The following is a 72,089-nucleotide window of genomic DNA, read 5'->3' as shown; positions in this document are numbered from 1 at the left end:
GTTTTACTCAGCAGTAAAAAACAATAACATCTTGAATTTTGCATGCAAATGGATGGAAATAGAAAACGCTTTACTGAGTGAGGTAAGCCAGACCCAAAAAGAGGAATATGGTATGTATTCACTCATATGTGGATTCTAACCATAATTAAAGGTCTTTGAGCCTATTATTCGTGATCCTAGAGAAGCTAAATAAGAAGGTGAACCTGATGAAAATCATGTAGCTATCTGCCTGGAGATTGGAAATAGACAAGAGTCCCAGGTAACCTCGGGTGCATGGGGGGGTGGGAGGGTTGTTGGAAGGGGAGAGGGTTAGAGAGAAGGGAGTAGGGGAGGAATGGGGAAAGCTCGGTGGACTGGGATGGGGGGAGGGAGGACGGATAAATATGGGATCAGGGAAGAATATATTTCAACTAAGGGAGTCATTTTAGGGTTTACAGGAGACTTGATTATATATTGGATCCCAGGTCCAAGGAGAGATCCCCAGATTGTTCTCTGGACAGAGGAGAGGGTGCCTGAACCGGCCTTGGCCCATAACCATACTGATGAATATTTTGCTTATCACCATAGATCCTTCATCTGGCGATGAATGGAGATAGAGACAGAGACCCACATTGGAACACTGGACTTAACTCCCTAGGTCCAAACGAGAAGCAGAAGGAAAGAGAACGTGAGCAAAGAAGGCAAGACCAGAGGGAACCTTCATCCGACGACGGATGGCAATACAGACGGAGACCCACATTGGAGCACCTGACTGAGCCCCCCAAGGTCCAAAAGAGGAGTAGAAGGAGGAAGAACATGAAAAAGTAAATCAGGACTGCGAGGAATGCGATCACCCACTGATACAAGGGGACTGATCTAATGAGAGTTCACCAAGGCCAGTTGGACTGGAACTGAATGAGGACGTGATCCAACCAGATTCTCTGAATGTGGCCGGATTCTCTGAATGTGGCTGGCCCGGAGTCTTTCTGAAAAGCCATTGACAATGACACTGGGACTTGTTTCCTCTGCATATACTGGATTTTGGGGATCCAGTCTGTTTGGATACTCACCTTCCTGGACCTGGAGGGAGGGGGGAGGAACTTGAACTTCCCACAGGGCAGGAAACCCTGACTGCTCTTAGGGATGGAGAGGGAGTGGGGGGAGTGGGAGGGTGTTGGGAGGAGGGGCGGAAATGGAAACTTTTATAATTTAATAAAATTACTTTCTAAAAAAAAAAAACCTGTAAGAATGTCCAAGATCAAAAACACTGATGACAACTTATGCTGGAGAGTTTGTGGGGAAAAGGGAACACTTCTGCATTGTTGGTGGGAATGCAAGCTGGTACAACCCCTTTGGATGCCAGTGTGGTGATTTCTCAGAAAATTATGAAACAACCTTCCTCAAGACCCAGTAATAGCACTTTTGGGTATATATCCAAAGGATACTCAATCATGCTAGAAGGACATGTGCTCAACTATGTTCATAGCAGCATTGTTTGTCATAACCAGAACCTGGAAACAACCTAAATGCTCCTCGATTGAAGAATGGATAAGCAAAATGTGGTACATTTACACAATGGAGTACTACACAGCAGAAAAAAATAACGGCATCTTGAATTTTGCAGGAAAATGGATGGAGCTAGAAAACACCATTTTGAGTGAGATAACCCAGACCCAGAAAGACAATTATCACATGGACTCACACATAAGTGGTTTCTAAACATAAAGCAAAAAAACCAGCCTACAAATCACAATCCCGGAGACCCTAGACAGCAATGAGAACCTTAAGAGAGACTTAGATTGATCTAATCTACATTGGAAGTAAAAAAACACAAGCTCTCTCTCCTGAGAAAATTGGGAGTACAGAGACCTTGGAAGATGGTTGAAGGGGAGGGGAGAGGCAGGGAGGAGAGCAGAGAAAAATGTAGAGCTCAATAAATATCTATAAAAAAAGAAGACAGGGGATGGAGAGATGGCTCAGATTTTAAGAGCACTGGCTGCTCTTCTAGAGGTCCTGAGTTCAATTCCCAGCAACCACGTCGTGGCTCACAACCATCTGTAATGAGATCTGGTGCCCTCTTCTGGCCTGCAGGCATACATGGAGGCAGAATGTTGTATACATAATAAATAAATAAATAAATAAATCTTTTTTAAAAAAAGAAGAAAAAGAAGACAAAAATTGGAGTCTAAAATAAGAAGTCAGAATTGCTTAGAGAATGGGGAATAGGACTGCAATGTGATGGGTCTGATATGGAGAGCAGAACAGGAACAAGCAATGAGAACCTAGGGAACCTGGAGAGCTGAAGTTGGGAGAAACCCAGAGTGGGATTTGAAGCCATAGCAGGGAACCACATCCCATCCCCTGAGGGCAGGGTCCCTATGACCTCTAGGTAATTCTTCCCAGCATCAGCAGGACCAACTCACCCTTGTGTCCTCCAGGCAGTGACCACTGGATAGAGATAGTGATGGTGATGATGTTGAAGATGATGTTGAGGATGGTGATGGTGACAACAGAAAAGATGGAGTTCTTGAGAAGGAATCAGCCCTTCAAGAGGACAGGGTCACTAGAGAGACCAATGACATCAAAGTGAATGTCTGTGCTGTGCTGTGTCATTATTGGGCCTGTGGAGATAGAGAGTAAAGGTAGATTTACATAAGATGTCAAACAAAGTATTGTTTGGGAGTCAACATTTTGTGACAAGAGACTCAGTCTGTGACCCTCAGCTTCCTCTCATACTGTGGGGAGGTGTGATGGCCAAAATAGTGTGTAGATAACCTGGATTTTGTCCTCTTGTCTTCTATAATTTGTGTTCAATAAATATTAACTGTGGTCTAGAAAATGGAGTATATAGCAGTCGATTACAACAGAAGAAGGTGGCATGGGACCAAAGACAAGGTGGTCAGGATAGATCAGACTGATGTGAGTTAGAAAGATATGGGCAAACACCAGGCTGAGGAAGGTAGGAAGGCCGGTGGGCTGCCACAGCTCTCAGAGGGAGTGATGAGCAGGATAATCCTGGCATTAACCAGAATATGAAAGTGTTCTAGTCTCAACTAATGCCACCAATGTCAGGCTTGGTTCTAGCACTGGCAGCACTTGGGACCCCTTACGAAGACCTACAGTCCACTACAGAGGCAGGGACCCATGCAGGGAGAGCAGGCTGGGATTTCTTGTGGTGAATCTTGATGGTTGGACTCAAAACAGCTGAAGTCCGGCCAAGCTGGACCCCTGCACTGACACATTGAGCCTGTGTAATGCTGGCTCACTGGCTCCTCTAGACACGGGTCTCCTCACTTCCCTTCACCACAGGACAACAATGTCATGGTGTTTGAAGTGTCATGACTCATCTCAGAGTCTCAAAGATGAGAATCACATTTTCAAAACCCTTGAGAGCTCAAGAATTTCACTTCTTCTGGGGAAACAGACTGGTTCAGAATGGGCTGTCGGTATGGCATGAAATTGGCTTCTCCGTGCTTGTGGTCCCGGAAGGTTTGTCTGTTTTAGTTCCTCAGATGATTACACCAGTCATGATGTTCATATGGAAGATTCCTGTCTCCTTTAAGGTCTCTACAAAAAGGGAAGCCATTTGAAAGGTAGATTCTCTCTGCTACAAGTAATCACATGCCTGGTACTATTGATCTGAGCCAACCCCCTTCTCTAGAGTGCTGGATAGGGTAGGGTAACCTTGGTGGCCTGGCTCCTTTGTGCTGACCCACCCTGCACATGGGAAGGTTAATATTTATACAGCATAAAAATAGGATACCTTCAATCAGATTCAGATCACATTTCCATTGGCTGAAGTTTCCTCTAGACAACTCAGAGCTGGCAAATATTTGCAAGACTGTCTTGTGATGTCACTGTTCATGGTGAACAGTTCCCTGGAAGATCTTCAAGATCTCCAGGAGGGATGAGATCTGCTTATGTTGTTGGAGTTAGAGATGGCAGGATGTGGTTGTCTTGACTCCTGACGTAAGAGTCAATAGCCCCAACCTGACTTTTAAAAAGTCTATGAATGTTCCAACCCATTCCCCACCATGTTTGGCCTGTGGCTCAGGGGACATTTACATGGTCCTGACTCTCACTGTGGTTTCCTCTGCTAAGCTAAAGTCATGCTGATGAAAAAGGAAGACTCAAGAATAAGAAGAGTCAGCACAGCTGGGGAAAGAGGTTCCCTGCCTTAACTTCCAGGAGCAGAACAGGGCAGACAGCATCAGAGATGCCTGAAAGCATCTACCCAGGGGACAGTCATCCAAGAAGGCAAGAAGGGATAGGTTCAGAACTAACCAAGAGAGCCTTCCTCCATCTCAGTACTGAAGATACAGGGTGCTGCGTGCTTGGGAAGTACTGTAGCTCTGGGGCACATCCACAGCCCTCTAGGATCGTGGTAGACTGAGACCCACAGTGCAGACGCTGTTAGGCATGTGTGAAGTCACCCAAGACTCCATTCCATTATCCCATCTGCGCATTCTCCCATCTCTGTTTGACACATGGTCCTCATGCCTAAGGGTCAGAAGGGGGCCATGGGAGCATACAGCAGGTGACAATTAGTGTTCAGTAGGTCAACCCACCAGATGAATGACTCTGATGGGGAGTCCCACCAGGGAAGGCCATGGAGTCACTGAATGTAAGTGACCAGTCTTCTGTCTGTAATTTCTCGCTTGTGCCACTTCGTTTCTCCCTAAGAACTGCATTCCTTCCCTAGAACGGGAAGGGTGTCTTCCCACTGCCTGTGTGTTCCTCTCATGTATATATTCCATATATTGGGCACACGTGCACCTGTGGATGGTCAGGATGATGATTTCTGCTTAACCTGAGCTGATTTTGATAAATAGAACTAATGCTAAGATATTTTACATTGCTCAGACTGATATAGGAAAGTAACTATATTTTCAATCACAAAAACAGCTAATTATAGACTTCAGAACAAATTCAAAGCAACTGGTTGCCCCTGGCGACGAATACACGTGGAAGAATTCCCAGGTGTTTATTACTGATTCAAGCTCAGACTTGAAGCAACTTTGGTAGACAATAGTAATGGACCTTATGAGCATAATTCCTACCACTCAAGTTTCAGCTAACTGGTTATTGTTTAAGTCCTGAATTTCAATGACATTTTCTGTCTGGGACCCTCACCAACATAGAGTCATGAACAGAGCCATGTGTTCCACACTGGACAGTAACTGTGGTATCCCTAGCCTCTGAGAAACTCTGTGACTTACCTTGTGTTATGAGAATGAGTCAGGCCCAGGAAAGGTAACATACAATTTTCCAGAGTTTGGATTGAGGAGAGGCTGTGTGGAGCTACACAGAGAGCTGTGGGAAACTGTGAAGAAGAGCAAGAGAGATTTTCAGAGAGGATTTTTTTTCAAGAGAAGTAAAAGAAAGATACCATGAGAAAGCATGCTTTTCCTTATATTCCCCCCTCAGATAGATAAGAATTTTTCCTAAGACATCACTGAATTCATGTCTGTCTTTGCATACCCTGGTTCTGACTGGAGGCCAGCTCCCCCAGGTAGCAATAGGGGTCCTACAGCCTGTGAGGCAGGAAGAAAGAGAAAGGAACAGTCGGCCAGCATGACTCACCTATGTCTTTAACAAGATCCCTCAGAACTCCGTTAGCAGGTTTCCCTTCATTTCTGCCCATATCACACAGTCACTGTAAGTTCTAACACATCCCACAACAAGAGCTATGGATGCCCAGTGTCCAACAGGAGAGGCAGGCATGGGGAGGAGAGCAGAGGAGTGGCTTCTGGACAGGTGGATGCGCATCAGGGTCCTCGGGAGCCACTGGGCTGCTGCAATGGGGTCAGTGAGCAGCCAGTGAGGAAATGAACATTTGGAAGCCATGGTTCCCTTAGACAGGTTTCACAGGGACACCTCACAGAGGCCTTGGTTCATTCATTTCTCCTACAAGACATCAGCAGTACATTTCTCCTACAAGACATTTGCCAGTACAGGCCATGTCCATCAGCCAAAGGTCCCAAGGACACTCCTGCCAGAGTCAGGTGAGTCAGTCATGTGTTCTTCTCAGTGAGGGAGAAGGATCACTCTGGCATCATCATATTACTGAAGGTGACGGGAGAATCCACTGTAGGAGCTGGGCTTTGGTGAGCTTGGTTGGCGGTGTCCACACAACCCTTTAATACATTTCCTCATGTCATGGTGACCCCAACCATAAAATTATTCCTTGCCACTTCAGAACTCTCATTTTGTGGCTGTTATGGGTCTTTTACTTTTTTAGTTTTCCGAGACAGGACTTCTCTGTGTAGCTTTGGAGCCTGTCCTGGAACTCGCTCTGTACATCAAGCTGGCACAAAATCACAGAGATCTGCCTGCCTCTGCCTCCCAAGTGCTAGGATTAAAACCATACACCACCACCGCCTAGGCAATTATGAATCTTACTGTAAATATCTGATACATCCAATGGTCTTAGGAGACCCCTATGAAAGGGTTGTTTAACTGCCGAATGTCCTGTCTACAGTGTCTGCTTCAGAAAGTGAGAGATGGATCCAGATACATGTATCTCCATAAATCCTATCTCTACAGAGAGGCAGCAGAGATGGGACATCTTGAAAATGTCACTCTGTCTTGAAGGTCAAAACAAATCTCTTCATCTGTTCTGAGACAACAACAGGGTGAAGCCTGTAACCAGGTAATTAGGAAGAATAAAGAAAGGTCTGTGTAGCTCATGGACCAGAGAGTGGAGTTCAGGAATGCGGCACCAGCGCCACATAGGATTCTCCATCACATGCAGGATAGAGCAAGCATGAAGGCTCAGGGCTCCCGTCCTTTTCTTCATTCTTTATTTTATTCTTTAAGCATTTTATTAACATATATAAATTACATATAATAGTGAATTTTATTATTACATTTTTGTCCATGTATTTTATACATTTTGTTCAAATTCAGCACAATTACCCACTTAGACCCCTCTTACACCCCCTGCCTCCCCCCTTACCAACTTGCCACACTTCAACTTTCCTGCATTGGTTTTGAGACAGGGTTTCTCTGTGTAACAGTCCTGGCTGCCCTAGAACTGGCATTGCAGACCAGGCTGGCCTTGAAATCAATAAGGTCCACCTGCCTCTGCCTCTGCCTCTCAAATGCTGGGATTAAAAGGATGTCTCACCACCACCCAGCCCCTGATTTGTGTGTGTGTGCATGTGTGTGTGTGTGTGTCTTATCTGTGTGTGGTGTGTGTGTGTGTGTATTATGTGTGTGTGTCTTATCTGTGGTGTGTGTGTGTGTGTGTGTGTGTGTGTGTGTGTGTGTGTTACTATTATATTACTAGGGTTCACCTGTGACTTTACACCTAGCAGCTCCATTTTCAGGACTTGTTCTGCCTGTTTTGGTGTTCACACATCTAGAATTGTGATCCCTTCTTGACTGATTTTTCCGATAATCAGAGGCCATCTCTATCCTTTCGCAGTCGTTTCTGTTTGAAGTTTATTCTGAGAGACACTAGAACAGCTGCTAGCTCGTTCCATTTGCCTCTTTTGACTCTCATGGGGCATCTGGCTTTGATCACCATCACCCGCATGTTCTCGGAGGCAAATAGCAGAGTTCTGTGCAGCTCTGTTTTTAATCAAACCTGCTTATCTGTGTCTTTTGTTTGGGGAATTGAGACTGTTTGTATTCAGGGATATTAATTACTGAAATTATTAATTATAAATTTTATTATTAATTACAAATTTTATCATTTTGCTGAGTTAGTAATGTTCTAGTGTGATTTATTCTCTCCTGTAGACTCCTGGGTATATTGACCTTCCTCCTCTCTCTGAAAGATTCCTTTCAAGATCCACTACAAACCTGGCTGTAATCATGAATTCTTTTAGCCTGCCTTGATCATGATATGTTTCCCTTTTTCTTTCCATCACAGCAGTAATTTATCTGGGTATAGTAGGGTGGGTGAACAGCAATGGTCTCTCAGCGCTTGAAATCCATTGTTCCAAGCCCTTATGACTTTTCAAGTTTTTCTGTTAAGAAATCAGTTGCCAGTTTGATGGGCCTATCTTTATACATGACTCACTGTTTCTCTCTTGCAGTCTCTCATATACTCTCTGTCTTATATATCTAGTGTTTTAACTCTAAGAATGTGAGGAGTTACTACTCTGTTGGATGGTCTATATGTTTCTAGTACCCATCCAGATTTGGATGGTCTATATGTTTCTAGTACCCATCCAGATGGGCACCTCTCTCCTCAGAGAGAGGGCAGAGCACTCACGTTGTGAACACGCATCACCGTCCAGATTTGAACTCATTCCGCCTTGCAGTGACCCCTGCTCCTGGAAACCCTAACTCCTCCCCACAGTGCCTGCAGCACAGAGGTCCTCTGCAGGGAGAACTGCAGCGAGTTTTCATGGGAGATGAAGGACTCATTCTCAGGAGCTGACAAACGTGTGAAGCCTTATGTGCACAAGATCACACACAAGTGTTTTCCCATGTGGTGGGGGGTTTGGAGTGTCCTCAGACACTAGAATTTGTCACTAAGTCACATGCCCTGTTGTCCCCCACTTCTCCAGGTTGTTCTGGTCCTATGGAGAGGCAAGGGAGGGGGAAGATGTCCCTGAGCATGTCCCCCAAGACAGAGCCAAGAAGGAGAACACCCTTTAGCCAGTTTCAGTAGACACCCCCTTAGTCCATGTTGGGGACTCCTTTTCTATCCTCAACTCATCGGGCTCTCATGTGGAGGCCCTAGGTTCTAGTCCACACTCAGGAAACAGCCAGAGAAGAGAAGTCGGTACCTCTGGAGGCCATGAGAGTTTTAGGTCCGTGGTGCCAGGTGTGGGCTCTCTCACTGGTCTTCCTCACATCTATCTATGGGTCCAGGCTGGAAGGAAGAGAAAAGCAAACTGTTGGGACGGGGTGGGGACAACTGTAATGGAGGCTGGGGTCTCACGGTTCTGTCTGAGAGAGCAGAGCAACTAAGGTCAAAGAGGGACTGGACGTTGTCCCTGCGCTGCTAAGGACCCAGTCCTGGGCCTCCCTCACTCCTCCATCACCCTAGCCAGAGCACAGGCCCCCATCCTGCTAGGTTACAATATCCTGTAGGCATTCTATTTGTAATAGCCAGAACCTGGAAACAACCTAGATGCCCTTCAATGGAAGAATGGATAAAGAAAGTGTGGAACATATACACATTAGAGTACTACTTAGTGGTAAAAAAAAATAGTGACTTCTTAAGAGAATTTACTTCTAAGGCACAGATTAATATCAACCCCTTAATAGAGGTGATTTCAATACCCTACCTTCTCCAATAGATGTGTGTTCTAGACAAAAAAAAGTGCACAAAGAAATAACAAAATTAATTGAAATCATGCTTCAAAATGAACTTAACACTTATCTACAGGACATTGTAACCAAACACTAAAGAGGATAACATCCTTCTCGTTGAGACATGTAAGCAGTAGGGGTAAGGCCAATCCAAGGCTCTGCCACAGGCCCTGATGAAGGGAACTTTAGTTCTTTGTCCTCGCCCAGCTGGGCTGGGTCCAGGACCTCCGAGAATAGTTTTCAGTTCCTGGGAACTGGCCTTTTCTTCTGAAAGTCAGAGGTTATCAGTCCCAAGCTGCTGTGTGTTTGCTCTGTGACACTCTTGACATAGCCTATGTTCCCTTTATACAGCATGGCTTGATTCTCTCCCATTGTGTGACAGTTTTCTGCTGCCCCAGCCCATGTTTTCCAGTGCAAACAGTACATGAAACAACATTGCTTAGGAAGTTTTTGCAGGCCTGAGTTGTCAGCTTATGTAGTCCTCCAAATCCTAGCTTTCTGCTCTGTTCCTTTTCTTATATCTGGTCCTCCCTATTGAAAACACTTCATTCTGAACTTTCATTCCTGCTGATTCAATCACTGATGCTTTTCTACAGTAGACTGTATTGGAGGACGCAAAGCAAACAATTACAGATTCAAAGACATCGAATCACTCAGTGTATCCAACTTTGATAAGGCTTTTTCTGACTAACCAGACTTATACTGACTTTTACTGCCTAAAGGTGCTTTCTAGTCTCACTTTCCAATTTCCTTAACATGCAGGGAGATCTTTCCATGCATAGGTCAGTTCTTCCTGGTTGGTATAAGAAAGCAGGCTCAGTGGGCGATTAAGAACAAGTCAACAACCACACCCCAGCGAATACTCTTCATCAGGTTCCGCTGCCAATCCATGCCTTGAGTTCCTGTCTGACTTCCCTTGGATTGTGAACTACAAGCTGAAAGACAAAATACTTTTGCTCCTCAAGTTAATTTTTGGCATGATGATTTTTACTAGCTAAGAGGGTCACCCATTGTAATGCCTACTGCGGTGTTGACTGTAGCCTATTCTTTGTTAAAATGGTTAAAAGAAAGCAACATATAACTCACACAAACCTTGTTGCTATTTTTATTTATTTTTTGATTTGCTTCCATATGAGAAAGAAATTACCACACAAAAGTTGCATCACAGGTCTCAAACATCACCTGAGAAACAAGAGCTCATTATCCATATTTCAGCTGTGAAAGCAGAGCCTGGTGTTCAAACTTAACTTAAAAGGAAAGAGTTCAATGTTGAAACTTCATCAAATTTGGGGGAAAAAAACTCAATGTTCAAGTTGTACCTGTAATTCAAAACATGCAAATTTCATAGAATAAAACCAGACCATTTGGAAGTAAAAAAAAAAATCCTTGAAAAAGGACATTGAAGAAAGTATTAGAAGAGAGAAAAATCTCCCTTGCTCGTGAATTGATCAAATTAACATAGTAGACAGTAAATGCAATCTATAGATCCAATGTGATCCCCATCAAAATCCCAACACAATTCTTTACAAAACTTGAAAGAAAAATACTCAACTTCATATGGAAAAACAGAAATTCCAGGATACCTAAAAAACAATCCTGCACTATAACAGAACTTCCAGAGGGGTCACCACCTGATGTAGGTGGATCTTCTGTCTATGTGTTACTTTCATTGGTTAATAGAGAAACTGCCTTGGCTTTCTATAGGACAGCAGCTTAGATAGGCAGAGAAAACAGAACAGAATTGTGGGAGAAAGAAGCAGAGTCAGGCAGATGCCATGGCTCTCCTCTTCAAGATGGACGTGGGTTAGAATCTTCCCAGTAAGCCACGACCTCATGGTGATATACAGATTATTGGGAGCTGGTCTGTGGGAAGTGGCCTGCTGCTCCCTCTCCAACCATCCCTGATTTCATGCTGTGCTAAAGAGCTGTAATAATAAGAACCACAAGGTGTTAGCATGAAAGAGATACATTGATTAATGGAACTGAATTAAAGACCCATATATGAATCCACATACCTTTGGAAACCTGTTTATTTTTTAAAGAGAAACCAGAAATATACAATGGGAAAAGAAAGCATCTTGAAGAAACGGTGCTGGTTGAACTGGGTGTCTGCATGCCAAAGAATACAGAGAGATCCCTATCTATCACCATGTACAAAACTCAAGTTCAAAATGATCAAAGACCTCAACATAAAACCAAATACATGAACCTAAAAATAAGAGAAAGTTTTATTCAAGGGAATAGCCTTGAATGTAGGCTGTGGAAAAGGGGAAAACATGGCAGGTCAGTAGTGAGTGCCTGGCCAAAAAGTGGGGGCTGTCTCTGAATCCCTGACCAAAGAAAATCCAGGTTAGTTGTTGGGATTAGTGAGAACTGGGGTCTGTCAGATCATTAGAATGAGCATCTAGGGGTATTGAGGAAAAGCATCTTTAAGGTCTAGAACTGAGAAGTGACTAGTGTTGCCACGTCTAGTGATAAGATAATGTAATGACTGAGGACCATAGGGTGGAAAGGATGACGGCATCATTAATGAAGCAGAAGTCTTGGGCTAGGCCGAAGTTTTTGATAGGCTTTTGACTGGCAATTTGGAATATTTTAGGGGGAAGAGGTGGGGCATAGAAACCATTTGGATAAAAGAGATTGAATGATGAGTTTGAGGCCTCGGAGGCTGGTTAATAGGATGGGGTATTGGGGCTTGGAGATGTAGGCAGAAGAGTCTTTGAGTGTAATAGAGAAGGGTTAGGGATTTTAAAGAGTGGGAGAGTGTTCAAATCGAGACCAAGGAAAGGAAGAGGAGGAATGTAGGGATGTATATTAATTTTGGAAAGGAGATTATTCCCTGGAAGGGAATAGGCATGAGGGAAGTATAGTGGCATTTCAAATGTATTTTAATAAATAAAGACTGCCTGAACATTACAGAGTAAAACAGTCTCACTGGTCAGTAATACATACCAGATTATGGTAACACACACCTTTAATCTCAGTAGCCATAATGGAACACACCTTTAATCCCATCAGCCACACTAGTTGCCAAAGAAACCTGGTGGTGCATTCTTTTAACGACAGTGTTGTACGCCTTTAATCCCAGTCCTAGAGAGGAATATAAAACAGGGCAAGACAGCTCTCAGATGCAGTCTCCTTCTGAGACTCTGGGAAGTAGGGTCACCATTTCAGACTAAGGTCAAGCTAAGAGCCAGTGGCTGGCTGTTTTGCTTTATTAATCTTCAGGTTGAACTCCAATTTCTGACCTCAAGTTTTTAATAATCGTGCTACAGGGAAAGAGGACAGAGGAGTAAGGAAAGGAAAAGCCTGTGAGGGAGAGGTTAAGGATGGAGGATAGGTGTGTATTCAGACTGTGCGTGAGGGAGACGTGAGTGAGTCATGTGAGGAGGCAGTGACACAGCAAGAGACATCCTAGGCTCCTGGAGAGTGTTGCTGTGGCTTTAGGTGGTCAGTCAATATCATGAGAGATCTGCAGCTAGACTAATAGGAGCTATGGCCTATGTATCCGTTACAATGAAAGACACATTCTCTATTACCTAGACAGTTGTCCTAGGCTCCCGTGCACTTGATAGCTGAACAGTAGTGTCAGATCTTCAGCTTTCATATAGGACAGAGGGCCTTTGGCTGTCAGACCCAGGTCTGAGGGAATATTCTTCTGTAAAGATCTTACTTTGACTTTATTTTGACCATACAGAGTAGGGCAAACACCCCAAAAGTGTTTACAACTTGAGCAGAGCTCTGGCAGCAGACGAGGCACAGGGCAGTTTAGAGCAGGGTTTAGTGTTGCTGCAATCCAGGTGGTGTCTTTGTCAATACACTATCTGACTTTTTTGGAGACCACAGTGTTTCTGTTAGGTGTGTCTATATAGTTATTAAACATTTGGAATGTCATGTTCAGCAGATGTCTTGGAAGGGCTTAGAGACCAGCTCCAGCCCCTACCCAGGGTTCCAAAAGTGAAATACTCCTCAGGAGCGAAGGGGGTGTAAAGGATTTCTATAATAACATCATACGGACAGGCTGATGCTCTTCATTTCATGTGTTCTTTATTGTCCTGTTTCTACCCTAATAATCCTGTTCTAATTTCCTTCTTCTAACTTCTTCTTCTATTATAAAAACTCTTCTCCTACAGGATCCTGGAAGCAATAAAGAGCCAAGCCGCTCATCTTGGCAACACAAAGGTCCAAGGCCATAGGAGCAGAACCTCGACCAGACAAGGCGCTGTGCCCAGTGGCAACTTTGAGACACAGATCCATTGTTAGTAGACTGGCAAGTGAAGAACTGACAGGCTTTTCCTTAGTAACCTTGGTTGGACATCTGTGACTCTGATCTTATGCAAACTGTAAAGTTTTCGTCTTACAAAAAGCCTTTACTCTAGTTGAACTTACAGTGAAGTAAAAATGAGCTAATTGTGGTAGTTAGCAAGGAAGGCTTTTAGGTGTTTGTACTCCTCGTGAAACAATAGAACTAGTTATGAAGCATGTCCCAGAATATATTCTATATATCAAAACTATATAATTAAGTGAAAAGTTATCTATTTGGCCATCAACAGATATGTGTGCCCATAAGATTGAAATGCAATCATGGGATTACATGTACACATTGTATGAAAATGTGTGGTAGCAGGGAGATACCATAGCTGTTATTGCACAAGTGAAATTACAGGAGAAAGCAACAGTTTTCAGAGAACACTATAATTGTGTCATGGCCTGCAATAGCCCATGATAAACGCTCCTGACATCTCACCCTTCTCTGATTAAAAAGAGAAGCACATAAGCCAGTCGTAGGGCAACTCTTTCCTATCTGCTGGCAGAATTAATCTAGGACACTCTTGTTCTCTAGCTCTGAGATCTATTACTCATCAAGTTCAGACATGCTGGAACTCTTGTCCTTGGGCATCTGTGAATGTCTCAAATCAGGTCTCTTTGCCTGGACTCTATCACTGACCCCCTGTCTGCCAAGGAAGATAATTTCAGGAGGGCAGACTTCTAAGTTTATACAAAGACCTGTTTAAGAGAGCAAGGGCATTTCCTGTGATTACTTTCTTCTCAGAATCACATACTACTGAAGGCAGACATCCAATACACCAACACATAGGGAAGATTATGCTTGACAGAATCTAACACACTGCAGTGCTGTGGGAAGAATCCCATGCTGTCATCTGAGGGAAAGAGCTCTTCACACAAGAAGTCTGCAATGGGGACAGCTAACACATTCAGAGGGAGGAACTCCTTATCGTCTTGCAGATAGGATTGATGAGATGAGCATCTCCTTGCTAAATGAGGTGTGTCTCACGTGAGATAAACATCTCTGATGAGTTGACCCAGGAAGGATGTGCTGAACTAGCACTGCATAATCTTGCAGTCTGCAGCAATGGCTGAAGAGTTTGAGGAGAGAGAGAGAGAGAGAGAGAGAGAGAGAGAGAGAGAGAGAAAGAGAGAGAGAAGAAAAGTGAAACTCTGCTGAACAGAGGGGTAACTGAGAGTAGAAGGGATTGTAGGTGAGAGCTGAGAGACAAGAGAAAGGGGTTGCACAGAGTGTAGGCAGTTCAGGGGGAGAGGAGAGGAAAGGGTTAAGCTGGAAAAGCAGCTGAAAAGGAGAAAGAGGACAAACATTGGGAGATTGTTTATTGCAGGGATCAAAGTGAGGACTTTGGTTTAACGACAGGAAGTGAGGAGCAGTGGCAGGCCATAACCAGGGAGGGAGGCATGACATGGGAGCAAGTTGTCTGGAAGCGGTGAATGGGCAGAGAAACAGGGACAGTGGTGGTGCTGCAGTGATGGTAGCAGCAGGGGTATGGGTTGGGGAGTGGATTTTGGAGAACAACCAGGAGAGGCTCCTGGAGCTGAGGCTGCATGGAGTACGGGGGCTCATGAAGTCAAATGGCTACAGCAGTTGCAGAGACAATGGCTACACACAGTTGCCTGTGTGCAGGGAACAGGGCGGTGACATGGGAGAATTGGCAACAGAAAGGATGGGGGCAGAGGAGCCAAATATCAGTCAGTCACAGTGTTCCTGAAGTATTGTGGTGAGGTTTTTACTGCCAATTGTACAGCAGAAAGTGCAAAGAAAAATCAGAGGGCAGTGGGAAGCAAGTAGAGAAGTAGCAGGGACTGACAGAGGCACAGGATGTCTCAGAGAGGGCAGGCATGGGGAGAGTGGGTGGTATATCCTTCCCTCAGTCCATGTGCCACATAATTGTAAAGAGTGTCATTTTGTTTGATTTTCTAGGGTATATAAGGACCACTCTTGAGTGCTTAAGATGCACCAGTTATATTGGGTGTGAGTTGGAGTTTTCAGTCAGAATGGAGATATTCAAGGCAGATTTGAGAAGCAAAGGCATGCCCATTGGTCTCAAGGGGCCAATAGAGAAGTCTCTGAGAAGGAGAGTTCTTCACCCAAGCTCCTTCACCAAGCCAGGAATATGGTGGGTCCAAGGAGAAAAAAGGAACTGTGGTCAGGATTTTTGGAAGGTTAGGAACAGACACTGGGTTCCAGCTGAGAGGCCACCAAAAGCGAAGGGAAAGCCTAACTGCATGGAATATGCCTAATGTTCTACCAAGACAATTTACTGTGGCCACTGAAGGCAGTAGTGGTGGCTTTGTGGGTAGAGAGTCAATGAAGATTTTCGTAAGAGGGCAAGCAGTTTATGGTACAGAGATGAAGTGAGCAAGCCCCTCACCCTCAGTTCCCCTCAAGATGGGGGAGATGTGTGCCCAGGATGGTGTCTCAGATCACCTGGTCTTATCCTCTTACGATCTACAGACTTATGTTCCATATCTGTTAACTGGCTGGTCTTGAAAGGAAAGTATAAAGCTAACAGTTTCTGCAATAAAAGTCTCCTCTAAACTAGTGGTGTTGACAGAGTCTCAAACTCTAAGTTGGTAAATATTAACATGACTTCCTTATGGTGTCACTGATAATGCCTCGAGATCCCTAGGTGGTATGGGCTCTGTTTGTGTCCTTGAATTGAGAGATAATGTGGGGTGACCCCACCCCACCATATAAGTCTATAGCCACACTCTGATGGTTCAAAGGACAGCGAATATACACATCCATTTCTTTTTTTATTGATTTTTATTAAGCTCTACAATTTTCTCTGCTCCCCTGCCTGCCTCTTCCCTCCCTTTTCCAACCCTCCCTTTTTCAACCCTCCCTCAAGGTCCCCATGCTCCCAATTTACTCAGGAGATCTTGTCTTTTTTTTTCTATTTCCCATGTAGATTAGATCTATGTAGGTCTCTCTTAGTGTCCTCATTGTTGTCTAAATTCTCTGGGATTGTGGTTTGTAGGTTGGTTTTCTTTGCTTTATGTTTTAAAATCACCTATGAGTGAGTACATGTGATAATTGTCTTTCTGTGTCTGGGTTACCTCACTCAAAATAATGTTTTCTAGCTCCATCCATTTTCCAGCAAAATTCAAGATGTCGTTATTTTTTTCTGCTGTGTGGTACTCCATTGTGTAAATGTACCACATTTTCCTTATCCATTCTTTGGTCAAGGGGCATATAGGTTGTTTCCAGGTTCTGGCTATGACAAACAAAGCTGCTATGAACATAATTGAGCACATGTCCTTGTGGCACGATTGAGCATCCTATATACCCAAAAATGGTTTTACTGGGTCTTGAGGAAGGTTGTTTCCTAATTTTCTGAGAAATGGCCACACTGACATCCAAAGGGGCTGTACCAGCTAGCATTCCCACCAAAAATGCAGAAGTGTTCCCTTTCCCCCACAATCTCTCCAGCATAAGTTGTCATCAGCGTTTTTGATCTAGGCCATTCTTACAGGTTTAAGATGGAATCTCAGAGTTGTTTTGATTTGCATTTCTCTGATGACTAAGAATGTTGAACATTTCCTTAAGTGTTTTTCAGCCATTTTAGTTTCCTCTGTTGAGAGTTGTCTGTTTAGGTCTGTACTCCATTTTTTTTTCTTGGATTATGTGTTCTTTTGATGACCAATTCCTTGAGTTCTTTGTATATTTTGGAGATCAGATCTCTGTCTGATGTGGGGTTAGTGAAGATCTTTTCTCATTCTGTAGGCTGTCGTTTTGCCTTGTTGACCAAGTCCTTTGCTTTACAGAAGCTTTTCAGTTTCAGGAGGTCCCATTTGTTAATTGTTTCTCTCAGTGTCTGTGTTGCTGGGGTTATATTTAGGAAGTGGTCTCCTGTGCCAATGTGTTCAAGTGTACCCCCCCACTTTCTCTTCTATAAGGTTCAGTGTGACTGGATTTTTGTTGAGGTCTTTGATCCATTTGGACTTGAGTTTTGTGCATGGCAATAGATATGGGTCTTACTTTTCCAGCTGCACTATCCTTAGAAAAGAGCTCTCACCCCTGCCTCTCCTCAGAAAAGAGCAGGCCTCCCAGGGACATCAACCAAACTGGGCATAACAAGCTACAATAAGACCAGGTATTCACAATCACATCAAGGCTAGACTAGGCAGCCCAGTAGGAAGAAAAGGGTGGAATCCCACAACACCAAGCTACTCAGCCATAGCATGTATACAGAAGACCTAGAGAAACCTAGTTCAATGGAAACTCAATGGAATCTAGTAGACCATAGCATGATTTCTTTGACTTAACAGCTAATATCCACTTGTAAGTGAATACATATCATATTTTCTTTTCTGGGTCTGGGTTACCTCACTCAGGATAATTTTTCTAGCTACATCCATTTACCTGCAAATTTCATGATGCCATTGTTTTTAACAGCTGAGTAATAATCCATTGTATAAATATACCATATTTCCTTTATCCATTCTTGGGGGACATCTAGCTTGTTTGACTAATTCTAGCTATTATGAATAAAGACAATATGAACATAGATGAGCACGTGCCCTAGCAATAGAATAGAGCATCCTTTGGATATATGCCCAGGAGTGGTATAGATTAGTCTTGAGGTAGATGGATGACCAACTTTCTAAGAAGCTACCATATTGATTTCCAATGTACTGTACAGGTTTACCCTCCCACCAGTAGTGTAGTGGTGTTCCCCTTATTTCACATCCTCACCAACATGAGCTGTCACTTGTGTTACTGATTTTAGCCATTCTTACAAGTGTAAGATGGAATCTCAGAGTCCTTTTATTTGCACTTCCCTGATGGCTAATGATGTTGAACATTTCTTCAAGTGCTTCTTGACCATTTGAGATTCCTCTGCTGAGAATTCTCTTGAGATCTGTACCTGACTTTTAATTGGGTTATTTAGGTTGTTGAGGTTTAGTTTCTTGAGTTCTTTATATGTTTTGGATATTAGCCTTCTATCACATGTGAAAATGGTAAAAATCTTTTCCCATTCTGTAGACTATTTAATAGTGTTTTTTGCCTTACAAAAGCTTTTCAGTCTCATGAGATCCCATTTATCAATTGTCGATCTTGGTGTCTGTAATATTGGTGTTCTGTTCAGGAAGTTGTTGTCTCATGTGCCAATGCTATCAAGGATATTCTCCAATTTCTCTTTCTTCCGGTTAAGTGTATCTTAATTATGTTGAGGTTTTGGTCCTCTTGGACTTGTGTTTTATGCAGGGTCATAGATACAGATCTAGCTGTATTTTTCTACATGAAGACATACAGTTCAACCAACACCATTTCTTGAAGATGCTTTCTTTTTTTCGTTGTATTAATCTGGTTTATAAAATCTGTTTATAAAAAATAAGTAGGTGTCCATAGGTGTGGGATTTTACATCTGTGACTTTTATTTAGTTCCATCGATCAACGTGTCTGTTTTTATGCCACTACTGTGCAGATATTAATACTACAGCTGTGTAGTACAGCTTGAAATCAAGAACGGTGATTCCTTGGGAAGTTCTTTTATTGTATAGGATTGTTTTAGCTATCATGGCCTTCTTGTTGCTCCAGGTAAACTTGAATATTGTCCTTTTAAAATCTGTAAATAATTGTGTTAGAATTTTGATGGGGATTGCAATGATTCTGTAGACTGCTTTTGATAGGATGTCATTTTTACTATTATTATTCCATTGATCCATGAGCATGGGAGATCTTTCCATCTTCTGATATCTTATTCAATCTCTTTCAATGACTGAAGTTTTTATCATGCAGGTCTTTCCCTTTCTTTGTTAGAGTTATTCTAAGACATTTAAAGTTATTTGTGGCTCTTGTGAAGAATGTTGTTTCCCTGATTTCTTGCTTAACCCATTTGTCATTTGTTTATAGGAGGGCTACTGACTGTGTTTGTGTGTGTGTGTGTGTGTCGGTGTATGTGTATGTTAATCTTGTATCCTATCATTTTGCTGAAGCTGTTTGTCAGCTATAGGAATTCCCGGGTATAATTTTTGGGGTCACTTACATATACTATCCTATCATCTGCAAATAGCAATAGTTTTACTTCCTCCTTTCCAAATTGCATCCCCTTTGACCTCTTCTTGCTTTCTTGTTGCTTTAGCTAGAACTTCATGTACTTTATTGAATAGATATGGAGAGAGTGGAGACTTGTCTTGTTCCCGATTTAGTGAAATTGCTTTGAGTTTCTCTCCATTTAATTTGATGCTGGCTATAGGCTTGCTGTGAATTATGTTTATTGTGTCTAGTGTGTTCCTAGTATCTCTGACCTCTCTAAGACTGTTATCATGAGAGGATGTTGGATTTTGTCAAAGACTTTTTCAGCATCTAATGAGATGAACCTGTGGTTTTTTTTTCTTTCAGTTTGTTCATATAATGAATTATATTGACAGATTCTTTTTGTATGTTAAACCATCCCTGTATCTCTGTGATCAAGTCTACTTGACTGGTGGATGGTCTTTTATGTGCTCTAGGATCAGTTTGCAAGTATTTTGTTAAGTATTTTTGCAGCAATGTTCATGAGAGAAATTGGTCTCTAATTCTCTTTCTTTGTGTGTGTTGGATATCAGGGTAACTGTGGCATCATAAAGTGAATTTGACAATCGTCCTTCTGTTTCTGCTTTGTGCCGTAATTTCAAAAATATTGGCATTAGCTCTTCTTTGAAAAGCTGATAGAATTCTTCACTAACACCATCTGGTCCTGTTTTTTTGTGTGGGGGGGGTGGGGTTTGAGAGATTTTAATGGTGTCTTCTGTTTCCTTGGGGTTTATAGATCTTTTTAAAGGATTTTCCTGATCTTGACTTAACTTTGATAAGTGGTATCTATTGATGAAATTGTTCATTTCCATTATATTCTCCAGTTTTGTGGAGTACAGCTTTTTGAAGTGTGAGGTTTCTACAATGTCTATTGGTATGTTCCCCTATTTCTCACTTTGTAGGTTTAGGTATTCTGTGTCTTTCAGTTAATTTGGATAAAAATTTGTCTATTTAATCAAATAAAATCAAATCCTGTTGGTTTTCTCAAAGAACCAACTCTATGTATTCATCTGTTTCTATTTTGTTGATTTCAGTTCTCAGTTTATTCCCTGCCAATGGCTACTTCCCTTGGTTTGTTTGTTGCTTTTTGTCCTAGAGCATACAGGTGTTGTGTTAAATTGCTAGTATGAAATCTAATTTCCATATGAAGACAGTGTTATGAACTTTCCTCTTAGTGTCGCTTTCATTGTGTCTTATAAGTTTAGTGGTATTGTACATTCATTTTCATGGAATCTAGGAAATCTTTTAACTTCTTTCTTTATTTTTCCTTTAACAAGTAGTCAGTTAGTAGAGAATTGTTCAGATTCTGTGAGTTTGTAGTCTTTCTGCTGTTGTTAAAATCCAGCATTAATCCACTGTAGACTGATAGAATACAAGGGGTTATTTCAGTTTTCTTGTATCTTTTGAGACTTGTTTTGTAACCAAGAATGTGGTCAATTTTGGAGAATGTTTTGTGAGTGATGAGAAGAAGAATATTCTTATGTGTTTGGGTGAAATATTCTGTAGATATCTGTCAGGTCCATTTGGTTCTTAACATCTGTTAGTTCCATTATTTCTCTGTTTAGTTTTTGTCTGGATTATCTGTTCTTTGGTGAGAGTGGAATATTGGAGTCTCCCACTAAGTGTGAGGGTTTATGTGTGAATAAAGATTGAATAATAGTTCTTTTGCAAATGTGGGGATGCCCATTCATCCAGGGTATAAAGGTTAAGGATTGAAATGGACATGTGCTCAACTATGTTCATAGCAGCATTGTTTGTCATAGCCAGAACCTGGAAACAACCTAAATGCCCCTCAGCTGAAAAACGGATAAGGAAAAATGTTGTACATTTACACAGTGGAGTATGACACAGCAGAAAAAATAACAACATCACGGATTTTGCAGACAAATGGATGGAGCTAGAAAATATGATTTTGAATGAGGTAACCCAGACCCAGAAAGACAATTATCACGTGTACTCACTCATAAGTGGATATTAAACATAAAGCAAAGAAAATCAGCCCACAAATCATGATCCCAGAGAACCTAGACAACAATGAGAACACTAAGAGAGACTTACATAGATCTAATCTACATGGGTAGAAGAAAATACAGGATCTCCTGAGTAAATTGGGAGCATGGAGTCCTTGGGAGAGGGTTGAAGGGGAGGATACAGGCAGGGAAGAGAGCAGAGAAAAATGTAGATCTCAATACAAATCAATTTAAAAAAAAAAAATTTAGCTATTACAAATAGTGCTGCGATGAACAGAGTTGAACAAATGCTTTTGTAGTATGATTGGGCATCTCTTGGGTATATTCCCAAGAGTGGTATTGCTGGATCCTGAGGTGGGTTGACTCCCAGTTTCCTGAGAAATTGCCACACTGATTTCCAAAGTGGTTGCACAAGTTTGCATTCCCACCACATCCTCTCCAGCACAGGCTATCATTGGTGTTTTTGAGTTTAGCTATTCTGACAAGTGTAAGATGGTATCTCAAAGTTGTTTTGATTTGCATTTCCCTGATTACTAAGGAGATTGAGCATGACCTTAAGTGTCTTTTGGCCATTTGAACTTCTGCTGAGAATTCTCTGTTCGGTTTAGTACCGCATCGTTTAATTGGTTAATTAGAGTTTTAATGTCTAGTTTCTTGAGTTCTTTTTTTATATAAAAAAATTGTTTATTCAAGTATCCGAAAACACTCTTTCCACTTCCTCCCCTCCTCCCAATACCCTCCCGCTCCCCCCACTTCCCCCACTCCCTCACAATTCCCAAGAGCAGTCAGGGTTTCCTGCCCTGTGAGAAATCCAAGTTCCTTCCCCCTCCCTCCAGGTCCAGGAAGGTGAGCATCCAGACAGCTCAGGATCCCAAAAAGCCAGTCCGTGCAGACGAAACAAGACACAGTGCCATTTTCAATGGCTTCTCAGTCTTCATTTGGACCTCGGGGGCTCAGTCAGCCCCCATGTCAACCACATTCAGAGAATCCAGTTTGATCACATTCTCTTTCAGTCCCAGACCACCTGGCATTGGTGAGCTCTCATTCGATCAGTCCCCTTGTAACTGTGGGTGAACGCACCCCTCAGGGTCCTGACTTCCAGTGCTCCAATGTGTCTCCATCTCTATCTCCATCCATCGTCAGATGAAGGCCCCCTCTGATTTTGCTTCCCTTGCTCATGATCTCCCTCCCTCTGCTTCTCATTTGTGCCTAGGGAGTTAAGTCCAGTGTTGCAATATGTGTCTCTGTCTCTATCTCCATCCATCGCCATATGAAGGTTCAGTTTAGTACCACATCGTTTAATTGGTTAATTAGAGTTTTAATGTCTAGTTTCTTGAGTTCTTTATATATTTTGGAGATCAGACCTTTGTCTGACGCGGGATTGGTGAAGATCTTCTCCCATTTAGTAGATTTCAGTGCATTAAAGAAGCTTCTAAGTTTCAGGAGGTCCAATTTATTCGTTGTTGTTCTTATTGTCTGTGCTACTGGGGTTATACACAGGAAGTGGTCTCCTGTGCCCATGTGTTAGAGACTACTTTCCACTTTCTCATCTATCAACTTCAGTGTGGTCAGATTCACATTGAGGTCTTTAATCCATTTGGACTTGAGTTTTATGCATGGTGATAGATATGGATCTATTTTCATTCTTCTATAAGTTGTCATCCAGTTATACCAGCACCACTTGTTAAAGATGCTTTCTTTCTTCCACTGTATAATTTTAAATCCTTTGTCTAAAATCAGGTGCTCATAGGTTTGTGGATTAATATCTGGGTCTTCGATTACTATCCATTGGTCAACGTCTCTGTTTTTGTGCCAATACCAAGCTCTTTTCATTAATGTAGCTCTGTAAGAAAGTTTGAAGTCAGGGATGGTAATGTCTCCAGAAGTATTTTTATTGTATAGGATTGTTTTGGCTATCCTGGGTTTTTTGTTTTTCCATATAAAATTGATTATTGTTCTCTCAAGGTCTGTGAAGAATTTTGATGGGGATTGCATTGAATCTACAGATGGCTTTTGGTAGAATTGCCATTTTTACTATGTTGATCCTCCCAATCCAAGAGCATGGGAGATCCTTCCATTTTCTGGTATCCTCTTCAATTTCTTTCTTCAAAGACTTAAAGTTCTTGTCAAATAGGTCTTGCACTTCTTTGGTGAGAGTTACCCCCAAGATACTTTATGCTATTTGTGGCTATCATGAAAGGTGATGTTTCTCTGATTTCCCTCTCTGCTACTTTGTTCTTTGTGTATAGGCGGGAAACTGATATTTTGGAGTTGATCTTATATCCTGCCACATCACTGAAGGTGTTTATCAGCTGTAGGAGTTCTTTGGAAGAGTTTTTGGGATCGCTTATGGAGACTAGCATATCATCTGCAAATTACAAAAGTTTGACTTCTTCCTTTCCAATTCGAATCCCCTTGATCTCCTTATGTTGTCTTATTGCTATTGTTAGAACTTCAAGCACTATATTGAAGAGGTATGGAGAGAATGGACAGCCTTGTCTTGTTCCTGATTTTAGTAGAATGGCTTTGGGTTTCTCTCCATTTAATTTGACAATTAGCTGTCAGCTTGCTTCATATTGTTTTTATTTTATTTAGGAATGAACCTTGTATCCCTAATATCTCCAAGGCCTTTATCATAAAGGGGTGTTGAATTTTGTCAAATGCCTTTTCAGCATCTAATGAAATGATCATATCATTTTTTCTTTCAGTTGATGGATTACATTGATATATTTTCATATGTTGAAACAGTCCTGCATCTCTGGGATGAAGCCTACTTGATCATAATGTATAATTCAGAACCTGGAAACAACCTAGATGCCCCTCAATAGAAGAATGGATAAAGAAGGTGTGGCACATATACACTTTAGAGTTCTACTCAGCAGTAAAAAACAATGACATCTTGAATTTTGCATGCAAATGGATGGAAATAGAAAACACTTTTCTGAGTGAGATAACACAGACCCAAAAAGAAGAATATGGTATGGATTCACTCATAAGTGGATTCTAGACATAAACAAAGTATATTGAGCCTATAGTTTGTGATCCTAGAGAAGCTAAATAAGAAGGTGAACCTAAAGAAAAACATATTTATCCTCCTGGATATTAGAAGTAGACAAGATCTCGGGGCAAAAGTTGGGAGCACGTAGGGTGGGGGGGAGGGGAGATGGGAAGAGAGAAGGAAGAATGGGAGGTTTGGGGAGAGCTTGGGGGAATGGGATGGTTGAGATGGAGGAAGGGTTGATATCGGAGCAGTGAAGAAGATATCTTAACTATGGGAGCCATTTTATGGTTGGCAAGAGACTTGGCCCTAGAGGGGTTCCCAGTTTTCCAAGGAGATTTCCCCAGCTAGGTCCTTGGGCGTCACAGGAGAGGGTGCCTGAACTGGCCTTGTCCCATAGCCACACTATGCATATCACCATAGAACTTTCATCTGGCAATGGATGGAGATAGAGACAGAGACTCACATTGGAGCACTGGACTGAGCTCCCAAGGCCCAGATAAAGAGCAGAAGGAGGGAGAACATGAGCAAGGATGTCAGGACCATGAGGGGTGCGTCCACCCACGGAGACAGTGTGACTGATCTAATGGAAGCTCACCAAGGCCAGCTGGACTGGGACAGAATGAGCATGTGGTCAACTGGACTCTCTGAATGTGGCTGACAATGAGGACTGACTGAGAAGCTAATGATAATGACACCAGGTTTTGATTCTACTGCATGTAGCAGCTTTTTTGGAGCCTAGTCTGTTTGGATGCACCTTCCTAGACATGGATGGAAGTGGGAGGGCCTTGGACTTCCTACAGAGCAGGGTACCCTGACTTCTCTTAGGACTGGAGAGGGAGGGGAAAGGGGGTGGGGAGGGAGCAAGAAATGGGCGATGGGAGGAGGCAGAAAATTTTAATAAATAAAATTTTTAAAAAATTAAAAAAATAAAAAACAAAAACAAAAAAAACAAAAGGTCATCTTGGTGAATTTTTTCCTTTGATGATTATGTAAAGTCCTTCACCATATCCTTTGATTAACTTTGATTTAAAGTCTATTTTGTTAGATAGTAGAATAGCTACAGCAGCTTGATTCTTGGGTCCATTTGCTTCAAAAATCTTTTTCCAACTCTTTACTCTGAGGTAATGTCTATCACTGATCTTGAAACGTGTTTCTCATATGCAGCAGAAGGATGGATCCTGTATTCATATTCGTTCTGTTAGCCTGTGTATTTTTATTGGAAAACTGAATCCATTGATATTGAGATATATTAATAAACAATGTTTGTTAACTCCTGTTATTTTGTTGTTGTTGTTGGTGGTTTTGTATGTGTCTCTCTTCTTTGGGTTTTGCTGGTATAAAATTAGGTAATCCCTGTGTTTTTTATGAGTGTAGTTAACTCCTTTGCCTTGGAATTTTCCTTTTAGTGTCTTCAGTAGGGATGAGATCTGGATAGATACTGTTTCAATTTGACTTTATCATGAATTGTGCTATTTTCTCCATCTCTGGAGATAGAAAAGTTTTGCTGGATATGGTAGTCTGAACTGGCATCTGTGGTCTCTTAGATTCTGTAGGATATTCAGGCCCTTCTGGTTTCTAAGTCTCCATTGAGAAGTCAGCTGTAATTCTAATGGATCTGCCTTTATATGTTACTTGGTCCTCTTCCCTTGAAGCCTTATATAGACTTTTTTTTGTTCTGTATGTTAAACGTTTTGATTATCATGTGTCATGGGACTTCATTTTCTGGTCTAGTCTATTTGGTGTTATATAAGCTTCTCTCACCTTTATAGGCATGTCATTCTTTAGGTTTGAACATTTTTCTTCTGTGATTTTGTTGAAAATATTTGCTGAGTCTTTGAGCTTGGATTCTTCTCCTTTTTCTATTTCTATTACTCTTTGGTTTTGTCTTTTCACGGTATCCCAGATTTCAAGAATGTACTGCTTTAGGAATTTTTTAGATTTAACATTTTCTTTCACCGATGCATCTATTGCTTCTATTATATCTTCTACCAGTGAGATTCTTTCTTCTATCTCTTGTATTCTGTTGGTGATACTTGGATCAGTAGTTCCTGTTTGTTTACTATATTTCCAATTCCATAACTCCCTCAGTTTGTGGGTTTTTTGGTTCTTCATTATTTAATTGAAATTTTACATACCAATTCCAGTTTCCATTCCCTCCCCTCCTCAAGTTCCCTTCACCTTCCTCTCCACCCCCATTCCCCAGTCACTCCTCAGAGAGGATACAGCTAGGTAGCAAGGAGAACCCTAACAGAAACATACTTGTATCCTTCTGGAAAAGGGAAATAGACAAGATCTCCTAAATTTGAGGTTTCTTTTGTTTTGTTTTGTTTCAATTTTCATTTTAAGGTCATGATCTATTTCCTTTACCTGCTAGCTTCTTCTGTGACTTTCTTGGCATTATTTAATGGATTTATTGATTTCTTCCAGTTTTGTTTGTCTTTTCCCTGATTTCCTTTTTTACCCATGAGATTTTGATTCTTTGTGAATTTTGCATCACAAACACCAATCCAAATCCTTTTCCAGTACTTCCGTGTCTACTCTCCAGTCTTATAACTTCTCCCTTCCTAAAAACTAGAAAATAAAAATTAAAAATTAAAAGAAAGTCTTGCCGTGGAAGCTGTCGTGTGTAGTTGGAAGTTGTTAGTTTGTTCCCAGCAGCTGGGCCCCAAAGTAATCACTCACAGACTATATTATTTGTAATACTATTTGGTCAATGAGTCAAATAAGAGTATTTCTGGCTAACTCTTATATCCTAAACTAACCCATCTCCTTTAATCTGTGCATTACCACAAGATCGTGGCCTACCAGCAAGATTTTGGCAGACTTCAGCATAGGAGTCTATCACTGGTGGTGGCTACATGCCTTCTCTCTGACTCTGCCTCCTTTCTCCCACCATTCAGTTTAGTTTTCCCACCTAGTTCTATTTTGCCCTATCACAGGCCAAAACCACTTCTTTAATCATTAACCAATGGTATTCACAACATACAGAGGCAAATCCCACAGCAGTCGTGTGTTACGGTGTGTCACACAGCATACACATTTGCCAAGAGGCTTTACTTGCAAATGTTCTTTGCAATACTGGGGTTTTTTGTTTGTTTGATTGTTGGTTGGTTGGTTGTTGTTATTATTGTTGTTTTTGTTATGTTTGTTTTGTTTTTATTTTTGCTTTTGAGGCCTCTGGCTTTTGCTACACCATTGGTAGTGAACCCTCACTGAGACTCCTAGGATAGCCTGCTATTGCCCTGAGTTGTGGAGATCCTGAGGCTAGGGTTGTACAGGACCAGTTCCTTCATGTGCTCCAGCAGTTCATCGATTGGTTAGGTATTGGGGCATGCCATTTCACAAGCCCTGGGTCTGGACCAGTCTATTAACTGAGTTGTTCAGCTGACCAACTCTCTCACTCCCATGCCACCAGGACCAGCTCTCCTGCACTGCCCAAGAGAGTGGCAGAGCCATCTCTCCTGCACCCATATCACTGCTGGCACCACTGTGTGGTGGCCAGTGAGAGGTTGACTCAGCTCAGCTCAATACTGAGACGTCAACATGGTCTCAGACAGCTGCCCAGAGCAAGGAGGTTCAGTGCAGTGCTGAGAAGTTCTATCCAGAGAGGTGAGTGAGTGCTTGCCCGGGCTCTCTGTCCCAGAAGAGAGCACAACTCCTCCCCCCTCAGCTTCTGCGGCAGGGTCTTCAGTGTTCCATGGGACCCCTCCCTGCTCCCACTGCTGCTGCCCTTTTGTCTTCTGGGTCCTGGAATCCCTGCTGCAGTGCTGAGGAGTTCTACCCAGAGAGTGCTGAGGAATTCTATCCAGAGAGTTCTGAGGAGTTTCATCCAGAGAGGAGGAGATGGGCAGGCGCCAATGCAAGAATTCCTCCAACAACCTGAAAGGCAACATGACATCTCCAGAATCCAGGAATTGAACACCCTACTCCAGAAGAAATAGAAGAAATCGACTCTAAGTGGATCTTTATGAAAATAATAGAGGAACTTAAACAGGAGGTGAAAATCAGCCATAAAGAGATGGAAGATAAGTATAACAAAAAAGATTGAGGAAATGAGTAAAGAAATGGAAGAGAAATATACCAAAAGGTTTGAAGAAATGAGTAAATCCGTAAATGAAATTCTGGGAAACCAAGAAAAAACAATCAACTAGGTAACGAAAACAGTTCAAGATTTGAAAACTGAAATGGAGTCAATGAAGAAATCACAAGCCGAGGGCCGGCTGCCTATGGAAAATCTAGGTAAACGAACAGAGACTTCAGAATCAAGCATATCCAACAGAATACAAGAGATAGAAGAAAGAATCTCAGACTCTGAGGACACCATAGAGAAATTAAATGCTCTGACCAAAGAAAACAGCAAATCCAACAAATTCTCATTACAAAACATTCAGGAAATGTGGGACACAATAAAAAAAAATCTAAGAATAATAGGGGTAAAAGAAGGAGAAGAATTGCAGATCAAAGGTCCAGAAAATATACTCAACAAAATTATAGAAGAAAACTTCCCCAACCTAAAGAACGATATTCCTATGAAGGTTGAAGAAGCATACAGAACACTGAATAGACTGGATCAAAAAAAAATCACCTCGCCATATAATAATCAAAACACAAGACAGTCAGATTAAAGAAAGAATATTAAGAGCTGCAAAGGAAAAAGATCAAGTAACTTATAAAGATCCTTCATCTGGCGATGGATGGAGATGGAGACAGAGACCCACAGTGGAACACTGGACTTAACTTCCTAGGTCCAAACGAGAAGCAGAAGGAAAGAGAACGTGAGCAAGGAAGGCAAGATCAGAGGGAACCTTCATCCGACGATGGATGGCGATACAGACGGAGACCCACATTGGAGCACGGGACGGAGTCCCCTAAGGTCCAAATGAGGAGCAGAAGGAGGAAGAACATGAAAAAGGAAATCAGGACCGCGAGGGGTGCAATCACCCACTGATACAAGGGGACTGATCTAATGAGAGTTCACCAAGGCCAGTTGAATGGGACTGAGCGAGCACATGATCCAACCAGATTCTCTGAATGAGGCCGAATTCTCTGAATGTGGCTGGCCCGGAGTCTTTCTGAAAAGCCATTGACAATGACACTGGGACTTGTTTCCTCTGCATATACTGGATTTCTGGGATCCAGTCTGTCTGGATGCTCACCTTCCTGGACCTGGAGGGAGGGGGGAGGAGCTTGAACTACCGGACTGCTCTTGGGGATGGAGAGGGAGGAGGAGAGGGAGTGGGGAGAGTGGGAGGGGGTTGGGAAGAGGGGCGTAAATGGAGACTTTTGTATTTTAATAAACTTTGAGAAAAAAAGAAATAAAAAAAGGAAGAGGTTATTTGGTGGGTAAGGGTTAGGGAAAGAGACCGGGGGAGAAAACAGGAGAGAAGAAAGGCAGAGAAAGACAGAGAGCTGCCTTCGACTCTATTTTCTTAATGACCATGGAAAACTTACAATGGTATGGGGTGTGTAGAGAAGAATCGAGAAAGTCAGTCAGAGGTTGGTCCTGTGAGAGCGTGGACACGGAAGTGCAGTAAGGGTGGAGCTCAACAAGCTGTGTCTGAGGTTTCACTTGGATCTGAGTTGCACAGAAGAAAAGGTTTTCTCTTCCCCTTGAGCTCTGACCTTTGTCAGGTAATCACAGGCACAGGCAGAGGCACCCACGCTCCTGAGAACCTGAGTCCTGCTCAGCTTGGGAGATCAAGACCCCTTGGTAAGTATGGGAAGGTGTGCAGTTCCCTCAGTGTTCATCTCCAGAGCAGCTCTAGAGGAAGCTATGGACCATTTTACAGATGCACTCAAGGGCAGTGAATCTGTACTTAAAGCTGAGTTGGGTGTGGCTGTTTTTCCTAAGCCCAAGGGGTTGGGGAAGGCCTCAAATGGGATCACTGATCTTCAAGGGTTCACCTTGGATAACAGAATGTTTGGGGCATGACAGGGAACTGCAGAAGGAAGGTGTCTGCTGTGGGTGCCTACTCCATTGTGAAATGGAGAAAACAAAAAGATAGAGAAGGTCAGGGACCTAAGCCTGCCCATCTTAGGGGACTGGTAATTAATCTGTCTCTGGAGTGCTGGTTCTAAAGCTCATGGGGGCAAAGTCTGCCTTCTGAGATATCAGGAGCCCTTTCTGGTTGCTGGAGGGGAGTGGGAGATCTCTCACCCAACCTGTCTTTGAGGCACTAATCTATGACAGTCTCTGTATGTAAACTAAGGCTACAGGATCCTGGAAAGGAGTTTGAGCAGTGGATGGCATCCTTGTATCCTCTGGGCCTCACCTGTTCTCTGCTCAGTCTGTGGGTGGTGGGGAATGGCAGGCTCTGTCTTGTGTATTCAGGTAAAGAAGACAGACAGCTGGGCATGGAAAGCACGTACCTTTAATTCAGCATTTGGGAGGTAGGGGCTGTGAGTTCAAGGTCAGCCTCATCTATACCATGAGTTGCAGGATATTTGGGCTACATAGCGAGACTCTAACACACACACACACACACACACACACACACACACACACACACACACACACACAAAGGAAAATAGGGCAGACATGTGACACACAGACATACAGACATTCTGGGGTCAGACCTAGCTAAATAAGTAAGCCATGTGTCTCACCTCTGTCCTGTGGGTCTCCATGGTTACTTTCTTTCTGGCTATTATTTCCCAATGTTCTGTCTCAGGGCAGCAGAGCACTCCCTGGTGCTTGTATTCCCTGGTTTGATGGTCATCTTCCTTACGGTTCAACAGTCAGTTTCTTCCTAAGAAATTTGATGCAAGCTGCTCTGGCCCCACAGTATCTCCAGGGAGACTCTCTGCTGTCTCCCTACTGTAGATGTGGGATGCTTGTGGGACCCTGGCTGGGCCCTAGAGAGAAGGTTGCTTGGTTTGTCCTGCTTACCAACACAGGGCTGCTACAAGGATCATGCCAAATCACTGGTTCTGGAGGAGGAATGGGGGTAGGAAAGTTGGCAAGTGTTATGTGGAAAAGTGCCATTAGTTATAGGTTATCCAGGTCTGGGAGGGCCAGAACAAACCTGCAGGGAGGAGCTATTTATCATATCCATTTGGGACACTAGGCATTGTGCCCAGGGTCTTATAACACTGAGGGACTTTCCTCCACTGAAAAGTAGTCATAGCCCCAGACCCCTGTTGCAAGGAGGGCCCACTTGTTCGTCTTGTCAGCTCGGCAAGTTAAAGTCAAAGACCTTTAACTATGGCTAGAATCCACTTATGAGTGAGTACATACTTTTTGGGTCTGGGTTACCTCACTCAGTAAAGCGTTTTCTATTTCCATCCATTTGCATGCAAAATTCAAGATGTCATTGTTTTTTACCGCTGAGTAAAACTCTAATGTGTATATGTTCCACACCTTCTTTAACCATTCTTCTATTGAGGGGCACCTAGGTTGTTTCCATGTTCTGGCTATTACAAATAGTGCAGCTATGAACATAGTTGAACAAATACTTTTGTAGTATGATAGGGCATCTCTTGGGTATATTCCCAAGAGTGGAATTGCTGGGTCCTGAGGGTGGTTGACTCCCAGTTTCCTGAGAAACTGCCACACTGATTTCCACAGCGACTGTACAAGATTGCATTCCCACTAACAATGGATGAGTGTTCCCCTCACTCCACATCCTCTCCAGCATAGGCTATCATTGGTGTTTTTGATTTTAGCTATTCTGACAGGTGTAAGATGGTATCTCAAAGTGGTTTTGATTTGCATTTCCTTGATTGCTAAGGAGGTTGTAGCACTAGATTCTTATTGACTCACTTTTACATTAATTTATCCCATTTTTATTAATCTGTATATATCACCTTGTCTCAGTGGCTTACCAGCAAGATTTTAACCAGTGTTCTTCTCAGGCAGAGCATCCCTGGCATCTCCCTGACTCTGCTTTTTCTCTCAGAATCCAGTCTGTCTTCTCCACCTAAGTTCCACCCTATCAGAGGCCCAAAGCAATGTCTTTAGAATCCAATGAAAGCAACAAAAAGACAGAAGGACCTCCTACACCAGACACTACTGGTGTTTGTTCTTAATTAAAACTAGGGTCGCCGTGTGAAGCCTCAGCTGTCCTCAAACTGCCAGCAGCCACCCTCCCTCAGCCTCTCTGGAGCTATGGTTACCCCATGTGCAATCAGATCTGCGGTTTCAGGCTACTGTGCATTAATAGTCTAGGGAGAATGCCCACTTTTGTGTACTGCCCACGAGAGTGTAGATTCTCACAAACTCTGTGTACAACACTGAGCCTCAGGCTATGAAAAAGTTAAGTGTTGAAACTCTGTGATCCAGTCATTTTTCTTCTAAAAACATCTTACAGATAGCAATCCGCGTGAAGAATTTTTTTTCAAGAGAGTGTTCATTTCACACGATGATTAGGAGCTGCCTAAGGTTGAACATTTAGGGAGGAAGGCAGAGGACTGAATGGGCTAGAGCAGAAACAGGGACTAACAGAACCCCAGCCCTGCTGGGGTGCAGGATCCTGCAGAACAAGGAGGGTGTGAACTTTGGGAGATCACTGTGGCATCTGTGAATTTAACCATTCAAGAACACAGGTCCTGATGTGGGTGAGAAGGCCCTCACAGTCACACAGGGAGGGAAGGAGATGCTGTGTGCTTTAGAGAGTAGAGATCATACCTAAATGATAGGGTGCCATCAGAACAATTTGGGGTCAAGTCCCTGGTCCAGTATTATTCTGAAATATACTGTTGAAAGATGTCAACAAACTCTTATGATCTTCCCTCCACTTTAAAATGGGGTTCACAGCAGTCTTCATTTCATGGAGGATGGTGGTCCCCTAATGAGGTACTATGAGGAGCCCTGTGTGGCAGAGACAAACAGTAAATCATTTCCATTAACATTAGTTCACATGTGTGCCCACTAAGTCGTTGATAGAACATTCATTTTCATTTCTCCTATGTCTAGATTATCTATTCTTTATCTTCATGGCTATGTCCCTAGTTGGTGACATCCCCCTTGGACACTGAAAGGGCTGATAAGAGGGCTCTAGCAAGGCCAAGATAAGGGGAGAAGGTAGACCAGATGACTGGCATCTGTAAGCAGTGGTGCAAGACCCACTGGTTGAGAAGTATTCTTGCCATCAGTCCATTGGTCCTTTACTCCCACTCTGGTGGAACCATTAGCCTCTGGCCCCTCCCTCCTGACTTCCCTCGGCTATCCATATTGCATCTTATACTTCTTATTGATGTTTCTTTCTCCTTCCTTCAGCCTGGACACGTGAAGAGCTGTAAGGAAAACCTATCCGAAATCCCAGAGCTGGTGCTGAGAACCCAGACGCCCTCATGGCTATGTCAGGTAGCCAAGTTCCTCTTTTCTGACTGCCTCCAGATCATAAAAGTTTCAAAACAGTAGGAAATACTGCACCTATTACTTATCCAAATCAGGTTCCTTTGGTCTTAGTGGTCCACTTATGTGTGATGATTGTGTGTATAAATATACTGCCGGTTCTTACTAAAAGATACCCCAGATGCTCGTGGATTTGAGCACTTGGTCTCCAGTTGGTGTTGCCATTTAGGGAGGTTATGGAACTCACAGGACATAGAACCTTACTGAAGAAAGTTCATCCCTGTGTGTGGACCTTTAGAGTTTATAGCTCAGCTGACTGCAGATTTCAAGTCTTAATCCCAGCACTAGGGAGTCTGAAGTAGGTGGGTCTCTATGAGTTCCAGGTTGGCCTGTGCTACATAGTGAAACACTATCTCAAAAATAAAATAAAATAAAATAAAATAAAATAGCATTCATAACCTTGCTCCATCCAGTACATTTTATGATTCTTAGGTGCGGTAGAGATGTGATCTCTCCATTTCCAGCACCTGCTTCTGTCCCTTCACTGCCACTCTGGACATCTCTCCCTGTGGAGCTGGAAACCAAATGAATCTTCATTAGTGTATTTCTGTCATGGTGTTTATCTCAGCAACAGAAAAGTAATGAATACAGAAGTCGGCACCAGAGAATAAGCTCTCCACTACCACCTCTCTCTCTCTCTCTCTCTCTCTCTCTCTCTCTCTCTCTCGCTATTTCTATCTATCTATCTATCTATCTATCTATCTATCTATCTATCTATCTATCTATCTATCTATCTATCAATCTATCCCTATATCTATCTATCTATCTATCTATCTATCTATCTATCTATCTATCCCTATCTCTATTTATCTATCCCTATCTCTATCTATCTATATCTCTATCTCTATCTATTATCTGACTATCTATATCAATCTATCTATATCTATCTTTCTCTTTCTCTTTTCCCTTTTATCTGTGCGCACACACGGACACACACACACAAACTTATAATTGTGTGTAATATATACAGTAAATATTTTCTGCATTGATTGATATCATATGTGAGGAATGTGGGAGACTTTGGAACATGACTAGACATGCAGTTGAATACTGTAAGCAGAGCCCAATGGGTCAGTGTGGCAGAATCCTGAAAGACAGTCCTGCTGAAACAATGCAGAAGTGGGGATTGTGGCTCAAGCAGCTTCAGAGGGATGCAAGGGTTTTATTGACAACTGGGATAGAAGTTATTCCTATGATATTTTGGCAAAAAAACCTAAGTATAGTCTATCCATATTCTTAGATATTACAAAAAGCTAAATTAAAAACAATGGACTAATTTCTTTGGTAGGGGAAAGAACAAGAGAGAAGAATATTGAGTTTGTGGAATGGTTATTAATTGTGACTCTTTACAAAAGTCTACAATGAAAGAGCAGGTAGGACAGTAAGAAATGACAAATGTTTGACATTTTGCAGTGGAGACAAAAGGAGAACTAGGAAGCTCAAAGTCACTGAATGGCTGTGACTGTCAAGGACATTGGGGGACTAACTGGAGGCTCCTGTCCTTCATTTGAACAGTGGGAGGATGCCTGGGGCAGGGACCCAGCCAGCTAGGCTCCAGCTTAAGAATGGAGAAAGCCCTGAGCTTTCTTGTTCCTTGAAAGACACTGCTTCACTGTACAAAGCTGCTGCTGGTGTGGTTGATTGGGACAAGGGTTCTTCCCATGTTGGCAGCCAAACCTGGAAGTACTGTTTGTGGGTACTGCTGTGGAGTCATGAAAGATGCAGGAGTCAGGTGGTCACAGATGCTTTCTCCATGGTATCAGAGAGCCCCGAGTCCTTCCCATGTTCAATAAACTCTGATGTTTACTGCATATTTTCGAAAAAAGAAAAAAGAACTTCAACTGTTGACACTGAAATAACGGAGAACTCATGAGTGTCTTGAGAGTCACACTGGAAGGCACTGGTACAACAATGTTTTCCGTGTAAGATATTCACAGTGGATGGAACAAGAGACTTTGACAAAAGGCCTGTGATTTCTAGGGAATGAAAACCAATATCTGTGAAAAAAGTGACAATTTGGTCACAGTAAGCAGGACATCCAGGTGTGTAGAGGATACAGGGTCATTACATCTGCACATGGTGTCGTCTCTGTGTGGAGCCGGGTCAGAGTAATAAATAGATGCAGAAAGAGGTAGACACAGAAAGACATATGTGTACATATGATAGATAATTGCATGATGGTTTGATGGTAGAAGGTAGACATCTGTATCTTCTTGTCATAAGGACCCCTGTACCACTGAGTAGTACTCTATATTCATGGCATCATTTGGTCTTCACTACTTTATTTCCTTAAAAGATCAGTCTCCAAACACAGTTTCTGAACCTAAGAGCTTCTACATATAAATTTCGGGGACATAATTGAACCTTCAACCCCAGAGACCCCGTTATTACCCATACACAAATATTCAGGAACATGGCATCTCACCACCTCCTGATATTGCCATTTAATTTCTTCCACACTGTCTTCTAACCTAATTCTTTTTCTTGATGAATAGTGACAAGACGCATCGTAGAAGAAGTTGTTGATTACCTCACAGACACACTCTGCAGAGTGGATCTGGAGCGCCTGGTAACTGAAGATGGAACCTGGAAGGCATTTGTGAAGGCAGTTGAGCTGTCAAGGTGACCTGCATGGTGAACCCAGCCCTTCCCTCCAGACCATAAGAATGAGGGTATCCCTGGGAAAAAATACCGACTCTAGGCAGTCCAAGGGGTGGGGTTATCAACACACCTTCTCAACCATCCAAGAGGAGTGTTTCTACCATGTGATTCTCTGGTGGAAATCACTTCAAGTAGATTGACGATGTTGCTCAAGGTGCCGGGACCAATTCTGTCATTTACTAGTTCTGTGGGTTTTGTCACCGTGAAACTGCAGTATGAGAAAGTAAGATAATGTGTGTGGAGTTCTCAGTATGTGACCGGTACACAGTGGGTGCCCCTGAAAGTTATCACTGAGAGCTACTTTAGAAATGAGAAGAGTACAGACTGTATTTGAATTTTGGAGTCTGGGTTATCACACTTAGGATAGTGTTTTCTACTTCCATCCAATTTCATGCAAAATTTAAGATATCATTATTTTTTACTGCTGAGTAGAACTCTAATGTGTAGATGTGCCACACTTTCTTTATCGATTCTTCCATTGAGGGGCATCTAGTTTGTTTCCAGGTTTTGTATATTACAAATAATACTGCTATGAACATAGTTGAACAAATGCTTTTGTAGTATGATAGGGCATCTCTTGGGCATATTCCCAAGAGTGGTATTGCTGGATCCTGAGGTAGGTTGACTCCCAATTTTCTAAGAAACTGCCATACTGATTTCCAAAGTGGTTGCACAAGTTTGCATTCTCACCAGCAATAAATGAGTGTTCCCCTTACTTCACAACCTCTCCAGCATAAACTATCATTGGTGTTTTTGATTTTAGCCATTCTGACAGGTGTAAGATGGTATCTCAAAGTTGTTTTGATTTGCATTTCCCTGATAGCTAAGGAAGTTGAACATGTCCTTAAGTATCTTTTGGCAATTTGAACTTCTGCTGAGAATTCTCTGTTCAGTTCAGTACCCCGATTTTTAATTGGGTTATTTAGAATTTGAATGTCTAGTTTCTTGAGTTCTTTATATATTTTGGAGATCAGACCTTTGTCTGATGTGGGGTTGGTGAAGATCTTCTTCCATTCAGCAGGTTGCCTTTTTGTCTTAATGACTGTGTCCTTTGCTTTACAGAAGCTTCTCAGTTTCAGGAGGTCCCATTTATTCATCATTGCTCTTATTGTCTGTGCTACTGAGGTCATATGTAGAAAGTGGTCTCCTGTGCCTATGTATTACAGACTACTTCCCACCTTCTCTTCTGTCAAGTTCAGTGTGGTCAGATTGATATTGAGGTTTTAAATCCATTTGGACTTGAGTTTTGTGAACGGTAATAGATATGGATCTATTTTTGTTCTTCTACAGGTTGACATCCATTTATGCCACCACCATTTGTTAAAGATGTTCTCTTTTTTTCTATTGTATAATTTTAGCTTCTTTGTCTAAAATCAGGTGTTCATAGGTTTGTGGATTAATATCTAGTCTTCAATTCGATTCCACTGGTCATGTCTCTGTTTTTATGCCAATACCAAACTGTTTTCATTACTGTAGCTCTATAATAGAGTTTGAAGTCAGGGATGGTAATGCCTCCAGAAGTTCCTCTATTGTATAGGATTGTTTAGGTTATCCTAGGTTTTTTTTTCTTTTTCCATATAAAGTTGATTATTGTCATCTCAAGGTGTGTGAAGAATTTTGTCGGGATTTTGATGGGGATTGCATTGAATCTATAGATTGCCTTTGGTAGGATTGCCATTTTTACTATGTTGATCCTACCCGTCCAAGAGCATGGGAGATCTTTCCATTTTCTGGTATCCTCTTCAATTTCTTTCTTCAAAGACTTAAAGTTCTTGTCAAATAGATCTTTCACTTCCTTTGTTAGTGTTACCCCAAGATACTTTATGGTATTTGTAGCTATTGTAAAAGGTGATGTTTCTCTGATTTCCCTCTCTGCTTTTTTATCTTTTATGTATAGGAGAGCTACTGATTTTTTTTGAGTTGATCTGATATCCTGCCACATCACTGAAGGTATTTATCAGCTGTAGAGGTTCTCTGGTAGTTTTGGGGGTCACCTATGTATACTATCATATCATCTGCAAATAATGAAAGTTTGACTTATTCCTTTCCAATTCGAATCCCCTTGATCTCCTCATGTTGTCTTATTGCTATTGCTAGAACTTCAAGCACTATATTGAAGAGATATGGTGAGAGTGGACAGTCTTGTCTTGTTCCTGATTTTAGTGGAATGGCTTTGAGTTTCTCTCCATTTAATTTGATGTTAGCTGTCGGCTTGCTGTATATTGCTTTTATTATATTTAGGAATGAACCTTGGATCTCTAATCTCTCCAAGACCTTTATCATAAAGGGGTGTTGAATTTTGTTAAATGCTTTTTTGGCATCTAATGAAATGATCATATGTTTTCTTCTTTCAGTTTATTGATATGATGGATTACATTGATAGATTTTCATATGTTGAACCAGCCCTGCATCTCTGGGATGAAGCCTACTTGAACATAATGGATGATTTTTTTTGATGTGTTCTGGGATTCAATTTGTCAGTATTTTGTTGGGAATTTTTGCATCAATGTTCATTTGTGAGATTGGTCTGTAGTTCTTTTTCTTGGTTGAGTGTTTGTGTGGTTTTGGTATCAGGGTAACTGTAGCTTCATAAAAATAGTTTGGCAATGACTCTTCTGTTCTATTATATGGAACACATTAAGGAGTTCAGGTATTAGTTCTTCTTGGAATTTCAGGTAGAATTCTGCACTAAGACCATCTAGCCCTTGGCTTTTTTTTGGGGGGGGGGGCTGGGAAGTTTTTGATGACAGCTTCTATTTCCTTGTGACTTATAGGTCTATGTGCTCACTCCTTAGTGGATTCTAGCCATAAACAAAGGACATTGATCCTATAGTTCATGTTCCCAGAGAAACTAAGTAATAAGGTGAACCCAAAGAAAAACATACATAGATCCTCCTGGAAATTGAAAGCAGACAAGATTACCAGGCCAAAGTTGGGAGCATGGGAGTGGGGGTGGGGTGCGGTGAAGGGGAGAGGGGGAGAACAAAGGGAGAAGGGGAGATTTGAGGAGAGCTTGTGGGGGTGGGATGGTTGAGATGGAGGAAGGACAGATATGGGAGCAGGGAAGGAGCTATCTTAATTGAGGAGATAGAGACAGAGACCTACATCGGAGCACTGGACTGAGCTCTCAAGTTCCAGTTGAAGAGCAGAAGGAGGGAGATTATAAGCAAGGAATTCAGGAGCACGAGGGCTTGGTCCACCCACTGAGACAGTGTGCCTGAGCTAATGGGAGCTCACCAAAGCCAGCAGGACTGGGACTGAATGAGCATGGGATCAAACTGAACCCTCTGAATGTGGCTGACAATTGGGCAGACTGAGAAGCCAGTGATAATGGTGCTGGGATTTGTTTCCTGCCTGCACTAGCTTTTTGGGATCCTATTTTATATTGATGCATAGCTTCCTAGGCCTGGATGTAGGGGGAGGGCCTTGGACCTCCCACAGGGCAGGGTACCCTGTCCTCTCTTAGGACTGAAGGCGAAGGAGGAAGGGTGAGTGGGGGAGCGGGGAGATATAGGAGGAGGAGAAAAAGTGGAAATTTTGATTTGTATTATTTATAAAGTAATAAAAAATGAGAAAAGACCAGAGTCAGGGGTCTCCTGTAGGACTGAGGAATCAAGAACTTATTTTGAGATAATCAATAAAAGTCTAAACATCATCAATCATGTTCCTAGGCTGTGTATCAATCACTCTCCTCCCTTTTGAGGAGCTGTAACAACAGCAGGATCCTTCTGTTGGATGAGGAGGTAAAGAACCCATAGTGCAACATGAACAGAGCTGGGTTGACCCTGACTGTCCCTACGGACATCTGGAGCTCCAGCTATGTCCAGTAGGAATGGGGATTCAGTCTGATAGGACATGGCGACAGCCTGGGATAAACAACAAGTCAAGGAGGAATAACCAAGTTCCAGCATCCTTCCCAAAGCCCAGAGAGAGAAGGACCAGATTTTCAGTCAAAGTTCAGGGGGTAGTATGAGTGGCTCCACAGTGGAGGTGTAGGTAAATAGCTAGAAGAGCAGGACTGGACGGACAGAGGAATTGAAGACAGAGAGAAGAGACCTACAGAGGACATGCAAGAGGGATACTGGGGTTTATCTCCTCTGCTCCAAACTCATGCTTTATAGGAGTGCAGTATTGGGTATGCTCTGCACATGCTGTGTGTGCTCAGGAGTTCTCAGGTGTTATTTTGGGTTCTCTTTCTGTTCTACACAGCACTCCCTGAATATCAGGGAGGGTGTGTGGCTAGAGACAAAAATCCAGGGTCAGTGTTGGAGGACGGTTTGCAGAACTTGGGAGTCTAAGGGGATCCTGTGTCACCATCTTAGAGGAAAATATTTCTCTTATTGTCTTGTCCAATTTCAAGAGCTATCCAGTCTATTTATCACTATTAGTGGTCTCTAGGGCCCTTGTATCTCTGTGCATGTCTTTGTTGTGTTCGAAGGTGACACTGTCACGAGCTATGGTGTCTGGTAGCCTGGTGCCCTCTGCCTGCAGAACACTGAACTAGACCTGCCAGGTCGTGGTTCAGGAGTGAGAGTTAAAGTCAGCCTGGATCCAGGGTTAATGGGCAGCTCTTCTGTCTCAGTCACCTTAGGCAGCCATTGATCTTGTAAAATCCAGCCAGGAAGGGAAAAGAATTTGGCAATCTGCAGAGAGCAGACTTCAGACAAAAGGATCTGGAAGGTCTTTTGTGGATCTGAGGGTTTGTTTCTGGTTTAATTTTCAATTCTCAGTAATAGTTAATGACAAAGTCTGAGGAAAGAGTCCCAGTGAGCCTTCTTTTTATATTTGACACCAGCTGTTAAGGAAGGACTACTCTAATCCAAACAGAATTGAGAATTTGCAAAAACCACACATAGAACTCACATATAAGACAGTTGCCACATAGTAACAGTCAACCATGTAGCAAAAGGGTTAAAATGAGCCAATGGAAACATCCACCAGACAGAAATAAGAGAGCTTCAAGATTCAAGTGTCTTCTCAGGATCCAGTGTTGTCCTGCACCGATTGTGTGACAAATCACATGACAACTGTAATGGTTTAGATAAAATAACAGAGTTCCCTGAGGGGTGGCAGTAAGTCACTGTGAGTGGTTTAGGGCAGTGGTGGGTGGGAGACCACAGCGAGCCACAGGGGTCAGCTGGTCCCATAAGGAGCTGCGACGGGTGGGAGATGGATAGGCAAGCCATGCAGAAAGAGGACTTTGGTATAGTGCAAACAGTGGGTTATGGAGGGGCAATGGGAGAAGGGGGAAGAGGAGAAAGAGGCAGGGAGTGAGAAAGAGAAACAGAGAGAAAGACAGATAGAGAGAGAGAGAGAGAGAGAGAGAGAGAGAGAGAGAGAGAAGGAGGGAAGGAGGGAGGATAAGGGAGAGGAGAGGAGAAGCTACCTCTTTGGTAGAGATAAAGAAATGGAAAGAGCTCAGGCTGGAAGCAGAAGGAAGATCCACTTGCCTGGGCAGACAGAGGGGGTCTCTTAAAGGGAGAAGACAGACTATTACATTCCCATCTCTTTTTTTATAATAAAAAGGCCGGAGGTTAGGCAAAACAGGTTAAAGGAATTGGGACAGCGGATTCTCAAGACTGTGTCCTGCTTATTTGTAGGCATCATCCTGGGGTGGGGGGGATCCTGAAAAAGCTGGGTACTGGTCACATCCTGGGATAGATGGTCTTTTTGCTCCTGTCTGGTGCTTGTGTTATAGAAATGCCTGGTGTCTCTTATACCTCTTTAAGGTATTGTCAGAACAGAGGGCAAAGTTAAGTTTAGAAAAAAAATTAGGATTAGGGTATTGAAAAGGGTGTATCTGACCTGTTAAGGTGGATCCTTTAATTCAGCGCACTAGAACTCACAAGAATTTTTTGGGTTTGCACCAAGATAAGTTTTAAACAGCAGTAGAATGATTGTGATGGATATTTTTGCATAATGAAAAGTATCTTTAAGACTATGAAAGGCAGTGTAAGAGAGAATATCTTATTGAAATTTGTTTGGTGAGGCTGTCCTTTTAAACAACAAAACCTCTCAGCTATCAAACTGCATCAAAGATCTTTGCAAAGAATAAAATTTTACTTGAGTTATTGATTAAAAACGATGGAGAACCTACTTTGTTGGCACCTAGAACTTCTCTTCAGGGTCCTCCTTGGTCACTGAGGGTTGTATTTGTCTTTTTCTGTTTAGCACAGGGCCTGCCAGGCTCCAGAAGATCCTGTGAGCTAAGAATTCTGTAGAAAGACAAGCCCACCTTGACCTGAGCAGCTAGGCTATTGATTCCAGCAATTCTGTCCACTGTCAGGAGATCTTCAGTTTAGACAAAAAGCAGTTTTGCCCAGTGGTCAGCACTTGGTAGTTGAAGCGAATTGTGAATGGACATTGTTCTATGCTTGTCTGTCTTCTGTCTTCTTGGGAAGAATGAGAATGCTGCTGCTAGGAGCCAACCTGTCTATGATATGAAAAGTTTTAAATAACTAAGTATTTAAATGTCATATTCCCCAGATCTCTGAGTAGTTGAGGGTTGTTTACTGGGTATAGATAAGGTATGCTTACAGTATAGAATCTGCCTGGAGAGCTGGGTCCAAGCTTGACTGTAATGGCTCTCAACTTAACAGGTAAGATTTATACTTGTAAAAGACAGAAAGAAGAAAAAACTGCTTCCAATAGAAGATTAATGGGTAGAACTGACAATGGTAGAAAACAGCTTAACATACTTTAAAGCAGGGTTGGATTAACTATAACGAATTTTTGTAAAAGACTTAAAAGTACATGCCAATTTAAAACATGAGACTTATTGCTTTGTAGTCTGGAATGAGGTACAATGAACAGACAATTATAACATTTAACAGTAAACAAAGGGACTGGGGAGATGGCTCAGTGGTTAAGGGCACTGACTGCTCTTCCAGAGGAAGGAGCTGCCCAATGAAAAGAAAAGCAGAGCCAGTGGGACACCAGCAACGAATTTTCATGTGGGTGGCAGATAATTTGAAGTCAAGCAGAGCCACTGGGACACAGGCAGAGCATTTAGTTTGAGGGTTTATTCTTCATAGCTGAAAACGCGAAAACAATGAACGAACAGCACAAGGCCTATAGGAGAACGCCTTCTCTCCACAGGTGGGGTGTAAATGAAGTTAACTGGCCCCAGTCCGAGCAACTGAAAAGCCAGAGGCTAGAGGCCGTCCTGGATAATCTCTCACAGTGGAGACCACTTATGAGTGGTCCAAAAGAAAAGAAAAAGAAAGGAGAAAGAAAATTCCGAGGGACCCCAGGCCCCAAAGTGAATGCACCGCATAGCGTGTGCAGTGCTAGTATGGGAGGACCAACCCAGTTAGTCTGGTCACATCTTTAGCTATGGGACACAAACAGAGATAAATGTCAGCAAAGGGCTCAACCATAGCCGTGGTTGGGGACTTTCCCCCATTTCTAGGAACACTAGAAGATTTCCAGGAGCTCAACGGTGAATTCCTCGGGTTTGGAGAAGTGGTGAAGCTGACTGGAAGGGGAAAACTCACCACTGAAGTGACTGGTGTATGTAGAGGTCGGGGCGCAGGTAGATGCCCAGTTCCCAAGCCCAGGGTTCCAAGTCTCCTCAGTCAGCATGACCATGGGCAGGAGGAAACGTGGAGAGAACCTAGCCGAATCACAAGCGCCAATGTAATGGTAAAACGGTGCAGTTCCACGAGTGGCAGCAGCAGGTGGGAGACCACGGCAGGCCACAAGGGGAAGCCAGTCCCACACGGAGTCAGGGCGGGGGTAAGAGATGGAGACAGACAGGCACAGCATTAGGAGAGAGGATTTGGGTATACTTTATTCAATGGGTTATGGAGGGGAAAGTGGGGAAGGGAGAAGGGGGAAGAGAAGAAAGAGGCAGAGAGATATAGAAAGAGAAACAGAGAGAGAGGAAAGGGGAAGAGAAGAGAAGAAGCTACATCTTCGGGAGAGGGGCAGAGAAAAAAGAAGTCCTGCTGGAAGCAGAAGGAAGATCCACTTGCCTCAGTGGATGGGGGAGGGACAGGACAGACCATTACAGCCACTGCACACCAGGAAATCACGTGACTACTGCACACCAGGAAATCACATGACCACTGCAAACCAGGAAAACACATGACCACTGTAAACCAGAAAGCCCACCCTAGGAAAGAATCTTCATTCTGAAGCAGGTCTAAGAAGGCAGGAGAACACTGCTCAGGACTGTTGACCTAGGGGAACAGAGATGGAGCCACTCTGCACACACAGGGAGCTGAGGACTTACAGACACATGTCAGGAGGGCAGGAGGGCAGATCCCTTACAGGGACATCAACAACAGATCAATTGCAGTGACACAGGCCTCATGGGAATCTTCCTAAGGTTAGTGCATTGGCCTCCAGTGCCTCCAAGGGTCAGAAATGGCACCAAAGTCCCCACCACATGCTTTAAGGTTGAGCATTTTTATAGGAAATTCTTGGGAACGGATGAATCTAAGATCCTGCATTTCCCCACTTGGAAGCATTTACAGAAATTTTGTGAAGTTTCTTACAGACGAGGACTGAATCTCCTAATGCTGTCACTGTGTCCAAGAGATGGAGGAGTTTATGCAAAGCTTCTAAAGTAATTGTGCTGTCCCTGTGTACTGTCCCATGAGGACAGATAGGTGCTTTTGACGACTCAGGTTTGGGAGCCTTAGATATTGAGAAATCCACTCCTTGCTTGCACTATCTATGGTCTATTGCAGGGCTACCCAGGCCAGCACAGGCATTCCTGCAGGCTGGGTACTACAATGGCTATATTCCCAGCAGCTGAGGGCAGAGAGGTGACTCCTGAATCCCTCACAACACACAGTGTGCTATAAGTTAAAGATTATTTCTCTCAATTAAAGAACATTTGCTCTAACCTCACTTCCCTGTGCTCATCTACACGGTTCCCACAGGTAGTGGTGACAGTGACCTTGAGTGGAGGCATTTTAAAAAGAGTTTGTCCCTACAGTGCCATGGTTCAACTTTACACTGACCTGTATAGAATAAAGGCCATGGACATATATGATAACCCAGTGCTTATGGCAGATAGCACAATTATGGACTCTGTAAAATCATTTCCTATTGGGTTTGCAGTATGAAAGTATATTTTGAACAAGAGTTTAGTTTAAAAAAATACAAAGCCTGTTTCCCTCATACTCTTTTCCTCTTCTGTCACAGCGAGGAGGAAGCTGCCCTGCATGATGCGCTGAAGAAGCATTTAGCTCGGAATCCCACAGATAAAAATGAGAAGCTTGAAGAGGAGCTGAAGAAAAAGAGGTTTATGAAAGAATTTCCTCAGTTGAAAATCAAACTTGAAGAACACATCCAGAAGCTTCGCTCCCTGGCTGACCATCTTGATAAAGTTCACAGTGGCTGCACCATTTCCAATGTGGTGGCCGAATCCACCAGCACTGTCTCCGGAGTCCTGGGCATCCTGGGTCTAGTTCTGACACCCATTACAGGAGGAACCAGCCTGGTGCTCTCAGCAACTTCCTTGGGGCTGGTAGCAGGTATGACTAGCCTCATCACCACCATCGTGGAAGAGTCAAGCCGGCTCTCAGATGAATCCGAAGCCAGTCTTCTGGTTGGAGCCAGCATGAAGACATTCCATGAGCTTATGAAAATCATGCCTAAGATCACAGTCAAACTTAGTAATACGGGTGTGGATTTAGTGAGTGCCTGTAAAAGCCTCAAGGATCTAATCAGGGCCACCAGAATGTCTAGAGCTGGTTATCGCCAATTTGCAGAGAGCAGCTCTGCTGAAGGTTCAAGGGGGTTGGGGAATGCATTAAGAGCAAGTATTAAAGAAATAAGCGTTACCACTCTCTTCCTTGCATTGGATGTGTATCACCTCGTGATAGATTCAATAGATTTATACAATGGGGCAGCTACGGAGTCGGCCGCAGCACTGAGGAAACTGGCTCTCATGCTGGAGAGAAAGTTGCAGGAATTTGAGAGGATTCACAAGGCTCTGCAGTGAGACCTGCCTCAGTGCACCTCCCCCAAGAAGCTAAAAATGCAGGAAAGATGGCATCAATTGGGGGTGGGGTGGGAAGGGTGGAGGTATCCTTTACAAGGGAAAGCACTAGAAATAAAGTCTTTGGAACTGAGCATTGAAGTGTTTGTATTTCTGTGACTGGGCACAGTGACTCAATAGAAGACAGAAATTGGAGTCTAAACAAGGGACCCCAGTCTTTCCAACCTAAAGAGTGGGAATGGGACTTAAACATGGTGGGTGTGAGTAGGGAGGGCTACACAAGAACAAGAAATGAGAAGGCAGGAAACCAGGAGAGCGGATAATGGGAGAAAGTCAGAGTTAGAATTCTATATATGGAGAAGTCATAATGGTGGCCAGGATCCCCTCCCCCGAGGGAAGTATCCTATGACCCTGGATTATTCCTCTCAGCAGCAGTAGGATCAGCTCACCCATGTGTCCTCCAGGCAGTGACCTTTCAACAGATGATGATGAAGATGATATTGAGATGGGGTGGTGATAAAAAAGTTGTTCGATTTCTTGACAAGGAACCAGGCCTCAAAGGGAACGTGGTTACCTGAGAGACCAATGACATCAAAGTGAATGTCTGTGTGCTGTGATGTTTCAGTGGTGGGTTTGGGCATAGAGAATCAAGGCAGATTTACATGGGAAGTCAAGCAACTTATGGTTTGGGGGATGAAGTTCACAGTTTGTGACAAGAGACTCAGCTGGTGACCCTCAGTTTCTTCTCACTCTGGGGGGAAGAGTCCTGGACAAGATGGTATCTCAGATCAACAGGTTCTTGTTCTCTTATATTTATAGATTTGTGCTCAGTACATATTAACCTCCTGGTCTAGAAAATCTGAGTAAAAAGCAGTCAATTATAACAGAAGAAGATGGCATGGGAACAAAGAAAAGGGCAGGGTAAAGATAATATGTTGTTATCATTGGTGGAGAGCTATGCTCAATGCCAAATAGAGGGAAGATGGAAGCTTGGTGGGATGATACAGGGCTCAGAGAGAGGAGTTATGTATGGTAAGCAAGATACTGGTGACATACATTAGTGACAATTCTGGCCTCAGCTAACATCAAGGATGCTAGGTGTGTCTCTAACACAGACAGCCCTGCAGTCCCCTTGAAAGCCCACATGCCACTGCAGTGACAGGCCATGTAGGGGCAGCAGCTTAGAGTTTCTCATGGCCACTCTTGATGCTTAGACTCACATGGCTGTAGTCAGGCCAAGCTGGATCTAACACTTTGAGACTGTCTAATGTTGGCCCACTGGTTCCTCTAGGCATTGGTCTCCTTACTTCAATTTGCCTTTGGGCAACAATCTCATGGATCTGAAGTGTCATGAATCAACTCAGAGACACAAGAATAAGAAACACATTTTTAGAACCTTTGATAGCTTGAGGATTTTTCTTCTACTGATGATCTGGACTGGTTCAGAATGACTGTCAGCACAGCATGCATTTTCCTTCCCTGTGATTTGCAGCTCTTGGAGGTTTTGTCTCTCGTGATCGCTCAGATGTCCAGCTTAGCCACACCCCTTCTCTAGGTTGTGGGCTATGCTGAAGCGACCATGGTGACCAGCCCCTTGGTGCTGACCCCTTCACCCTCCACTTGGTAAAGCTAATAGTAACTTGAAGCAGAATTAGAAGAGCAGCCATTGGATTGGGATCACATTCCCATTGGTTGACATTTCCTTTGACCAAAGCCATTGGCAGACTCATCAACTCTCAAGTGGCAGATATTTGCATGATGTTCTTGAGGTATCACCGCTTATGCTGAGCAATTCCCTAGCAGATTGCCAGAACTCTGGGTGGTATGGACTCTTCTTGTGTCCTTGGAGTTAGAGAAGGAGGGATGGAGAAGGGAGGGATCCTTATACCTGTTGTAAGAATCTGTAGCCCCATCCTGACTGTTAGATTTCAATAAATGTTCAAGCCCATTTCTCAGCCTGATCAAGGGATCTGCACCATGGTTGACCTGTGACTCAGGGGACATTTACATGGTCCTGTATCTTGCTATGTTTTTCTATTCCAAGCTAGAGTCATGCTGATGAAAGAGGAGGAGTCGAGAGTAAGAAAAAGATCTTTTTATTGTCCACAAATAACATTTTGCCTGGAAGCATGCTCACATGAGTCTCATAGGCTCCATCTTGGCTCGACTCTGGGCTCAGGCTCTGAGATGTGGAATCAAAGTTTGCTCCTCAACGTAGTCTCCCATTTTGCAAAATCACAGCATAGCCACATACAACATGTGATAGTTACACAGTGATTTGAAAATATGAGATAAGATTGGTATCTTAAGGAATGATTATAAAACTCCAAATGATGAATAAATGTGTTGCGAACTGTAGTATATGTTTCCTGGATAGTCACCTGTTTTCTCTCCTCAAGCTGTGAGAACATGACCATCCAGCCCCAGTGACATTTGTCTATGATGAAACAGGCCCAAGAGACCTGGCACCTAGTGTCCAGGTCCTCTCAGTCCCCTTTTGTGTAACAAAGCAGAGATGTCCCACAGCCTTCCAGTTGAAGGTTTCCGATAGAGCAGAGGACTTTGGTCTGCTCATCAAAGATGCCATGAGTGTAAGACATGAGGTAAAGGACCCTGCCATAGAGGATGCTGGGACATTCTAGGACGAAGCAATGCAGGAGGCTCTATATAAATTTCAGATTCCAAGCGCCCTGTTCACCAACTTCAGCAGACACTGTCAGCACCATTCACTCCAGAGCCCAGGACCACGTGAGGGCTGAGCAGAGGCTGGGGTCCTTGGCGAGAGGATGGGCTGATCAGAACCCAGGAGCTGTGGAGAGTGATCTCTGGAAGGTCCCTGGGCCTGAAGTGGCAGATTTTCTATCTTAAGTACCTTGGAGTACATACAAACAACATGGGTGTGCATAGAAGAACCTAGGAAGTCAGCCTGAGGTTGGTCCTCTGAGAGGGTGAACAAAGATGTGGGTGGATGTGGGGCTCAGGACCTGAGTCTGGGGTCTCAGGTGGATCTGAGCTGCTCATGGAGGCGGCTTTCCCTTTCCCTTTGAATTCTGACCTTTGTCAGGTTTTCACAGACACAACCAGGGATGGCACCCACCCTCCTGAGACCTGGGTCCTGCTCAAATCCAGCCAGAAGACTCCTCAGTAAGCTGGAGATAGTTTTTAGTTCCCCCACTTGCTCATCTTCAGCACAGCCCTAGAAGAGGGTATGGACCCATTTTATGTCCACACTCTGTGACAAGAGACTGGAATTTCAAGCTGTGGTTGGTGAGGTGGATCTTCTGAAGGATGAGAGAGACTCACTCTCACTGGGATCACCAAGCTGCTCAGCTTAGATGACAGGATTCTTCTGACATGACCGGGAGTCCTAGAAGGGAGGAGTCTGGTATGGGTGCCCACTCCACTGGGAAATGGAGGAAACAAAGAGATGGAGGAGGGCAGGGGCCTAAGCCTGTCCTTGGTGCCTGGTCAGTAAAGCTGGCTCTGGGGTGCTGCTACTAAAGTGGACAGGGGACAAAGGCTGCCTTCTCAGATACAAAGAGCCAAGGGGTTGGGGCCTCCCACAACCTGGCACTGAGGCCCTATTCTATGTCAGACTCTGTGTGGAATCTGAGGCTGCAGAAGACAGAGGATTGTCAAGGAGAGGAGGCAGAGCAGTGGGTGGCAGGCTTGTGCCCTATGGGCCTTACCTGGTGTCTGTTCAGCGTGTGGTGGATGGGAATTATGGCAGTTCTGTCTCGTGTATCTAGGTGAAGAAGACAGACATGGACATACACCCACTTTCTGGGGCCAAACCAACCAGCTCCAGGAAGCAATGCATCTCAGCCTCTTTCCCACAGGTATCCGTGGTTACTAACTATCTGGCTACTTTTTCCCTTTGTTATGTCTCTGGACAGCAGAGCCTTTCCCGGTGCTTGTAGTCTCTGCTTTGTCTGTCATTTCCCTTATGGCCCGACAGTCAGTTCTTTCCCACTTGGATGATTCAAGCTGCTCTGGTCCCCACAGTGTCTCCATGGACAGCCTCTGTGGTCTCCCTGCTGTAGAAGTGGGGTACCTGTGGGACCCTCATTTGTCCCCAAAGAAAGAGGCTGCACAGCTAGCCCTAGTTACCATCTTTAGGCTGCTACAAGTTTGTGCAAAGTCCCCTGTTGGTGTGAAAGACCTGGGTGTGGGGGACATTTGTAGTAGAGAGACACACACACTAGTAAATAGGACATCCATGGCTCTAAGGACTGGGCAAGCAAACAGAAAGGATGTGGTGTGTAATGATCTCAAAAGGAAGGGAAAGGAAAGTATTTTATGGGGTGGGTGGAGCCCACTGGAGGCCAGGAATCCTGGAAAGTTCCTCTGTTGGGAGGAGTTGATGAGGGAGCTGCTGCAGCAGGGAGAAGGGTTTGTGTGGTGTGTGGGAGCCCTTGAACCTGACACAGGAAGAAACATGTACTCCTGACCTCTGTGTTCCCTCCTGAAGCAGAGGAAGGGATTCCCACTGCCACTGGAAGGCTGTACAGACAGCCTCAGTTCTGCCTCATCTGGAGATCTCAGCACAGCAGGGGAAGGAGGCTCCCTGCTTGGACTTCCAGCTCACCAGGAGCAGGAGAGGGCAGACACCATCAGATATCCCTCAAAGAATCTACAGAAGGGACACTTATCCAAGAAGGCCAGAAGGGCTAGGTCCAAGACAGGTTCAGAGCTGACAAAGAGAGAATTTCTCCACCCCCATGCTGAAGAACCAGGGTCTCCTACATCTAGGGAAGTGCTCTAGCACTGAGCCACATCCCCAGCACCATAGGATCATGAAAGAATGATACCCACCCTGATGCTGTTAGCAATACTTGCTGTCACCCAGGACTCAGTGTCGTCATGTCTTCCCACATTCCCAGGTATGATCCCTGACTTGCTCACCTTAACCATATCTCCAGAAGAGCATGTGGACCTATGTTATGAGCGGTCATCATGTTTCTGAGGTCCTGCAGTCTGTAAGGCAGGAAGGAAAAGAAAGGGAAGCCAGCCCTGCTGATACACCTCTATCTGCAGCAAGAGTCCCAGAAATTCTGTTGCAGGCTTTCCTTGTTTTTTGACCTGAGTTACATATTCACTGTCAGTTTGAACATAACCCATGATAAAAGTCCTGGCTGTCTATTGTCCAAGAGGAGAGGAAGGCATAAGGGAGGGGCAGAGGGGTGAATTCTGCACTGATGGGAGCACATGAGTGACCTCAGGAGCCACTGTGCCTCTGAGATGAGGTCAATGAGCAAAAACCAACTGCTGAAGAGAGGAACCTCTGGAAGCCAGGACCACCTCTGACAGGCTACACAGGGATACCTTACAGGGGCCTTGATTTATTCACTTCTCCCTGTTACACTAGCAACATGTGTCTGATCGGCCAAAGGTCGCAGGGACACTATTGCCATTATCTGGTAAATCAGTCATGTGTTCTCAATAGGGGAGAAGGCTCATCTCGGCATCATGGTATTAGTGAAGGTTATGGGAAAAGCCACTGAAAGAGTTGGGCTGTGGTGAGCCTTGTTGGAGGAGTATCTCTAGTGTCTGCTGCGAAAAGTGAGGAAGGATCCATCTACACTGTCTCCATAAAGTCTATCTCTGCAGAGAAACAGGAAGAGAGGGGACATCTTGAAAATGTCAGTCAGTCCTAGAGGCCAAAAGAGAATCTCTCAATCTGTTCTGAGACTATGACTACACCAAAGCCTGTGACAGGGTAATACCACTCTTGGGAATATACCCAAAAGAAGCCCAATCATACTACAAAAGCATTTGTTCAACTATGTTCATAGCAGCATTATTTGTAATAGTCAGAACCTGGAAACAAGCTAGATGCCCCTCAATGGAAGAATGGATAAAGTGTGGCATATCTACACATTAAGTACTACTCAGAGATAAAAAAACAATGACATCTTGAATTTTGCATGCAAATGGATGGAAGTAGAAAACACTATCCTGAAAGAGATAACCCATACCCCAAAATATGAATATGGTATGTACTCACTCATTAGTGGATTCTAGCCATAAACAAAGAACATTGATCCTACAGTTCATGATTCTAGAGAAGCTAAGTAACAAGGTGAACCCAAAGAAAAACATATAGATCCACCTGGAAATTGGTGATTTTGCCAGACAAGATCGCCTGGCAAATGTTGGGAGCATGGGAGTAGGGGGAAGGGTTGAGGGAGAGGGAGAGGGTACAAGGAGATGGTTGGGGAGAGCTTGGCAGAGTGGGATGGTTGAGATGGAGGAAGGATGGATATGGGAGTAGGGAAGGAGATATTTTAATTGAAGGAGAGGTTTGGGGTTGGCAAAAGGCTTTACTTAAAGGGGTTCCCAGTATTTCATGTGGTTGACCCCATCTAGGACACTGGGCAGTGGGGAAGAGGGTGCCTAAACTGGCCTTTTTCTGTATTCAGACAGATGACTATCTTGACTATCACCATAGAACCTTCATCTGGGAACGGATGGAGACAGATACAGAGACCCACTTCAGGGCACTGGACTGAGTTCCCAAGGTCCAGTTTAAGAGCAGACGGAAGGAGAATATGACCAAGGAAGTCGGGAACATGAGGGGTTCACACACTGAGACAATGTGCCTGAGCTAATGGGAGGTCACCAAATCCAGCTGGACTGGGGCTGAATGAGCATGGGATCAAACAGGTTCCTCTGAATGTGGTTGATAGTTGGGGCAGAATGTGGGGCCAACGGCACTGGCACAGGGATTTGTCTCTACTGCATGTACTGGCTTTTTGGGATCCTATTCTCTTTGGATACATACCTTGCTCAGCCTGAGTGTAGTGGGGAAGGCCTTGAACTTCCAACAGGGCATGGTGCCTTGCCCTTTCTTAGGACTGGGGAAGGTAGGGGGTAGGGTGTGTGGAGGAGTGGGAGGGAAGTGGGAGAAGTGAAGAAATGGGAATTGATTGGTATAATTTTTAAAGTGATAAAAATTAAAATAATAAAAGTGTGAATCACTTTAAAAAATCAAAGCTGGCTTTGGAGTTGGAGAATGGCTATTCTGTAAATCCAAGCATGCTGTTAAAAGAAACATTCAAACTTTCTATCTCATCTCAGGAACAATCTGGTTTGTGACACAAAGAAGAAAGAATTGAGGAAAAAATTTACTTTTCCCCATAAATGTTTTTGTCTCTATTGTACCTTTTACTGAATATATGTTTTTATGAATGATGTTTAAAATCAGTTTTGGGGACCAGCTGCTCAAAATGATTCCAACATGGTTAGCTGAAGTGGTGCCCCTTCTTACAACATTCTGGCCATAACTACAAATAATAACATCAGAAATACCCTACTGACTGCTCAGACTATTTGCAGTTATACCAGACAGTAACTTTAGAACTTAAACATCACTTTAGTATTATAGGATCCCGTAGAAATCACATTACCTTCATGACAGCTGGAAGTAACTCTAGAAGACAATGTCCCCTCTCCTAACAAAGTTTGTCCTCAGGGTTAGGGACATTAATTAGGGGTTGATCATCACTGCTATAGGGTTGGGGTCGGTGTGTAAATTTTATAGTCTCGGGGATCTACTTTGGAGAAAAATAAAAAGAAAAAAGGGGATATAATATGATAAATTAGAAAGGTGGATTATTGAATGTATTTTGTAAAAGCAACTATTAGTTTTAAATGTTTTACATTGGTTTTACTTTTGTATATTATATACAAATTTTGCATATTGATACAAATTTGAGATTAATTTTGTTAAAACATACTGTACATACAGTTCTAATATTTTTAAGGTGTTGTACATATACAGCTCATTTAACAATTTAATGCAAATTTCTAGTCCTTGAAAATTATTATGGCTAGTAGTCTGACTATTGAGAAGAAATTCCTTCTTGGTTTGTGCTAAGAAAAGGATTTGGCTATCTCCCTACTAGAATCCATTGATCCAAAATGACATGACATCAAATAGTCAAAATGGATTGCTGTCAACTCCAACAGACTAGATCCTCTCTATGCACAGGTTTGCAGAAACTCACTTTCCCATTATTCTTCAGCGAGGCAAGGCAATGATATCTTTTGCTCTGTGGAGGGAAAATTGACACAAGCCAAGTGATGTGTTACTTTTCTCCACTTGGGATGTCGCTACAGTAAGGCCAGGCTTCAGAATCTACATGTGTAGTACACAATAACACATGAAAATCACATGAAAGTAAACTAAACCAATTTACAAAAAGACTAAATGAGTTTTCAAACAGGAAAATGTGTAATAATGAAGAAATAGAGAAGACTTCATAAATCAAACCTATAATGTAAACCAATGACATAAATGTAGGTATTTAACAACAAACCTTAAACCCTGGAAGCGATACCACATACTGGAACTGAACTCACTCTTGCAAGGTCCAGTATACTGGAGATTCCTAGTCTGTTAGAGCCAGTTTTAAGTCCAACTTCTTTATAGGCAGCCAACAGCTACTCCAAGACTCAAGGGCAGAAGCCCAATGCAGGCAGTGCGTCATATAGACTAGTTGCTAGGATTCTTCATAATGCCTCCCTGTGATGTCACCACAGCAAATGACCAACCATGGCTTGTCAGACCTGACAGTGGTTTTGATCAGGTTCTATATCACAACCACTGCCTTGAATATTATTCTCATTTCTGGGACCAAATCCCAGACCAGAATCAACTCTAGAGAAGAAGGTTTATTTGTGCACAGGCTTTCAAGAGACATTGAAGCCACAGGGGTGGGAGCACCTAGTTCCCTATAGAGCTGGGTTAGGTGGCTGGTGAGCCTGCATTAGATGTTCTCTATCCCCAATTGGACAGTTCCCCTAGCTGGCTCCACAAACATGTTACAGAAATTCCCAAACTAGAAACCCAGTGCTCAACACATTGACATACATTTTAAAAATTCCCTGTTACTTTGAATTAAAAATGCCTCATACAAATGGGGCATTTGGACATATGGACAAACAGGAGAGTTGGTGGTACATTTTGGGGAACTTTATATGGTGCAGCCTTGGTGTCAGAGTCCATTCCTGGGACTGTCCTTGAGATGAGCAATCCTAGTCTTTATTTGCTGCGTCTGCCTCCTGCTTAAGCTTGAGGCTGTGATTCAGTCTATTGTATTGCCTTCAAGCATCCAACTAGCTGCCAGGTCTATGTCGCACCACCATGGGCTCCTTCCCTCCAAAAATAAGTCAGATATGTGCTTTCTCTCCTCAGATTCCCTGTTTATGAACTTTTTTAGCCTTTGGGGTTTATTATTATTATTTTTTCAAAGAAAAAACTATCGTTTTTTTTTCATTTTACATACCAATCCTAGTTCTAACTCCAGTCCTTCACCTACCTCCCCATCCAACCCCCTATCCACTCCTCAGAGAGGGTAAGGCACATTGTTTTGGGAAATTTCCAAGGCCATCCCTGCTATATCTATGCTGAGCAAGGTATCCATCCAAAGAAACGGGTTCCCAGAAAGTCAGTACATGCAGTAGTGATAAATCTTGGTGCCACTGCCAGTGGCCACACAGTCTGTCACATCCTTGCAACTGTAACTCACATTTAGAGGATCTAGTTTGGTCCTATGGTAGTTGTTTTCCTGCCTGGCTGGAGTTGGTGAGCCTCCATTAGCTCAGGTAGACTGTTTCAGTGGGTGTACCCATCAGGATCTTAACCTCTTGGCTAATATTCTCACTCCTCCCCCTCCTCAACTGGACTCTGGAAGCTCAGTCTATTGCTCCGCTGCAGGTCTCTGCCTTGGTTTCCATCAGTTGCTGGATGAAGATTCTATGAAGATATTTAAGATATTCATCAGTCTAACTACAAGGCAAAGCCAATTTGGGCACGCTCTACTCTATTGCTTAGGGTCTTAGTCAGGGTTATCCTTGTGGATTCCTGAGAATTTTTCTAGTGCTGGGTTTCTTGCTAGCCCCATAATGGCTCCCTCATTCAAAATATCTCTTTCCTTGCTCTCATCTCTGTCCTTCCTCCATCTCAACTACCCTGTTTCCTCAGGATCTCCTCCCCCTCCCCTTTTCCCTTCATCCTCCACTTCTGCCCTTCCTAATTCCCCACCCCCAAGCTCCCAGTTGTGTTAGGTAATTTTGTTAATTTCCCCATTTTCAAGTGGATCTATGTATGGTTTTCTTAGGGTGCACCTTGTTACTTAGCTTCTCAAGGATCATGAACTATAGATTCAATATCCGTTGTTTACAGCTAGTATCCACTTATAAATGAGTACATGCCATGTTCATCTTTCTGCATCTGAGTTACATTACTCAGGATAGTATCATCTAGTTCCATCCATCTGCATGCAAATTTCAAGATGCTATTGTTTTTTCTGCTTATTACTCTAATGTGTAAAAGTGCCTTATTTGTTTTATCCATTCTTTGATTGAGGGGCATCTAGGTTATTTCCATGTTCTGGCTATTACAAATAATGCTGCTAAGAACATAGTTGAACAAATGTTCATGTAGTATGATTAAGTATCTTTTTGGTATATGCCCAACAGTGGTATTACTGGGTCCTGAGGTAGGTTGATTCTCAATTTTCTGGGAAACCATTATACTGATTTCCAAAGTGATTTTACAAGTTTGTATTCCCACCAGCAATGGAGGAGTGTACCCTTCACTTCACTTCCTCTCCAATATAAGCTATCATTGGCATTTTCAATCTTAACCATTCTGACTGGTGTACAATGGTATCTCAGAGTTGTTTTTATTTGCATTTCCCTGATGGCTAAGGATGCTGAACATTTTTAAGGTGTCTTTTGGCCATTTGAGATTCTTCTGTTGAGGATTTTCTATTTAGTTCTGTATCCCAATTTTAATTGTGTTATTTGGAATTTTTATGTCTAATTTTTTGAGTTACACACACACACACACACACACACACACAAACACACATTGGAGATCAGTCCTTTGTCTGATGTGGAGTTGATGAAGATTTTTTTCTATTCAGTAGGCTGTCTTTTTGTCTTATTGACTGTGTTCTTTGCTTTACAGAAGCTTCTCAGTTTCAGGAGGTCCCATCTATTTATTGTTGCTCTCAGTGTCTGTGCTACTGATGTTATATTTAGGAAGTGGTCTCCTGTGTTCATGCATTGAAGACTACTTCCCACTTTCTCTTCTGTTAGGTTCAGTTGAGTTAGGTTCAGTTGAGTTTTGTGCATGGCAATAGGTTTGGATCTATTTTCATTCTTCTACAGGTTGACATACCAGCACCATATGTTGACAATGTTTTCTTTTTTCCCTTGTATAATTTTAGCTTCTTTGTCAAAAATCAGGTGTTCATAGGTGTGTGGATTAATATCCGGGTCTTCACTCCGACTCCCTTCGTCAACCTCTCTGTGTTTACTTTTAAACAGCAAATACCAAGCTGTTTTCATTACTGTAACTCTATAATAGAGCTCAATGTTAAGGAAGATGATGCCTCCACAAGTTACTTTACTGTACAGGATTGTTTTGGCTATCCTCAGTTTTTTGCTTTTCCATATGAGTTGATTATGGTTCTTTCAAGGTCTGTGAAGAATTATGTTGAGATTTTGATGGGGACTGCATTGAATCTATACATTGCTTTTGGTAGAATTACCATTTTTATTTTGTTGATACTACCTATCCAAGAGCATGGGAGATCTTTCCATTTTTGGTATCTTCTTCAATTTCTTTCTTCAAAGACTTAAAGATCTTGTCAAACAGGTCTCTTACTTCTTTGGTTAGTGTTACTCCAAGATATTTTATGTTACCCAGCCTTACAGAAAATACTAGAAGGAAAATCACAAACCAAGGAAGCCAACAACACTCATAATAACACAAGAATCTGACAACCCTCCACCAGCACAACTCAAAGAAGAAAAACACAAACACTACCACCATAAAAAATAACCAGAGTTAACAACCACTGGTCATTAATATCACTTAATATCTTAGGGCTCAATTCACCTATAAAAAGGCACAGGTTAAGAGAATGGATACAAAATCAGGATCCAACAGTGTGTTGTTTAGAAGAAACACACCTCAAACTCAAAGACAGACACTACCTCAGAGTAAAGGGTTGGGAAAGGGTTTTCCAATCAAATGGACCAAAGAAACAAGTGGGTGTGGTGATACTAATATCTAACAAAATTGATTTCAAATTAAAATCGATCAGAAGAGATGGAGATGGACACTTTATACTCAAAACAGGAACAATTTATCAGGAGGAAGTCTCAATCCTGAATATCTACACCCCTAAAATAAAAGCACCCACATATGTAAAAGAAACATTACTAGAACTCAAAGCATACATCAAACCCCACACTCTAATAGTGGGTGATTTCAACTCTCCTCTCTCATCAATGGACAGGTCAAACAGACAGAAACTTAACAGAGAAATAAGAGAACTAACAGATGTAATGAACCAAATGGACCTAACAGACACCTATAGAACATTCCACCCAAACAGAAAAGAATATACCTTCTTCTCAGCATCTCATGGAACCTTCTCAAAAATTGATCACATAATTGGTAACAAAGTAAACATCCATAGATATAAAGAAATTGTAGTAATCACCTGTGAACTATCAGATCACCATGGAATAATTTTAGAATTCAACAGCAATTCTAACCCCAGAAAGCCTACAAACTCATGGAAACTGAAGAGTCAATTACTGAATCATCCCTGGGTCAAGGAAGAAATAAAGAAAGAAATTAATGCCTTCCTTGAATTCAACAAAAATAAAGACACAACATACCCAAACCTATGGGACACTATGAAAGCAGTGCTAAGAGGAAAGTTCATAGCACTAAATGTTCACATAAAGAAAACAGAGAAAGTACACATTGGAGACTTAACAGCACACCTGAAAGCTCTAGAAAAAAAAGAAGCAGATTCACCAAGGAGGAGTAGAAGACTGGAAATAATCAAACTGAGGGCTGAAATCAACAAAATAGAAACACAGTAAACAATCCAAAGAATCAATGAAACAAAAAGCTGGTTCCTGCAGAAAATCAACAAGATTGAAAAACCCCTATCCAAACTAATCAAACGCCAGAGAGAAAACACACAAATTAATAAGATCAGAAATGAAAAGGGGGACATAACCGCAGACACAGAGGAAATTCAGAGAATCATTAGATCTTACTATAAAAGCCTGTATGCCACAAAATTAGAAAATGTGAAAGAGATGGACACTTTTTTAGATAAATACCATATACCAAAATTAAGTCAAGACCCGGTGAGCAGTTTAAATAGACCTGTAAGTTGCAAGGAAATAGAAGGTGTCATCAGAAACTTCCCTACCAAAAAAAAAGCCCTAGACCAGATGGTATCAATGCAGAATTCTACGAGAACTTTCAAGAAGAGTTAGTACTCCTTAATGTGTTTCACAAAATAGAAACAGAAGAGTCATTATTTGTGGCTATTGTGAAAGGTGATGCTTCTCTCATTTCTTTTTCAGCTTCTTGATTAGGGTTACTGATTTTTTTTACTTGATCCTGTATACAGCTACATTACTGAATGTATTTATCAGTTGTAGTTCCCTAGTAGAGTTTTGGGGGTCACTTATGCATACTATCATACCATCTGCAAATAATAAAGTCTGATTTCTTCCTTTCCAATTTGAATCCCCTTGATCTCCTTTTGTTGTCTTATTGCTCAAACCAGAACTTTAAGAACTATGTTGAATATATATGGAGAGAGTGTACAGCTCTCTCTTATTCCTGATTTTAGTGGAATTGCTTTGTGTTCCTCTTTATTTAATGTGACTATGGCTGTTGGTTTGATGTATATTGCTTTTATTAATTTTAAGTGTCTTTCTTGTATCCCTGATTTCTCTAAGACCTTTATCATGAAGAGGTGTTGGATTTTGTCAAATGCTTTTTCAGCATCTAATTAGATAATCATGGTGGTGGTTTTTTTTTAGTTTTTTTTTTATGTGCTGCATTACATTGATAGATTGACATATTGAACCATCCCTGAATCTCTGAGATGAACCCTACTTGATCATGGTGAATGATTTTTTTTGATGTGTTCTTGGATTCAGTTTGTCAGTATTTTTTTTTCCCGTTAGACTTGGTGTCAGTATTTTATTGAGTATTTTTGCATCTATATTAATGAGTGAGTGTTGTCTGAGTTCTGTCCTGCCTGATACCTACATTTGCTAAGTTCCAAAGAAATCACAGAGGTCTACATTAACTATAAACTGACTGGTCCATTAACTTAGACTTGTTATTAACTCTTATAACTTATATTAACCCATTATTCTTATCTGTGTTAGTCACGTAGCTCGGTACCTTTATCAGCGTTGCAGTCACATCTTGCTTCTTCTTTGGCTGGGTCAGGACTGCCGAAGAATGGGTTTCCTTCTTCCCAGACTTCTCCTGTTCTCTTTGCCCACCTCTAATTCCTATCTGGTTGTCCCGCCTATACTTCTTGCCTGACTACTGGCCAATCAGCATTTATTTAAAATATAATTGACAGAATACAGATCATTGTCCCACACCAAGTGAGACTGGTTTGTAATTCGCTTTTTTGGTTGAGTCTTTGTGTTGTTTTGTTAGAGTTACAGTTAACTGTAGTAACTGTAGACTCATAAAAAGTGTTTAACAATGTTTTTTTCTTTTTCTATTATGTGGAACACTTAGATGAGTATAGGTATTAGCTCTTCTTGAAAGTTCTGGTAGAATTCTGCACTGGAACCATATGGCCCTGGGATTTGTTTGTTTGCTTGTTTGTTTTAGCATCTTTTGATGATAGCTTCTAGTTCTTTGCATATTGTAGGTCTATTTAAAAAGTCCACCTTGCCTAGATTTAATTTTGGTATATAGTGGTGAGAAAATTGTTCATTTCTTTTACATTTTCCAATTTTGTGGAAATCAGGTTATTGTAGTATGGCCTAATGATTCTCTGGATTTCCTCATTGTCTGTTGTTATTTCCCCTTTACATTTCTGATTTTGTTAATTTGGATGTTCTGTCTCTGCCTTTTGATTAGTTTGGATAAGGGTTTGTCTATCTTGTTGATATTCTCAAAGATCCAGCTCTTTGTTTTATTGATTCTTTGTATTGTTTTCTTTGTTTCTATTTTATTGATTTCTGCTCTCAATTGGATTTTTTCTTGTCTTTTACTCTTCCTGGGTGAATCTGCTCCTTTTTGTTTTAGAATTTCAGATATGCTGGTAAGTCACTAGTGTGAGCTTTCTCCACTTTCTTTCAGTAGGAACTTAGTGCTATGAACTTTCCTCTTAGCACTGCTTTCATAGTGTCCCATAGGATTGCAAACACTAGTCCTTAATTTTCACTTCTATGAAGTCTCTAATTTCTTTCCTTTTTTCTTCCTTGATCCAGGGCGGTTCAATAGAGCATTTTAATTTCCATAAGTTTGTTGGCTTTCTGTGAGTGTTGTTGTTGTTAAATTCTTACTTTAAATCATGGTGATCTGATAAGATATAAGGGGTTACTCCAAATTTTGTATCTGCTGGGGTTTGCTTTTTCTTGGTTTTCTTGGGTTTCTTTGAGATATTTATTAATTTTTGTTTGCCTATTCCTTCATTTTTTAGGGGGGTTTATCATTTTGTCTTTTAAGGTCTCCATCTTCTTCATAAGTTACCTTTAAGGTTCAGTGTGGCTGGCTTTATGTTGAGGTCTTTGATCCATTTGGACTTGAGTTTTGTGCATGGTGATAGATACGGATCTATATTCATTTTTCAACATGTTGATATCCACTTATGCCATCACCACTTGTTAAATAGGCTTTCTTTCATTTGATATTTTTTGATTCCTTGTCAGAAATCAGATGTTCAAAGATGTGTGGATTGATATCCGGTTCTTCTATTCGGTTTCATTGGTCCTCATATGTGTTCTTCTGCCAATACCAGGCTGTTTTCAGTACTGTAGCTCTGCCGTGGAGTTTGAAGTCAGTACTATCACTGTCTGTGTCTCAGCAGTTTTGGAGCAGCCTACCTGCAGGAAACTCACCTGCTGGCTAGCTGTAGAAGCTGATGCATGTCGGGGAGAGGCCTGGGGTTTTGCTCCAGTATGGAGGGCCTAGAGAGTGGGGTGTCCTGTCAAGTAGCTTTTCACTCACCTCTTGGTTTTCTCCTTGTAGTAGCAGGCTGTGTTTTAGGGTTCCATTGTGCAGGGGTTAGGATGGGGGTAATGGAGCAGCCTTTCTGTAGGCTGTTTACGAACCTTTATGGAAACAGAAAAGTAAGCAATAAACATGGACTTTGCAAAAAGTGTTCCCATCTATCCACATCCCACCCGTGTTCCCCAGAAGTCAAGGCAGATTCATTGCTGTCATAATTCACACTGCCTGAGTCTCCCCCAACACCTCCACCAGAGAAACAATGACTCCTGAAAGTAGCCTCAATTCCAAATTCCTACCCCTGCCATGTAGCATAGGCCTCCTATTAAATAAACCTGCTTCCTGATGGTGCATGATCTCACCTTCACTCAGAAACCTTGAAGTCCATGGAGACATACTTTGTCTGATGGAAATGAAACTGCTTCTGACTCCCACGGAGTGGCCATCATTATTAGAGTCCTTGGGCCTGGATGGAGGATCTCTCCTATCATTACAGTCCCACCGCAGCCCCCCGTCTTTCCCTGACCCACTAAAGAAGTGAACTCATATATAATAAGGAGAAATACAAGAATCCATGCAAAACTTGAAAGTCTAGATAATAAACCTAGGTAACACAATCTGAAAGAACCAATTGGTTGACAATGTCTTGTATTGTTACCAGAAAAATTCACTAATGATTGCAACAATCTAAAGACATAACTCTAATGATCCACAAATATTCCACGTGTCTCTAAAACATGGAAAGAGATACTTTCCAAACTTTCCATAAAAAATTCTTTGCATAAAGCCCTTACTCTCTAATCAAGTAAAGACACCTTGAAAAGAGACAAATATCTGACAGGGTAATTTACTAAAAACATGAAAATAGCCTTAAAGAGAGTACTAGATCCTTTATTGTAAAAGACACATTGAAAAGACCATTCTTCATGATCAAGATGCCATCACTGGGAACACAAGAATCAGTCCACATACAAAAACTGACAAAGAACATAGCATAGTCACAATATCCAGTGAACACAGTCACCCATGATATGGAATGAAATGCCACAGCCAAGGACAAACATGGAACTAGAGAAATTTTTATTATAAACAACCCAACTCTACAAACACAGAAATATTCATTTTTATGTACCATTTGTCTTATTGAGAAGATGGATTATGTATAATAAAAGTGCTGGTCACTTGTCATGTGAACACATAGGGACCAGCAGACAACCCTTGTAATACACAAAACCTGGCTCATGAGAGCAGAGGTTATGGACATACTGAACCCTGTCCAGCACACATCCCTTCAGAGTTCCTGAAGTCTGGTTTGTGTGGTCAGAAGGGACACCATTGCTAGTTCATCCAGTACCAGCCACCTATCCCATCTACAGTCCAGCCAGCACCATGTGTCTCCACATCTGAACTCAGGAAAAACACAGAGGAGCCAAGCAAAACCTAATGAGGAACAGCAAACACCAATCAAACACTCCCTGCACACAAAGGTATCAGAAACACTTCACCAACAAACTCAATCCAGAAGAGCATACCCTGTTACAAAAATAGAAGTTACATAAAAAACCCAGGACAACATAGCTCCCCCGAAATGGCCAATCCCATAGTAGTGGCAAACAGGAAGGGTAACATAAATAAAATTCAAGACAAAATATTCCAAAGAATAATTCTGAATATGTTCAGATGAATTGAACATTGAATTTATCAGGGTACAAATAATTTCCTGAATTAATTCAACAAACAAAAAATTAAATCAGGAAGAAAGTCAAGATATGAAAATAGAACTTAATAGAAACACATGTAAAAAACTATCTTAGAATGTAGAGAATTAAACAATCCTCGAATCGAGAAATACATGAGTTTAACCAAAAGCACATTGGGAAGCCATAAAATTAACAGAAGTTGTATGAATACTGGGTTATAAGAGAAATTTAATCATGCAAATACAAGGTCTGTGATAATTTAATTATGTTATATTATGAAAGAAACGTTAGTTTTTGGGAAACCAGAAAAATATGCAACTATGAATTTTGGGAGTAGAAGAATGAGAAGAATTTTTCCTGCAAAATATGCAAAATGCATTCAGTAAAAAATCACAGAAGACAATTTCCACACACATGGGAGAGAGGTATGCATCCTACCTGGGCAGTGGTGGCCCACACCTTAATCTCAGCACTTGGGAGGCAGAGGCAGACAGATATGTGTGAGTTCAAGGCCAGCCTAGTCTACAGTACAAGTGCTAAAATGGGCTCCCAAGCTACAGAGAAACCCTGTCCTAACAAAAAAGACAGAGAGAGATACATCCAGACAAGAGGCATACCAGGACACTAAATAGAAAAGGACACAAAAACCACTTCCCTGCTCACTAGTTTTTCCCCAGGATTCAAGAAATGTCCTTTCCCAAATTCAAGAAAGTATGCTTGTCCTCCCCACATGAGGGCCAGATGTCTGCCGTGCTCCCTCAAAGACCTGGTACTCCCCAAGGCAAGAACAGGGAACAAGGACACAGAGAACTCATTTCTTCCCAGGTGGCAGGACAGCACCTCAGTATTATCTTAATGTACACCACATGTTCCTGTTTTGTCATAATCACAGGTGGGAGTTTCCTGTTTGCCCCATTTCTTCCCTTGTGGGGTCTCATGGATGAATTTTTATGGCTCCCATAAGCTCCTAGAGATTGACACTATGAGGAGATGTGCTTTGTTCAAATAGGTATGGCCTTGTTGGAGAAAGTGTGTCACTGTGGAGGTGGGCTTTGTTGGAATAGGTGTGGCCTTGTTGGAGGGAGTATCACTGTGGAGGTGGGCTTGAGGTCTCATATATGCTCAAGCTATGCCAGTGAGACAGATCACTTCCTGTTGCCTGCACAAAGTGTAGAACCCCCAGCTACCCAAACAAAACTGTACACCTGCATGCCATGTCCCACCATGATGTTAAATGCCTGATCCTCGGAAACTGTGAAGTCACCAATTGAAATGTTTTCCTTAGTAAGAGTTGTTGTGGTCATGGTGTCTCTTCATAGCAACAGATACCCTAAGACATTATGTAATATATATGCACCCACAACTTGTGGAATACATTTTTGCTGTTTGTGTGTATACGGTTTCAGGTCTTATCAGTCTGAGGAGTAAATAAGTGGGTTCAACCCTGGGAGAGGCTAACTGTCTTGGCAGTAATTAGTTGCCTGTGGTCTTTTGCTAAGTGGGGAGTCTTCTCCGTTATGTGTTCATCCATACCACCATTGCCTCTCTTGTTTATATAGCCATTATTAGAAGAAACTATTTCAGAGCAAACTTTCTGGTATTCTAGCTTTCACGACCTTGCTTCCATATTGGTACCTAATCATAGACATCGGGACTTTGATGTAGATGGTCCCACTGGTGCTGGGCTCCTCACAACTCACTGTTTTGTTTCTGCATTGTGTCCATTGTGGTTTCCTGTGATGCTCTCCAGGTTCTGTAAAGAGGAGAGTCCCAGACGACGGGTGGTCACTTCACCTCTCTGTGGGTATCAAGACAAGAAGTTTGCTGAATGTACTGCTCTTCGTTCTGCCTTTATGTATAAAAGCAAGTTTTGAAATAAACTCGGGGCTGGTTGGTATCAACCTTCAGTCCCGGATCTATCTCGTGTTTTCTCTCTCCCTTTCTCTCAATCTGCCATTTCCTTAACCCTCATGCCCCATCCTAGATACCCCCTGCTGATTCCTGCTGGAGTGGGCTCTGGCAGATTTAAAGTGTAGTAAGGAATTATGCTGGTCTAGAAAAGTGGTGACAGTAGACTCTTTTCTAAGATCCATGACCTCATTATCTCTGGGAAGCTCTCTGACTAAATACAGCTTAGAAAAGATTTTATAGTGATCTACTCTTTGATCTTCAAAAGAAAAACAAAAACAGAGGCAGTGAGCTCAAAATGAAGCAAGGCCATAATGCTCCAAGTTCATCCTTAGGTACATACATCTTCCTACATGCTTCCACCTTTTTATAATTGCCTCAAACAGTGTTACCAAATGTGGAGCTAGTGTTCAAATATGTGAGCCTATGGGGGACTTTCTTATTCAAACCACTGCACCCGCTACCCCATTGTTCTTCATCCCTCTGATCCCAGCCCACTGAAATCTTTACTTCAGAGTGTATGCCCGTTTTTTAGTGTTACTTTGTATTCTACTGTGCCCCTAACATTATTTTTTATTTGCATTGCAAATTTACCCTTCATCTTGGATAAGCCTTTTCCCACCCCCTCACCTGTCCATTCTCCATTCCTCTCCCTGTTTTATCCTTTAAGTCACTTAACCCAGAGCTCCTCAATCTTTAGGTCATGAACCCTTTGGGGTAAATGACCTTTACACAAGGAAAGCATATCAGATATGCGCATTGAGATTCACAACAGTAGCAAAATTACAGTAAAGAAGTAGCAACAAAATAATTTTATGATGGGGTCCTATGACAGGGGAAACTGTGTTAAGGGACACAGGGTGAGGAATTTTGAGAACACTGGCCTAGTATATCTCTATTTTCCCTTTACTGTATTTTATTATCTCCTTTCTCTTAATAAATGAGCCTGCAACAGCCTGTTTCTAACTACTTGGCTTCTACTTGTATTCCAAGTTAAACACACAAAAAATATCCATATCACAGAGTGGATATTTTGGTGAATGCTAGAATGTTTAAACGTTCAACCCATCTCTTTGTTTTTCTTTTTTCTTTTTTCTTTTTAGAGACAGAGTTTCTCTGTAACTTTAGATCCTGTTGTAAAACTCACTCTTTAGGCCAGGCTGGCCTCAAACTCCTGATCCTCCTGCCTCTGACTTCTTCAACAAATCCTACTAAAGTATACCACCACAACTGGACATTTTGTTCTTTTTAAACTTTTATTCTTTGTAGATAATAGATAATTTAATGTAAACATCACATTAATAATAGGAATAATAGTGAGTAATGGAGTAAATACTTGTGAGCTATTATTTATGGACCATTTACACTTGTATAGTTTCTTGTATGTTGATACAAGCTCAAATTATATTTGTTAGTTCTCTTTACAATATTTGTACACCTATGCAAAATTATTTTGTCATATTGTATGCATGCATGTTTCTACCTCTGTTTAAGACATTTTGTATATTGATACAATTTTAGGATATATTTATCATATTGCATTATATATTTCTACCTCTGATCAAGATACTTATACATTGTTTATGTTTTGAGGTCATTGTCCTCCTTTATTGCACAGTTGTTTAAATATTGTTTAATATTTTGATATGAAGTCTTAATATTTAAGTTATATAGGTACGAAGTATTATAGGTCAATAGTCATTCATGTTTGTTATACTTTTAGTCAGACTAATTAGGTTCTTTATATACTCAGAGATTATATTCTGCCTAGATAGGTAACCTTCAACCACTTCAATGATCTGTAGAACATGGCATTTAAATAACTCCAGATTCTGTTGACATGAGACATGATTGCTCCTGGCAGCACTGATCTATTCCTGAGAAAGTGTTGAACACCAAAGACACTCCACGTGGAATTTGTCTTCTTCTTGGCACAACTGGCCTTTGGGCAAGAAACTGCCCATGTCTCGACCACTTACAAACTGCACGATGTCCAGACTGGACAAGCAGGACACAAAAAACAGGAAAAAGACTGTCAAATCTTTCCAAGATGGTGTAAGACAGTTTGAAAAATTTCCTGCCTCTGAAAATGGTCTGTCAGTTACTCAAGGCCTTACCAAAGTTTGTTGCTTCAACATTGCAAATGAGACTTTGGGTGATTTCTCAGGCAGCCAGTTATCTCTGTCATCTACTGCACATTTTGGAAGATGCTTGATTGCACTTCCTGCCTACTCAAATAATATTATCTCCCTTCTCAGCCTTCAATGGGGTTGAAGATCAGATAGTCATAGTTACCCCCTTCTTATGATCTTGCCTAGGCATTTTCAATATAAGACATAGACTCATTAGAGTAGAACATTTATTAAAACATTTAGATCCCATTCCAGCCTTCACCCAGGAACCCCTTCCCTTCCTCCCTCCCTTTTTCGGGGCCATAAAATCCCCCAGCCCACCTGGTGTGGGCACTGGGAGAGGGTAGTGAATGCAACCGGGCAGGAGGGAGTTCCTTTGTTTTAATAGCCTGCCTGCAGCAAGGTAGGCCTTCAGTCAGGGAGATTTCTGTCCAGCAAGGGGCACTGATCCTGTAGCAGAAGAACCAGTGGAAGGGTAAGTGTGCTCCTGTCCCACGGTAGAAGCCCAGCAAGGGAACACAGAATTTCCCCGCCACCCTTATCTTCCTAGTCATTCTGCAGGGGCAACTTCCTGTTGCTAAGCCCTATCTCCTCCTTTCCCATCCCAGCTTTCACCCAGGAACCCCTTCCCTTCCTCCCTCCCTTTTTCAGGGTCATAAAATTTCCCAGGCCAACCTGTGTGGGCACTGGGACGGGGTAGTGAGTGCAACTGGGCAGGAGGGAGATCCTTTGTTTTAATAGCCTGCCTGCAGCAAGGTAGGCCTTCAGTCAGGGAGATTTCTGGACAGCAAGGGGCACTGATCCTGTATCAGAAGTTCCAGAGATGGGACATTCATTGGAGAGCATCTTAAGGAAGAGATGGGCAGGCACCAAGGCAAGAATTCCTCCAATAATCTGAAAAACAACATGAAAACACCAGATCTCAGTGATCTTACAACAGAAGGACTTGAACACCCTATTATGGAAGAAGTGGAAAACAGTGTCATTATGAAATCAATAGAGTCCCTTAAACAGGGTATGAATAACTCACTTAAAGAAATGGAAGAGAAGTATAACAAAAAGATTGAAGAAATGAGTAAAGAAATGGAAAAGAAGTATAACAAAAAGATTGAAGAAATGAGTAAATCCATAAATGACACCCGGGGAAACCAAGAAAAAACAATCAAACAGGTAATGGAAATGGTTCAAGATTTGAAAACTAAAATAGAGGCAATGAAGAAAACACAAACCTAGGGCCGGCTGGATATGGAAAATCTAGGTAAACGAACAGAGACTTCAGAAACAAGCATAACCAATAGAATACAAGAGATAGAAGAACGAATCTCAGATTCTGAAGACACTATAGAGAAAATAAAAGCTCTGATCAAAGAAAACAGCAAATCCAACAAATTCTCATCACAAAACATTCAGGAAATCTGGGACACAATAAAAAAAACCAAATCTAAGAATAATAGGGGTAGAAGAAGGAGAAGAATTGCAGATCAAAGGCCCAGAAAATATATTCATCAAAATTATAGAAGAAAACTTTCCCAACCTAAAGAACGATATTCCTCGTTCAATATGAAGGTTCAAGAAGCATACAGAACACCGAATAGACTGGATAAAAAAAATCCCCTCACCATATAATAATCAAAACACAAAACATACAGATTAAAGAAAGAATATTAAGAGCTGCAAAGGAAAAAGGGCAAGTAACTTATAATGGTAAACTTATCAGACTTACACCGGACTTCTCTATGGAAACCATGAAAGCCAGAAGGTCCTGGATAGAGGTACTGCAGAAACTAAGAGAGCCTGGATGCAAGCCCAGACTACTATACCCAGCCAAGATATCATTCATTGTCAATGGAGAAAACAAAATATTCCATGATAAAAACAAATTTAAACAATACGTAGCCACAAACCCAGCCTTACAGAAAGTATTAGAAGGAAAATCACATCCCAAGGAATCCAACATTGCCAACACTGCCTACAATAACTCAGACATCTAGCAACCCTTCACAAACACAATTCAAAGAAGGGAAACACACACACACTACTACCCCATAAAAAAGAAAAGAAAATAACCAGAGTCAACAACCACTGGTCATTAATATCACTTAATATCAATGGACTCAATTTACCTTTAAAAAGGCACAGACTTAGAGATCGGATATGAAAACAGGATCCAACATTCTGCTGTTTACAAGAAAAACACCTCAACCACAAACACAGACACCTACTCAGAGTAAAGGGTTGGGAAAAGGTTTTCCAAGCAAACAGACCTAAGAAACAAGCAGGTTTGGCCATTCCAATTTCGAACAAAATTGACTTCAAACTAAGATCAATGAGAAGAGATGGCGATGGACATTTCATACTCATAACAGGAACAATTCTTCAGGAGGAAGTCTCAATCCTGAATTTCTACACTCCTAAGATAAAGCCACCAACTTATGTAAAAGAAACACTTCTAGAACTCAAGGCAGTCATCAAACCACACACACTAATAGTAGGAGACTTCAACACACCTCTCTCACCAATGGACAGGTCAATCAGACAGAAACCTAACAGAGAAATAAGAGAATTATTGGAGGTATTGAATCAAATGGACTTAACAGACATCTATAGAACATTCCACCCAAATAGGAAAGAATATACCTTCTTCTCTGCAGCTCATGGAACCTTCTCGAAAATTGACCACATACTCGGTAACAAAGCAAACTTCCACAGATACAAAAAAATATAGCTGATACCTATACTCCTTAAGGTATTTCACAATATAGAAACACAAGAGTCATTGCCAAACTCTTTTTATGAAGCTACAGTTACCCTGATACCAAAAACACATAAAGACACAACCAAGAAAAAGAATTACAGGCCAATCTCACTCATGAACATTGACGCAAAAATTCTCAACAAAATCCTGGCAAACCAATTCCAAGAACACATTAGAAAAATTATCCATTATGATCAAGTAGGCTTCATTCCAGAGATGCAGGGCTGGTTCAACATACGCAAATCTATCAATGTAATCCTTCATATAAATAAACTGAAAGAAAAAAAAAACATATGATCATTTCATTAGATGCTGAAAAAGCATTTGACAAAGTCCAACATCCCTTTATGATAAAGGTGTTGAAGAGATTGGGGATACAAGGATCATACCTAAATATAATAAAAGCTATTTACAGAAAGCCAACAGCTAACATCAAACTGAACGGAGAGAAACCCAAAGCCATTCCATTGAAATAAGGAACAAGACAAGGCGGTCCACTCTCCCCATACCTCTTCAATATAGTGCTAGAAGTTCTAGCAATAGCAATAAGACTACATAAGGGGATCAAGGGGATTCAAATTGGAAAAGAAGAAGTTAAACCCTCGTTATTTGCAGACGATATGATAGTATACATGAGCGACCCCAAAAACTCTACCAAAGAACTCCTACAGCTGATAAACACCTTTAGTAATGTGGCAGGATACAAGATCAACTCCAAAAAGCAGTTGCTCTCCTATACACAAAGGATAAAGAAGCAGGGAGGGAAATCAGAGAAACTTCACCTTTCACGATAGTCACAAATAGCATAAGATATCTTGGGATAACTATGACCAAGGAAATTAAAGACCTATTTGACAAGAACTTTAAGTCTTTGAAGAAAGAAATAGAGGAGGATAACATAAAATGGAAAGATCTCCCTTGTTCTTGGATTGGGAGGATCAACATAGTAAAAATGGCAATTCTACCAAAAGCAATCTATAGATTCAATGCAATCCCCATCAAAATCCCATCAAACTTCTTCACAGAACTTG

General features: G+C 42.1%; 1 protein-coding gene across 1 annotated transcript; it reads left to right on the top strand.

The window, feature by feature from the left end:
- Positions 1 to 29,998: 29,998 nt before the first annotated feature.
- LOC125407506 (apolipoprotein L3-like) lies at positions 29,999 to 46,660 on the top strand. Its single transcript, XM_087899077.1, has 3 exons — positions 29,999 to 30,266; positions 36,407 to 36,533; positions 45,729 to 46,660. Exons 1-3 carry the CDS (start codon positions 30,014 to 30,016, stop codon positions 46,528 to 46,530), a joined length of 1,182 nt encoding a protein of 393 aa, XP_087755203.1. The 5' UTR covers positions 29,999 to 30,013; the 3' UTR covers positions 46,531 to 46,660.
- The last annotated feature ends 25,429 nt before the right edge of the window (positions 46,661 to 72,089 follow it).

Source organism: Myodes glareolus, chromosome 19 (assembly GCF_982192425.1).
Source record: "Myodes glareolus chromosome 19, mMyoGla1.1, whole genome shotgun sequence".
Lineage (NCBI taxonomy): Eukaryota > Metazoa > Chordata > Mammalia > Rodentia > Cricetidae > Myodes > Myodes glareolus.
The sequence above is the reverse complement of the archived record's forward strand: the minus strand, read 5'-3'. Positions and strand labels throughout refer to the sequence as shown.

Bases quoted from the DNA above. Each gene is read 5' to 3' on its own strand.
- LOC125407506 (XM_087899077.1), top strand. From the start codon at position 30,014: ATGGGGTGTGTAGAGAAGAATCGAGAAAGTCAGTCAGAGGTTGGTCCT. The intron at 30,267-36,406 runs GTAAGTATGGGA...CTTGATGAATAG, and splicing joins TGGGAGATCAAGACCCCTTG to TGACAAGACGCATCGTAGAA. The intron at 36,534-45,728 runs GTGACCTGCATG...CTTCTGTCACAG, and splicing joins AAGGCAGTTGAGCTGTCAAG to CGAGGAGGAAGCTGCCCTGC.